Source organism: Manis pentadactyla, chromosome 4 (genome assembly GCF_030020395.1).
Source record: "Manis pentadactyla isolate mManPen7 chromosome 4, mManPen7.hap1, whole genome shotgun sequence".
Classification (NCBI taxonomy): Eukaryota; Metazoa; Chordata; class Mammalia; order Pholidota; family Manidae; genus Manis; species Manis pentadactyla.
In genome coordinates, this window is record NC_080022.1 from 16,511,139 (window position 1) to 16,582,088 (window position 70,950).

The 70,950-nt window shown below is 53.2% G+C and overlaps 1 protein-coding gene across 1 annotated transcript; it reads left to right on the plus strand.

Moving 5' to 3' along the window:
- The first annotated feature begins 15,436 nt into the window (after positions 1-15,436).
- On the plus strand, positions 15,437-38,044 carry EPHA8 (EPH receptor A8). The gene is made up of 15 exons (XM_036914630.2): positions 15,437-16,097; positions 22,497-22,652; positions 24,770-25,105; positions 28,789-28,913; positions 28,988-29,150; positions 30,398-30,491; positions 31,739-31,806; positions 32,587-32,751; positions 32,893-33,078; positions 33,369-33,430; positions 33,975-34,184; positions 35,010-35,159; positions 35,254-35,444; positions 35,735-35,908; positions 36,068-38,044. Exons 1-15 carry the CDS (start codon positions 15,500-15,502, stop codon positions 36,180-36,182), a joined length of 2,793 nt encoding a protein of 930 aa, XP_036770525.2. The 5' UTR covers positions 15,437-15,499; the 3' UTR covers positions 36,183-38,044.
- The last annotated feature ends 32,906 nt before the right edge of the window (positions 38,045-70,950 follow it).

The following is a 70,950-nucleotide window of genomic DNA, read 5'->3' on the forward strand; positions in this document are numbered from 1 at the left end:
AGTTTAAACACATTCCCCAACGGCCTGTTGAGTCTTTCCTATGTAACATAAGCTCCTTCCTCACTTGTTTCCTGGGGGGCTATCTCCCCTCCAGCCTGGGAGCACCTCACGGGCAGGGTCATGTCTTATTACCCGGGAACTCCGGCCCCAGCCCAGGGGAGTGCCAGAACCACACTGCCCTCATGCCTTGGGAAAACGGGGGGTGGGGTAGGGAGGCACACTCCAGATGGGGAACCCCAAGCAAGGAAGTAGCAGTGACCTCATGTTAGGAATCTGGCTCTTCCTAAGCTCTCCAGTGGCTCCAGCCTCCAGCCAGGGTTGACAGAGAGGTTTCTGTGCAAACGCGAGGAATGCGCCCCTCCAGCCGCCAGAGTGAATGAACCAAAGGACTGAGGAGTGGGCGGTTCCCTGGAGGACTCTAGCCCCTGAGTGCGACAGCTTGCAGCAAAGAGCCATCCAGGGTAGGGGTTGGAGTGTCTCAAGGATGAGTGGGGATTTAACCATCAGCCCCCACCCGGACCACGCATTCTCATCTGTGCGAGAAGTGGTGCCCCACAGAGCACATCCCTTGGGGTGCACACCTGCCCAGCTACAGCCCCTCCTTTGAGATATGGCAATGCCACCTCATCTTAGGGCCCTGTGAACTCACATGAGCCTCACAGAAAACGTTTGAGTTGGTGGCATATCGTTATTTTCCTCATATAGTTGGGGAAACTGAGGCTCAGAAAGGTGAAGTGAGAAGAAATACTCCTGAAAGGGTATTTCTCCCAGAAAATGGAGAACGTAATGGGGCTTGTCTGATGTTCCTGGAAACTCCCCTCCCAACTCCCAGAAGGAAAAGACAAGGGTCAGGGGTCAGGAGAGGGGCTGCCAGATGGGGGAAGGACAGGCTCAGAGGCTGCCCTGCTTGGCCAAGTCCGGCTCTCCCTATCCCCCACCCACCCACCTTGCCTGTTCCATATAACCAGGTCCCAAGGTGCGAGTGTGCTACTGGGAGCAAAGGACCACTGTTCACTTCTCCTCTTGGAGAGCTGAGGTCAAGCCTACCTGGCAGGTCGGGCTGGCAAACCTTTGCAGCAACCCAGAAATCAAGCTGTCCTGTAACCCAGAAACGGCCTTCCTGGCAATGATCATGGCAAAGGCTTGGCCAGCAGGGGGTGGGTTCTTGCATGACTGTGGGCCTCTTGGATTCAGCAAACATTCCCAGAGAAGGTACCGTGTACCAGGACAACCCAGGGTGACCCAGCCAGGACTCTGCTGTGGATGTTGCCTTTAAGAGGCTCAGGATCCAGTTGGGAGAGGAGACAAACTAGCCATGACCCTCCAGATCACTTCCCACTCTGTCAGCCAGGCCTCCCGAATCTCTCTCTCCTTGTCTTTGAAATGGGGGTGGAAGCCCTGTGTTGCAGGTATTGATGAGAGGAGGGACATAGTGTCCAGCCTGGGAGGTGCTGAACGAATGAGCGTGGAGAGTAAAGCCAGGGAAGCCTCACCTCTGCCCCCATGCAAGGCCCTCCCCAGCTGCCCTGCCTCTGCTTGACACCTCAGGACAGGAGGGAAGGCACCATCTCCCCAGAGGTCCTGGTGAGATGCCCACTTCTCTAGGGGGGCATTGTCCTCTGCAGCAGCATGTTGGCAAGATGCCACTTTGAAGGACAGGCAGAGGGGCTGGGGTGGCAGGGAGAGACCAGGGGAGAGGGTACATCTGGGCAGGGCATCCTGAGAGTTTCAGAGGGTGCAGGGAGACAAGTGAAAGCAAGCTGCTCTTAGCCCATGGAACGTCTGGCGAAATGAATTTTTTAATTTGCTAAAAAGGGTTTGGAATATAGAGCAGACCCCTGACAGAGAACCACCCCTCATGCTCACCAAGCCACCAAGGATCCTCCAGTTCCGGCAGACTGGTGTTCTTCAGTTTGCCTGCAGAACAGGCACAACGCAAGTTTCGTTGGCTCCACTTCAACCTGGGATGCAGAATCCCAGTCCCCAGCAAAGCCTCCCCCCAAATATTTCTGGGAGCCCTGGCGGGGGTGTGGGATGCCCATGAGTGCTCGGTAATGTGTCCTGCACTCTGCATGCTTCTGCCCTGACTTGCCCAGTCCCCCAAGGCTTTGGACTCTTCCCTCTGAGGAACCTGCAGGAACAGCTAGAGTCCTGTGCGCTGTGGTCACCCCACTGACAGGTTTGCCCATGCCGTGGTGTTATTAAAATCTTTACATTAGCTGTCAACTTTAAATACTAAGAGACATCACATAAAAATTCAAATACACAGCTTCTCTTGAAAACGCAGAAAACTGGGCAATGCTGACTGGAACTAGGAACACTCCCCTGGCCAGTGACATCAGGGTACCATTCTGTCTCACATGGGCATTCACCTCCTGCCCCCTTCACAGTGTCCCTGAACAGTCTCCAGCTCGTGTCTGCCTGAATACCTCTGGCAACAGGGGGCTTACTACGTCTTTGAGGCAGTTGGTCTGAGCTGTTGGAAAAGAGCTCCTAATTTGAGCTGTCTTCCCATTTCTGAACAAAGAAGGACACACAGGAAAGAAGCGGGCCTTAGAGCCCAGTGGATCTGGATCTGACCACCTCTCCAGCATTTAACCAGCTGTGTGATCTAAGGCAAATGATGGCCTTCCTGCACTTCAGTTTCCTTAGCTGCTCCTCCCCTGCAGGGCCGTGTGGAGGCTAAAAGTAGAGCAAGTTTATAAAGCGCCTAAAGCAGGGTCTGACATTTGGCCTGCGTGCCCCAAATGGCCTTCATTGTTCTATGTAACTTCCAGCAACAGGTCCAACAATTCCCTGGTGAGCACAAGAGCTGAGAGTGCAATCAGAGGGCGCTGGGCAGTGGTCTATGCCAGCTGGAAGTCAGAGGACTTGTCCCAGCAGGCAGCCACACTTGCAGGCCAGCTCCCAGAGCTGCGGGCCTAACTGCCTCCCAGACAGCTCGACCCACCATGTACTCACGGGGCCTGAGGGTGGTAGGCCGGGCCCCAGAAGGGAGGTCCACGTCCCTGCCCCGCCCTCCACAGCCTATTCCTAAGAATGAAACTGAGGTGGGGGAGGTCAGAGAGAGAAAAGGGGGAATCATCATCATCATCTGCGAAGAGCCGCCATCACTGGCCCCCTGGCTACATGCCTGGCAGCGCGCAGGGCGCCGAACCTGGGCCCTGAATATCATCCTCACAACAATCCTAGAACACAGATACTGTTACCCCTATTTTGCAAACGTGGAAGTGAAAGTTCAGAGAGGCTAAGAAGCTTGCCCAAGACCGCACAGCCAGGATTAGTGGTCTGTCTGGTCCCTGAGCCTGTGTTCAGGACCACTGCACTCTAAGGCCTTCCCTGAACTAGGAGGGCCCCCTTCGTGCCCAGTCCCTGCGGTTTGGGGTGGTGGGAGGGAGTTTTTATCTAAAAGTGCTTCTGAGTTTGTCTCTGAGCTGCAGGTTGCTTATCTGCCTCCCAGACAGCTTGGCCCTTTAGGCCAAGTGCTGGCTTCTGCCGGTGGGCCCCTGGGCCTCTGCCCGTGGATGCTGTGTGTGCATTCGACTATGTCACCGTGCCAAGCACTTTGTGTGGGCGCCTGTGTCTGAGGGTCGTACGTGTGTGAGTGTGCGGGCGGACGTCTCGCCTGTGTGTGCGTGCGTGCCCACGCGGGGACTCACCCGGTGGATCTGCGTGTCCCGGTGTCGCCGGGGCATCCTGACTGCGGTTCGGCGCGCGGTGGCGGAGTCCACGTGCAGACGTGGGGCGCGGGGCGCGCGCCGCCCTGAAGGTGCGAGCGGGTGAGTGCGAGCGTGCGCACGGGCGCGGCGGGTCCGCGGGTCGCTGTCCGCGGTGCGGCTCCGAGTCTCCCCCAACCCCCGCCTCGGTGCTGATTGGCTCGGCGCCGTGACGGGCCGGCCCCTGCTCGGGGCGGCGGCGGCGGCGGCGGGCGCGGGTGCCCGCGTGTGCGCTGTGTGCCGGCGTGTGCGCCCGGCCGCCGGGTGTGCGGGAGAGCGAGCAAGCGCGCCGACGCGCGGGCCGCTGCGGCCGAGCTGCAGGGTGCGCGGAGCGCCCGACCGCCCGCCCGGCCCGGCCATGGCCCCGGCCCGGGGCCGCCTGCCCCCGGCGCTCTGGGTCGTCACGGCCGCGGCGGCGGCGGCCACCTGCGTGTCCGCGGCACGCGGAGAAGGTGAGCGGCGGCGGCGGGGGCGGCGGGGCGGGGACGACTGAGGCACAGGGGGCGCGGCGCCTGCTGCCCAAGGCTCAACTTCTTTCCTCTGGACCCTGGGCACCAAAGGAGCTGGGACCCTGCTGGGCTTGGGGGAGGGCAGGGATGGCACCGCGAGAGGGACCCGGGGTCAGGGACAGGGTGATGGAGATAGGGCCCGGCCCGGGGGGCAGTGTCCTGAGGGCTTGGGGATGAGGGAGAGGCAGGAGGTCCTGGGGCACAGAGAGACAGAACTGAGGTTTGGGAACCGGGGACAGAGAACTGAGGATTGGACACTGGGGGATGAGGGGACAGGATGGGGGACAGAAGACAGGAGAAGAGGTATAGAGGAGCTAGGGGACAGAGAGATAGGACAGGGGACAGGAGTAGGGATAGAGGACAGAGGGACAGAGGGATACAAGGATGCAGGGCAGGTTTAGGGGGCTGGGGACGGCATTGGGAGATAGGCACCAGGAGGAGCAGAGGGCAGAAAGGGGTTTGGAGGAGATAGGAAGGAGGGGCAGGGAGTGAGGCTCGCCAGAGTGAGGCTTGCGGGCTGGAGGACTGAGGACGAGGACGGCAAGCATTGGAGTAATAGATGGAGGGGAGGCAGCTTTGGGAGGCAGGAGGGGTGGCCCTGGGAGGAAGGGCCAGTGCGGAGAGGGCTGAGGGGGCTGCAGGCAGGCAAGGCCCTGGAGAGCTGGGTATTCTCCAGGGTCAAGTCTGAGGCAGTCCAGCCACTCAGGGGACATGGGGGAGAGGGACAGGAGCAGGGGGTGTGGGCTGGGCAGTCAGGACCAAAAAGGTCTTGGAGGTGTCCTCCTGGTGGTGGGAGGATAACCCCTCAGGTTCCTTCAGCACCCAGGCCTCATACCCACACACCTGTACACACACACACACACATGCACACACCTCTTAACCCCACTGGACACTCTGTCCAGCCCAAGATGCCTTCCTGGGTTCTGCTCTGCACCCCATCCCCTGCCCTGGACCTCCTCTGCTCCCACAGCTTCCTGAGGGGACCCACCCCAGTGCTCTGAGCAGGATCTCAGACTGGCATTCTGGGCCCAGAGCCATGTTCTCAGCCTGGCAGGCTGAACTTCCAATGTGAAAGAGCTCCAGAACTCTCAGATAGACCACAGATCCATCCGGGCACACAGGAACAGTTCACAGAGACACAGCCGTACCGCGTGCACATGCACACACATACACGCGTCAGGATTGACATACACAGACCCGGGCCTGTAGAGACTCACCTGTGTGAACAACCCACCTCCACCACTCACAGTCAGTTGCACAGAAATGCAACCAGTACATATGTGCACACACATCCATGTATGGATGCATGCACATGAAAATATGCACATCCATGGGCAGACACCACATATTTAAGGAGACCCTCAAACTTGTACTTATGCATGTGGAAATGCATGTGCACGGAATAAATGCACACGTAGGTAAACTCATAGTCTCCCATGAAGTGGAGCATGCAGGGAGCAGGGACCATAGCAGGGGAGCTGAGAAGGGAGATGGGAGGAAAGCAGTGGCTGCCGGGGTGGGTAATGATGAGCCCCAGGCTCCTGGAACACCAGGAGAGAGCTGAAGTGGGGGCTGGGTGAGCAGGAAGGAGGGCAGGGTATGGGCACAAGGGACCTGGGGGTTCTTGGAGCTGTGGCCTGAGCATACCGTTTTCCCAGGGTTGGGTTGGGGGAAGGAGGCAGTTTCTTCATTCCACATTCTGAGAGGTCCCACATGGAGGCTCTGGGTGCTGGGCAGTTCACCCCCAACTCCTAGCTTTGCCTTCCTTCTCTGGGGAGGAGCCAGCACCCTCCAGTATTACAGACTGGCAAACCCCAGAGCCCCCCGGGGAGGGGACTTTGAGCAGGCCCACACGTGGAGGACAGCCCTCAGGGAGAGGATGCGTCTGGGGGAGGGGCACTGGTTGGGGAAGCGGCAAGGTGGTAAAGAGAGGCCGGCATGGAGGTCCTTGTCCTGGGCAGAGGGGGGCACTGTCCAAGGGCCGGTCCATGCCTATCTGATCACTGCCTCAAGGGCAGGGGCTGCCCACATGGGTGGAACGGCCCTTGCGGGAGACCTGGGGCATAGGTGCCATGCAGGACACCCAGAAGTCTCAGTTCCATCCCCGGGCTGGTGTAGAGCCAGGACCAGCCCAGGAGACTGTTGGAACCCAGGGAGAGGGCTTTCTTCCCAGCTGGGGCTCTACAAAGGTGACAGTTCTCTGGCCTGGCCGAGTGACCTTACACCAGGTCTGTCACAGGGCTGGGAGAGGGCCCTGCGCCTGCAGAGATGCCCCCCAGGCCCCACGAGGCTCACAGCCCCTCTTCACTCTCTGGTGTGGATTATCCACCACTTTGGGGTGATCTCGGAGGCAGTCGCATCCTGGCTGACATCCCCTGGCCACCCCGAATTCTCCAGCTTCACCATCATGCACTGCATCCTCAGGGAATGTAAATCAATTTAAGTATTAGTCTCAGCAAAATGGAATGGGGGAAGGTGACAGTGCTGGAGAAAAAAAGAAATCGCGTAATGCCTTCCGCAGTTGAACAGGAAAGGCTTAGGAATGATCTGTACTTCTTAGAGCAGGAGAGGGACCCCTTTTGAGCCCCAGAAGAGCCTGGGCGGGTAGGCCCAAGAGGGATGCCTACGGACATCTTACAGATAAGGAAACTGAGGCACAGAGGGGTTAACTGTGCACTTCATTGAAGGCCCCCAGAGACTGTTGAGTCCAGTCCTTCCATTTGCAAGTGGGAGACAGGACCAGAGAGGGGAACTGACTTCACAGATGTCACACAGACCCACAGTCCAGCCATGCAAAGGTAGGAGACAGTCCAGGCCTGGCGACCAGCAGGGTCTGATGTGCCAAAGGGACTCGGGCCCAGGCCTGGTGGGCCTAATGCTGGAATTTTCTCCAGCCCTGATAAAACCTCCTGTGGGTCTGGAGCTTCCCATGGCAGACAGTCTGTGTTCCCCCCACAGGAGGGGACATGAGGTAGGGAAGAAGGGGAGAGGGTGGGGGTGGGGAGGCAGAGAAGGGTCTGGAAGGAATCGGAACAAGCAGCCAAGGAATTCTATAGCTCTTCCTGAATCCAATAGAATCGACTTTTGACTTATCTTTGGATCGTGTGAGCCCCCTGGCTGGATGATCAAGAATCAGCCGCAGATGCGATGGGGCTTCCCAGAGGAGGGAAGGGCCTGGAAAGTGGGGTGGTCTGCAGGCGGCTGCCCCTAGAGTCAGCGTGTTCCAGGGGGAGAAATCTAAGTGGTGGACATTCATTCCCTTGGCCCCTGGCAAGGCGTGGGTCTGAGCTGCATCAGAGAGCTGGAGAAGAGGCCCTCTAGCTAAGAGCCCCCATCTGCCAGGTGGATTGTAGTGGGGGAGCACCCTCTCCACACCCTCTCCCCAAACTAGGCTCTGCTGGTCTGGGGGAAACTGCAGTGAGGCCCCCTTCCCCCTCCCACCAGCCAGCAGGAAGAGAGAGCTGTCTGACCCAGTTTTCTCTCCATTGCCTGAGAGGGAGGAAGGGAGGTGGGAGGGTTTCTCTGCCTGTGCCCCTGGCGTGGGGCCGGCTTGGGGAGGGGAGATGCCTCTGCGGACATTGGACACTGGCTCCATCCCCTGATCCCATCTGGCCCCTGGGGACCAGGGAGGAGCGCAGAGGCCCCCCACCCCCCACCACTGCTTCTGCAAGCCCTCTCTCCAGCAGCCTCTGTGGGCCCCTGGCAATGGGGTGGAGAGAATAAGAGGGGGAAGAAAATCAGCAAATAACATCCTCACTCTAACATTTCCTAAGGACACTTGTTTCAATCTCTGAGGGGCAGGCGCAGAGCTATGCAAATCTCAGGCAGAAGGACGCCCAGCTTCCCTGCGGGAAAGTTCCTGGAGGGCCCCCCAGCTTGAATCCTCTGTGACCTACCAAGCTGGTGATTGGGGTAGTTGGAAACCCGTGAGTGCTGGCTGGAAGAGGGGGTACATGGAAGAGAGAGAGAAAGGGAAAGCCCTCTCATACAACTATCAGCAGAGAGATCCAAGGAAACAGAGGCCCAGAGAGGTGAAGGGACTTATTCAAGGATACACAGCAATTAAGATTCAAGCCCCTGATTTCTTAACAGTTTGGGGTACCCTTATCACTGTGAGTGGGTGGGTCTGAGTGCATCTGAGGTACAAGGAGAGAGGCAGGAAGAGCAGGACTTAGGGAAAGGAACTAGCTTTAGGAAGGCATTGATTCTAGGCTTTACAGCTTATCCTCACCTTAGGTATTGTTATGCCCATTTCACAAATGAGCAAATTGAGGTTCAAAGAAGAGCAGGTCACCTGTTACTAAGTAACTGTGTTGAGATATGAGCCTAGTGGTATCTGATCCCAAAGGTGGGCTCTTTTCTCCACTGTGTGTTGAGACTTTGCAGGGTCCCCCATTGAGGGTTAGGCTTAGGATAGACTTGCCTTTCAGGCCAGTGCTCTGTCCCCACTATGGTGACTGCTCAGAGGTTATGTTCCTTGGACCCGGGCTGCCCAGGCTGGTGGCTTTATCTGTGGTTGCCACAACAGGTACTCTGAATGCCAGGCCTGCCACCTACCCCTGTGGGGCTCACTGTTTCCATCCTCGGTGTAAAGATAAGAATTACTACCCTTGGGATTGTTGTGTGGGTCACAGATGAGGTGTCTAAAGGCCTCTTACAGAGCTCAGCACATAGTAGGCACTCACTAAGAGGTAGCCCTTTCTTCTTTAAATCCCTCCACTTCAGTGTGCACAGAGGACCTATTAGGTGCCAGGTTCCTCCTGGGGGATGCTGATGATTGCAAAGCTGGGGCCGGTCCCCCTGGGGGAGGGACTCACAGCACGAACATTGGTGGGTGCTTCTGAATGCCATCATGCCCCATGAGTGAGGCAAGGGTCAGGGCATCCTTACAACATCCTGTGAGATGGGAACCACTATCACCCCCATATTCCACAAGAGGAAACTGAGGCCCAGGGATGTGGTCAAGGACACACAGCTCCTACATGGCAGAGCTGGGATTCTGACCCAGGCCTCCCTGACCCCTGAGCCCAGCTCTTAGGCATTCCACTACACTACCACTTGCCGAACAGCTTGTGTTCTGGGAGTCTAGAAAATCACGTTTTGGCTGAAGTGGTAGAAGAAGGCTTAGGCAAGAGAGAACTTGAACTGCCCCGAGGGGTAAGGGAAGAGGGAAGTCACACAGAGACACAGAGCTGGCGTGTCCGTGTGAGAGCAGGCCAGTGTGCTGGGTCGGCCTGCTCTCGTGGGACTAGGGAAGGGGGGCCTCAGGGGGTCTAATGCCCTCTTGTCTCCTGTTTTACAGTGAACTTACTGGACACATCGACCATCCACGGGGACTGGGGCTGGCTCACGTATCCGGCTCACGGGGTAAGTGATGGGTGATGGGGCTCCTGTTCGTTCCTCTGTGAGCAGAGAGAGGCTGGGCTGTGACTCAGTCTCATCATCAAATCAGAAAGAAGCAGAGGCAGAGAGAGGTAAAGAGACTTATCCAAGGACACACAGCAGTTAGAGATAGTTGCTGATTTCTTAACGGTTTAGTGCATGCAGACCCTGGGATTGCAGAAGCAACCTTGGTGCCATGTTCTTGGTTCTTCAAGCCTGAGACCCCAGATGTGAGATCTTTATGTCTGTCCTGGGCATACAGATGCATGATGTAGCACAGCTGGGCCCAGGGTTGCCTGTGACATGTCAGTGCTGGGGACCACGGCCAGGAAGGGCCCCAGCCAGGCCTTTCACCCCCTCAGGATCAGGCCCCTCCCTCACTGGGAGCTGCCCAGACCCGTGGAGCCCCCACCTGTTTCTCTTTCCTCCATCAGAACCACCCCAGGGAGAGCACTGTCAGCCCTGATAGAGGCCAAGCCCCCAGGCCCTCCTGGCCTCCATGGTAATCCTGGGCTCAGCCCGTAGGGTCCCTGCATTTCGTGTACTCATGGGTGATGATCCATCCCTCCCTCCCTCCTGGGGCACAGGCATGGTAACCCCACAAGCCCAGGGACAAGGTTGCACTGCCAGACCCTCCACCTCTTATCCAAATCCCATGGGGGTCAGGGCAGCAAAGCCAAAGTGAGCCCACAAGTCTGGTGGGGTCCCAGCTCTGCCGTGGACAAGCTGTGTGGCCCTTGGTCATCACCTCACCAGAGTCTCAGTTTCCCCATCTGTAGAAAGGGATGAGCATGTGACGGACCCCATGGGGTAGCTGTCGGGTGAGGAGAGATGACACGTGGTCTTGGTAGCATCCCTGGCACACAGTGAGCCCTCGCCGAGTGCACTGTTATCATTACCATTGTTCTTAGTGTGTGCTAAGGTTACATCTCACACAGGTTTCCTCCTGTGCATGTGCTCAGAAACACACACACATCCCGCCGTGGACACAAGCATGTCATGCACACATGACTTCTTTCATGATCACTCCAGCCACCGTGGCTCTGGGGACACGGGGGGATGATAATGATAATTAATAATAATAACACCAAGAGTTAAGATTTGTTAAGGGAGAGCATTTCTTTGCTTTGGGGTAGGGCTTTCATCCCAGCGTTGGTGACCTGTGTCTGGAGTCCAGACAGAGTCCCCTCCTTTATCTTTGCAGGTCTCGTCCCCAGGTAGCACTAGCTGGGTCCACTATCATCAGCCCCCATACACCAGACTTGAGGATGCTGGAGGGGCAGGCCCTGTGGGTCTGAGAGCCAGGAGGAACCCCTTCCCTGCCTGAGCAGTTCGGCCCTGCCTGAAGACAAAGGTTGAGTCCTGGGGGTGTCCCTTTACCTCCCTGGGCCTCAGTCTGTCCCTGTGAAATGCACAAAGGGGGGTGCCCCCCAGTGGCTGCGTCCCAGGGAGGAGCATGGGTGTGAAAGGGCTCTGGCAGAGTGAGCCAGCTCTGCCGATGGCAGGGGGCCGACCCAGGAGGAAGTGACTGCCTGGCTGCCAGCTGGGTCAGAATTTCTCCTGAGGTCCTGCAGCTAGGAAGGAGTGCGCCTGGCCCCAGTTTGGCTCTGGGTGACTCTGTTCCTCTGTCCCACTCAGAGCTGAGGACTGGTCTTTAGAGTAACAAGGAGTTAGAAGGGTTTTAAGCAGGTGAGGAAAAAGACTGCACTTGTGCTTCAGTGATCTTGCCAGTTAATCCTAGGCTGTAGAGCATGGCTCAGAGTGATTGCATTTGGGAGTCAGAACCAATGGTAACTTGTATTCACATAGTTCTTATTTAATCCCCACAACCAATCCTGTGAGTGGGTACAGCCACCCCATTTCACAGACGAGGAAGCTGAGCCTCAGAGCAGTGAGAGATACCTTGCTCACCGTCAGACAGGTTCCCAGTGGTGGGCTTGAATTCACATTTTCCTGGGCCTGGAGCCCGCGATGAGTCCCTTATGCCTTCTTTGGTCTCTGTCCTCATTGTGAGGGGATGGGAGGCAACCATATATTGATACTGAGCCATCCCATCTTTATGGGGCCAGATTGGGCTTCACAGAGCAGGTGAAGTGTACAGATGAACACATCCAGGGGGCTTGGGAGAGTGCCTGGGAATCTTTTGTTTAATAAGCTTCCCAGGTGATTCTCCTGCCCAGCTGGGTGGGGAACCTTTAGATGAGGCCTTTGAGGTTCCACCCACCCCTCTGATTCTGGAGCCTGTTAAACAGCCTGGGTACAGGGGTCATCCAGGGCTGTGTCCCGCAGCAGCAAAGTTACCAGATTGTCAGGCAGGCTGCCCAGCCTAAAGGCCGAGGGTGCTGGGTCTGGATGAGCCAGCACCCAGTCCTCTAACCAGTGGGACTCAGGCAAGTCACTTACCTCTCCTCAACCTCCTCCCTTACAACTTGGGGACGACCACAGAACCTGCTCTGCACTGTTCTCATCAATGAGGATGCATGGAAAGGACAGTTTACTGATGAGAAACAGGAAGCCCTGAGAGGTTAAGCAGCTCTGCTAAGGTCGGGGGAAGTCTGGCATCAGAACCCATAATCCTAATGAGGTTGTGCTCCACCTTATCTGCTGAATTAACAGCCACTAAGAAACGCTGCATTACCAGAGGGCATATTCGTTTCTGTATCTCACTTGATCCTCCCCAGCCCCTAGAGTGGACAGAAAGAGCAGAACTTAGCTACCCCATTTCACATAGGAGAAGCCCAAGGCTCCGAGGAGGCATGCAGAATATCCAGGGCTGCACGACTGGTTTGCTGCATTCTGATCTAGAAAGACCCCAGAGTTCCAGAGCAATGGTGGGGGCTGGGGGAGGTGTATGCCAGGGGCTGGAGAGGCAGATGGTGAGGAGCGACTCCCTAGCATGGGGTGGGGGTGTCCCAGGTGGAAAAGGGATGATTCCACCCTCGCACCAGCCTCCAGGAATTCGTGCTACTCTGGGCGCCCACAGCCCTCGCTGCTGGCAGGGCTAAGCCAGGCCCCTGGCATTGGTGGGGCAGCTGGAGCAGACTCAGATTGAGCTGATTAATTTATCCAGGTCCCTGGCAGGAGACAGACAGGGAGCAGCTGCTGGCTCTTTGGTGTTCCATTAATTACGACAATGACTTTAACCCCAGATGTGACCCAGCACTGCCCAGAGGCCGTGGCTGCAGCGTGGGGAAGAGAGCGGGGCTCCTCCTGCGGTGGGGGCGCAAGAGACGTAACTTCTTTCAGGCAAGGCTGTCACGCCCTGGACCCCTGGAGGCAGGTGCAGGTGGGCAGGGAGATGCTGCCGGCCAGCAGCATGTCGGTCCTGCCCTCCGGTGCCTTCCTGGGCCAGGCCCAGGTGCAGCGCTTTGCAGGTTCTCCTTTCATCCTCTTAAGCCTCACTGAAGTTTTCATTCTCTTAAAGCCTCTGAGCCATTTTACAGATGTGGGCACTGAGACCACACACCAGTCAAGATGGGGTGACACGGAGGGGCTTTAGTCAGACAGGAGAGACTTGAAAATGCTCGTGGTCTCCACTCTCTGCTTATGGAACAGTTCACAACCCTACAGAGTTTCAGAGCACCATGAGGAGTGGGCTTTACCTCCTCATCCCCATCTTAAGTAATAGAATCTCTAGTTCAAGGACAATTGCACATAGAGGCCCAAGAGAGAAGATGAAGGCATTAAGGTATTGCATCTCTGGTAGAGCCAGGGCAGGACCCGGAGCCTGTCCCTTCCATCTGCCCTCAGCCCGCCGCCCCTTCTCAGGGCCCTCAGGTGTCCCCTGAACTCAGCCCAACATTCTGCAGTCAAGGGAGCTGGGGCCCAGAGAGGAGCACCGACTTGCCCAAGATCACACAGCAGGTCAGGGACTGAGCCAGTCCTCAGAGCCCTGGCCTCTCAACTCCTGACTCATTTCTCAACACTGTCTTGGATGTGACTCTTGTGTGGGCTATTGGTGCCCCCTGCACATTTTCACCCTTTCCAGCCCTGCTGGCACTCCTCCTGCTCTGTCTGGCGAGAGGCCTGTGCTTCAGCTCCGCAGGAAGTTTGGCTCACTCCCTGGACGGCGTGTCACCCTCCCCTGCCTCATCTGATGGGCTGCGAGGTGCTCAGGGGCAGGGAGTCTTTCCTTCTTTTGTCAAAAGTTGTCATACAATATACATAACACAAAATTGACCATCTTAACCATTTTTAAATGTACGTTTGGTGGCATTAAGTACATCACCTTGTTGTGTGACCAACACCACCCCATCCACAGAATTCTTTTCATTTTCCCAAACTGGAATTTCTAGACCCATTAAACACTAACTCTGCATTTCCCCTTCCCCCAGCCCCCAGCATCCACTGCTCTAGTTTCTGTTTCTATGAATATGACTAAGTACCTCATATACATGGAGTCATACAGTATTTGTTTTTTTTGATGGGCTTATTTCACTTAGCATAATGTCCTCAAGGTTCACCCAAGTTGTATCATGTATCAGAATTTCATTACTTTATAAGGCTGAATAATATTCCATTGTATGGATATACCACATTTTGTTTATCCATTCATCCAATGATGAAGGCATTTGGGTTGTTTCCTTTTGGCTATTGTGAATGGTGGTGCTATAAACCTGGGTGTACAAATACCTCCTTGAGACCCTGCTTTCGTTACCCAAGAGTGGAATTGGGTAAATAGCCATAAGTGGAATTGTTGGGTCATTTGGTAATTCTATATTTAACTTTTTGAGGAGCTGTCATACTGTTTTCCCCAGTAGCTGCACCATTTAACATTCCCACCAACTGTGCACAAGGGTTCCAGTTTCTCCACATCCTCTCCAACATTTGTTATTTTCTATTGTTTTGGTAATAGCCATCCTACTGGGTGTAAAGTGTCATCTCTTTGTGGTTTTGATTTGTATTTCCTTAATGATTACTGATGTTGAGCATCCCTCTGTGTACTATTTGACCATCTGTATATCTTCTTTGGGGAAATGTCTATTCAAGTCCTTTGCCCATTTTTTTCATTGGGCTGTTGGGTTTTTTGTTGTTGAATTGTAGGAGTTCTTTATATATTCTAGATATTAATCCCGTCTTAAATAGATGATTTGTAAATATCTTCTCCCATTCAATGGGTTGCCTTTTCACTCTGTTGATAGTGTCTAGTTTATTTCTGAATCCTTAACGCCTGGCTAGCATCTAGCAAAGAAGCAGTCACATCCAACTCTCCCCATCCTGGTACTCCCTTGAGTGAGACCCAGGCCAGCCCATGAGCAACTTTGGGTGGAGGGCAGAAGGAACATCAAAAACAGCAAGGCAGAGAGTCCATCCATCAGGTACTCAACAAGCACCAATTCAGTGGGTGCTGCTGAAGGAATTGAGATATGGTCATTATGCGTTAGAAAGATCCCTCTGGCAGCTGATAAGGAAACTGGACTAGTGGGCTCACTGGATTTCTCAGGCAAGCCCCCACTCTGGGAGTGATAGGCCATATAGAGATGAGGTCAGACTTTTGTAGCTTTTGCATCAGTTCTAGTTCTGGCTCCATCGCTCACAGGCTATGCAACTTCAGACCTGTGGCTAGTATGTCTGTGTCTCTATTTCCTCATCTGGAAAAAGGCAGCAAAACACTTCCCCAGAAGAATGTGAGATCATGTCTGTAGGGTGTCTGGCATCTGGTGGCTGAGACAGTCCACTGGAAGGTCAGCTCTCAAGGACGGAGAAAGTTCCATCTTCTTCCCTAGGATGCCCCCTGCACGATGCATGTGGCATGTGGCAAAGGTGCCTGGCAATAGAGAGCGAGGTGTTGACTCTCATTGCAGCTGGCTGTGCTTGTGCCCGCAGTGGGACTCCATCAACGAGGTGGACGAGTCCTTCCAGCCCATCCACACGTACCAGGTGTGCAACGTCATGAGCCCCAACCAGAACAACTGGTTGCGCACCAGCTGGGTGCCCCGTGACGGGGCCCGGCGTGTCTATGCTGAGATCAAGTTTACCCTGCGTGACTGCAACAGCATGCCTGGTGTACTGGGTACCTGCAAAGAGACCTTCAACCTCTACTACCTGGAGTCGGACCGTGACCTGGGCGCCAGCACACAAGAAAACCAGTTTCTCAAAATCGACACCATTGCAGCCGATGAGAGCTTCACGGGTGCTGACCTGGGTGTGCGGCGCCTCAAGCTCAACACAGAGGTGCGCGGCGTGGGCCCCCTCAGCAAGCGCGGCTTCTATCTGGCCTTCCAGGACATTGGTGCATGTCTCGCTATCCTGTCTCTCCGCATCTACTACAAGAAGTGTCCCACCATGGTGCGGAACCTGGCTGCCTTCTCAGAGGCAGTGACAGGGGCTGACTCGTCCTCGCTGGTGGAGGTGCGGGGCCAGTGCGTGCGGCACTCGGAGGAGCGGGACACGCCCAAGATGTACTGCAGTGCTGAGGGCGAGTGGCTGGTGCCCATTGGCAAGTGTGTGTGCAGTGCTGGCTACGAGGAGCGGCGGGATGCCTGTGTGGGTGAGCACGCCGCATGTGGGCTGGCTAGTGGGTAGGCTCAGTCTGGCAGGGCTGCCAGGGTGTGTGTGGGGGGAGCATCCTAGTCAGCAGGCATCTGGGTGGTGAACACAGCACCTGGGAAGGTGGGTGAACCTTCAGTGTTGAAGCAAATACACCAGGTTGAAGTGGTGTTAGCAAATACACCAGGCCACCTGTGTGTGTGCGTGTGCATGCATGCTTGGAGCAGGGGAGGGACAGGAAAGGGAACACATTGCAGCCAGGCAGTGCCCTCCATGGGCATTGTGCAGAGGCACGCATAAGGCCACCTGTGTGATTGAATATGCTACTGGGTACGTAGCTGTATTAGAACTAACTTGTGTCGGGCCTTGTTCTAAGTACTTTTCATGTATTAACTCACTTAATCCCTCCAAATACCCTATGAAATAGAAACTACTCTTATCCTGGTTTTATAGATGAAGAGACTGAGGCACAGAGAAGCAGAGCAAACCTGCCCATGGTCACACAGTAGGAAGTGGCAGGGCTATGATTTGAGCCCAGAAGCCTGGCTCCAGAGTCCGTGCTTGAAACCACTCAACTGCTATCCTGTGGGGCGGAGGGCAGTGGAGCCAGGCTGGGTGAACAAGTGCAGTACAGCGCCATAGTGCAGGTGTGTGGGCAGGGCACCCAGGGAGTGCTACCTAGGCTGGTATGCCTCTAAGGCAACTGAAGCAGCCTGCCAGTGTTCAGGGGGCTCTTTTCTTGGGACCTGTGGGGAGGACAGCCACGGTCCTTGTGAAGGAGGACAGCTGAGAGCGCCTGGGTCATGAAACGGCATGGCACCTGTTCCCGTGGATATACTGCTAGGGTCTCCACGTCAGTGGCCAGAAGCAGGGCCCAGGCCCCAGGCAGTGTGCATGTGTGCCCCAGCTGCAGTGGCCCCACATAGCATCCAGAGAGCCAGAGAACATCAGGAGAACTAGGTGGACAGACAGCTGGGGCCTCAGCTGCTACTCCTCTCAGCCCGGTTACCCTCTGCCCTTCCTTGGCCTCCCCAGGGGCTGGACACATGGCGGCTCAGCCACTCCAAACACAGTGAAGCCTGCTGCTGGGCCCATTGGTTCTCCTGGGGAAGGAGGATGGATCTCTGCAGGGACCAGAGAGATTAGGGCCTGTCCCCCGACAGCCTCAGTGAAAGCTGGGATGGGGCCCTCTTGGTCACTAGGAATATCCTCCTAGCCCTGCCCCGAAAGCATAGTTGGTGGGAACCTCAGCCCCCTCTGCACCATGCCTCTGCCCATAGCAGGCACAAAAGGCCTCCGGTGTTTGCAGGACTGAGCAGGGCACAGGATGACAATTTCAGTTGATGCTCCAGGTAGTTCTCTGGGCCCAGGACCTTCTGTCCAGCTAGCAGGCCCTTCCCAGCCCCTCTCTGGGGCTTTCTGGTTTCCTTAAGAAACTCACATTCTCAGCTGCAGGTCTTCATCTCACCTGGCCTCTAAACCCCAAAGCCCCTTATGTGACATTTGCCTGTTTCTGGATTTGTTCTGCCCTCTGTGGCCCAGTTTGCCAGGCTCCCCAGGCCTCCCGCATCTCCTGATTCCCATTACAGACATCCCAGTACTTCTCATCTTCCTCCTGGGTAATAATAATAACAAACATCCGTATTGCCTTTACAGCTTGCAAGGGGATTCCTCACACATCAATTCATTTGCTCGTTGTTAACAAGGCAGGTATTACAACCAATATTTACATATGGGGAAACTGAGGCTCAAGCACTGTCTCCAGCATTGGGTCTCACAGCTGGGACCTGAGTCAGGTCTGTCTTGCTCTGAGCCATCTGTAGGCTGTTAACCTTTCCCTGGCGCACTCTGGCTGCTTTTCCTGGCTTCCAACATCCCTTCATTCTGATGGAGATGAGAAAGTTCCGTAGTGACAATTTTTCAAGTGTTTGTCACGTGCCAGACACTTTAATAGGCACTTCTTTCTTGTCGCGTCAGTTACTCATTCTGTTGTGCATCTACTGTGTCCCAGGCATCGAGGATATAGGCACAGAAGGTCCTGCCTTCAAGGAGTTCATATCACTTCTCATCCTTACGCCAGCCCTCTGAGCTAGGCTGTCTGTCGCCATCTTACCGATGTGAAAAACCAAGCCCCCTCAACTTAAGCCACTGAATGGGGATCTGATCCCAGCTTGTCTCACTCCAGAGCCCTGAACTGCTCCCTCCATCCACAGAGCCTCTGTGAAGTCCCACTTCCCTCCTCCCTGGGGTGGCATTAAAACAGTTGGTTACTGCTTCAGTATAAGCTGTAATAGGCCGGCCAGCCGGCAGATACCTGCTCAGGGTCACCAGCTGCACCCCACTCTGGATTTAGCCAGCAACACAGGCAAGCCTCTTGTTCGGTGGGTGGGTGTGCACTCAGCCACACTCGCCTGTAGGAGGGAGACAGTCCTCCTGACCGGGCCTGCGGCCGCCCTCAGAAATCTCAGGCACTGCTCCAGCCTCCTTACTTGCCAGAGGAGGGACGTGGAGCCCAGAGAGGGACTGTGCCTTGCCCAAGTCCCATGTGTGTCGAGGGCAGGACTCCTGGCAGATCCCCAAGCCTGAGCAGCTGGACCTCCGCAGGCCAGGAGAGCCCAAGGCCACTCCTATTTCCTGGCACTACTGGCACATTGATTAAAAAAATGATAAAGAGTTGCCAAAACAGGGTTAGGGAATTGCAGCATATTTTGAATTTTACATTTAAATCACAATACAACATAATTATGCTAGTTGCAGGATAATTACAGGTTTTATAAAAAATACTAATTCATAGTGCACCACAGGCAGTGAGGTTTGGGAATGGAATGCCAGGTTCAAGTCACACAAGGAGAGACTTTTCTCAGCCCTGTCAGTGGGCTTCTGTGACTGTGTAATGCCCTTCAAAGAAGCAGCACAGGCCCCAAACTGAGCCCCTTGCAAACAGAAGGCCCAGGCCAGCCAGTATCCCTCATCCCCACTCACTCCTTGGTGTGTAGCCAGAAAGTGGGAAGGATGGGGGCCAAGCAGGGGCTGGAAACAGAGTGGAAGGTGCCTTGCCTGGGCTTCTTGAGATGTCCTCTCAAAGCTACAGCCCCTGCCCAATGTGAGTGGGACCCTCTGTGGCCTGGGGGTCCCCTGGCCCCTGCTGGGCAGTTTTCTCTGAGCAGTTAAGGGGAGGAAGGGCTGGGTGAGGGGACCCTGGCTTGCCCAGTCCCAAGCACTCCCCACTTCCTTCCAGTGACAGGAGGACTCCAGAGCTTGAGGCTAGCAGCAGGGGCTGGGCGCATGGGGAGAGCCACCCTCCTGGCCTACAGGGTCCCATTTCTCTGGTTCCCCCTGATAGCCACCCTCAGGAGTGGCCTGGTGCCAGCCTGGTCACACGGCTCTTTAAAAGCCTTACTGAGACTGCACTCCAGCCTCAGAGACCCACGGAAGACTGTCCGAGCCAAGCAAGGATAGTCTAGTTTACCAGTGGGGAAATGGAGGCCCAGAGAGGTGAAGTGCTGACCCAAGGGCACACAGCCAGGAATGGTTGATTAAATCCCAAATCTCCCAACTCCTGGACCAGAAAACGCCCTGTACTACACAGTTGCAGCTGCAGTGATCTCCCCCCACCCATGGCTGCACCCGCTTCCCTGCTCCAGACAGGGAACAGCCTTTCAGAACATCACCCAACGGAGCAGCAGCCCAGCGTCTGAAGCCCCAGTTGCCGTCCTTCCTGTCACCCGGACGCAGAATATAAAACACCCTCTGTGGCCCTAATCATCTTTCTATAAATATCAGAGTCTCATTTCAGAGGGGAGCAGGACCGACGAGCTCTTTTGCCTTCCTGGCTGTGTTTAAAATCTGATTTAGAATTAATTTCCTCTGGTCACCCACCGGCAGACACCTTATTTGTCAAATCTAAAGCTCCTTGCAGGGGAGAGGAGAGAGGTGGCCGGGTCCTCAAGCAGCTGCCGGCCTGACAGGAGGCCTGGGCAAGGTGCCCTCGGCAGAGACAGGAGCCCCTCCTGGCCCGCAGCCGACACTGGCCCGCACAGGCTCCGGAAGCACCCTGGTGGACATGCGGGGCCGGGCCCCAGCCCAGAGCTGTTCCATCTGTCTCAGCCATTAATTCCCCACTCCGACTCCAGTTCTCCAGGCTCCCCGAGGCCTGGTGATTAGTATTCTTATTAAAGATTATTGTATTTTCATAGTGCGGATTAATCTGGCCTTGACACGTTATAGCCATACAGGTATTAGCCAAGCGTGTGAGCACCGCCCACTGGTGAGCAGCAAGCTGGCCAGGCCATCTCTAAGCCCTGGAGGTGTTGAGAGGCTGGTAGGGGCAAGGCCCCAGCTCCGGCGGCTCCCCTACCTGGCTTTGCCTTCTGGCTCGCAACCCAGGGCAAAACACTCAAGCTCCCAGAGTCTGTGTCCTCGCCGCCAGGGGATGTATCAGTGCCGAGGACATAGAATTGTAGTGATAAGTGCCAGGCGCTGCCCTGGCGTGAACTCGCATGTGCTCACAACAGCCCTAAGAGGTGTGTGCTATTGTTGTCCCCGTGCTATAGATGAAGAACCTGAGGCCCAGCAACTTGCCCAGTGTCACTTAGCCCAGGTGAAGGGGTTAGACAAGAAAAGGAAGCCAGGCAGCTGAGTTTCTGCTCTTAACTGATAAGGACTAGGTGAACTCTGGATGGGCAGCGGCCGGACAGACTTCACACCAAGGTGTGACCACACGTGTCCTTGTCTGCCCCTCACTGCTCTGAAAGCTGCTTGAGGGGACCTGCTCTTACTCATCTCGGGCCCATGTAGAAGCTCACTACATTTGGGTGAGGGAATAAAGGAAGGACAGAATGAGATGCTGATTGATGTGGATCTGATCATTACAGTGAGGATTACTGCCACTCAGAAATGAGCAGGGACTGCTGGAGCAGGGAGGGGAGTGGTTGCTTCTGTGTGTGTGTGTGTGTGTGTACATGTGGAGGTATGGAGACATCCAGAAAGTCTTCAATTGAAGGAGCATTAAAATGAATCTTGAGTGAATTTGACAGGTTAATAAAGGAGAAAAGCATCCCAGGAAGAAGGCACAGCATGTGCAAAGGCCCTGAGGCAGAAAACTACCTGCTGGGTGTGGGGAATGGCCAGTCCTTCAGTTTGGCCTGAGGATGGGGAGTAAGAAGAGGCACTGAAGGAGGCTACAGGGAGGGCCTTGAATGCCAGGCTTTATTGTTTAGGTCACAGGGAGTCTGAGAGGGTTTGAACTGGCAGTGACAGAGTCAGGTGTCATTTTAGAGTCTTTCAACCTCAAATACTCCCATTCCCACTCCCTGCACAGCTAACTCATTCTTATCATTTAAGCCACAACTCAAATACCATCTTCTCTGGGAAGGTAGCTCCTCCCCTCATTTACCCTTTGCCACACCATCTGCTTTATTCCCTTCCTGGAAATGATTACAGCTTCATTTACTGTGTGTCTCCCCCTCGAAAATGCCAACCCCTTGAGGGAGACACCGTATGCATCTTGTTCACAGCATGTCTCTGGCGCTCCGATCAGTTCCTGGCACAGAGCTAGTGCTCATCAATACTGGTTGAATGAGAGTGATGCCACGGACAGCTGGGATTGGGGTGGCAGGCTGGAGGCTGGGTTTGGAGGCTGCTGTGGTCATCCAGGTGAGGCGTGAAGCAGGTGTGGCAGAGGCTGCAGAGAGGATCAGATACAAGTCAGTCCCTGCCATGGTGACAGTGTCTCGGGGTCTGAGAGGAGCGGGAGCATGCTGTTTTTGGATGGTCAACATTGCTCAGGGAGCCTATAAACCACAGATACCCAGGCCCTGCCCATGGCTCTTCCAACCTGGCAGTAGAATGGGGAATCTGTATTTTCACAGGGGGGTTCCACATCTGCCCATATTTGGGAGCCACATACATCTCTTTTCTAGTCAAATTCCCACCTACCCCCTTTCTCTGTCCAGCCTCATGTCCCACTGAAGTCACCTCCCTGGGGTTTTGGTCCCCCTTGTACTCTTCACCTCTTGACCCCCACGTCTGAGGCTGGTATCTCACTCAAGGACCAGTGTCCTGTGAGGACAGAATCAGGCTGGAGACAAGGCCTGGGTGGGAGGGGCCGATGGAGGAGAGGTGAGGGGGACTTGGAGAAGCTCTTCCCTGTGCCCAATTTGGGCTGGGGCTCAGGTGCCAGGGTTTCAGCCTCAGTGCTGTGCAGCCCTGTGTAAGTCACAGGCCCTCTCTGTGCTTCAGTCCCTCCACCTGCAAATAGAGTAGGACCGGGTGATGCTGAAGTTCTGCACCTCTGTTCCTTGGGGGACCCCCTGGAAGCCCTGGACCAGAGTGAGAGCTGTCCCTGAGACCTGCGAGGGTGGCGTGGACCACCTGCCTGAAGCCACCTTGTCCCCCACAGCCTGTGAGCTGGGCTTCTACAAGTCAGCCCCCGGGGACCAGCTCTGCACCCGCTGTCCTCCCCACAGCCACTCTGCCGCCACCGCCGCCCAGACCTGCCATTGTGACCTCAGCTACTACCGGGCAGCCCTGGACCCTCCGTCTGCAGCCTGCACCCGTGAGTACCACCTCCAGACCCCAGAACCCTCCAGGCGAAGTCCCGGCCAGGACCCCATGCCTGGTCCCACAGGCTCCAAGGAGCCAGTGCTGTGTGGGTGAGGCAGGGACAGGAGCCTAGGTGGGGGATGACTGACCCCTTAATGGTGGCCTTGACCTCTCTGGGCACCCAGCCTCTCCTCATGTGTCACCTGCCATCCATCCAGGGAAATCTTTCCTTCCTTCCTTCTCCTCCACCGTGGTGGGCAGATCAGATCTGGAATCAGCCCTTCCCAGCACCGGGTGGCATTGGTCATCTTCTGACCCAGCAGTGAGGCTGATGTCCTGGGGGTTGGAGTGGGCAAGCCAGGGGCTTCCCAGGAAGTGAGGGAGTCTCAGAGGAGCCCCCCAATCACCATCATTCTTGATGAACTGCTTGGAGCTGCTGAATGCTGGGAGCTGCTGACGTGTGTGCGTGGAGTGTGTGCGCTGCCTGCTTGGCGGATGGCACGCATGTGTCTGATTCTGGGATGTGTATCTGTGCTCTGGGATGCCTAATAGCCATTATGACACTGTGTGTATCCATGTCAGCAGCTGCTGCTACAGAAGATGCCAGCATGGTGTTTGTATGCCTGGGTATGAGTGTGTGAGGGCTAGTGCCCACGTATATAAAAGATTCTCAGGGGTGTGTGTTCACATGTGTGTTCATCGAGGTTCCTATAGGGGACTCCTAAGTCCTCATGGAGCTTGAACGAACCTGCCTTGTGAAGTCACCCTGTGCAAGCCTGGCCATGCCAGGGAGGCGTGTGCCTGGAGAGGGCGTGGTTGTGTGTGCTCATGCCCTGTGCCCGCGGAACCTTGCGGGACTCTGGCTCCCAACCTGCAGCGCGCCGGGACTGTCTCGGGCTCTGCAGATGCAGCTCCTCCCTGCATTGCCTCCTCCTCCCTGGCCTGAAGGGGCCCCTCTCATTCCCATCCCAGCTGGGGAGAGGCTGCTGCCAGCTCAGCCTTCCCATTGGCCAGCCCTGGGCTCTTGTGGTGGGGTGAGGGGTGCCTCACATGGTTCTGACAGGTTTTGCCCTGGAATTTACCCCAGTCTCCACCCCCATCCCCTCCTCCCTCCACCTCCATCACCTGCCAGCCAAGGCTCCCAGTACCTGGCAGGTGAGGGTCTAGGTGTACTCACACACCAAACACCACCACACATGCATGCACACTCCCCCTCCCCCCCTTTCCCACTGTTCTGCCCAGATTTGTGCATTTTCCCCTTGTGGGACGTGCCAGGGCAGAAGGGATGGCTGAGTGACAGGGGGACATCTGTGGGCTCCTCAGGCAAGGCGAGCCCAGCTCTAGGTCCCGGGCACTTGCACCCGGTGGCTGGACTCTGGTTTCTTTCCAAATCTGCAGTTCAGTGCCCTAAGGTTCTAGAAATTTTAAGACTGTAAAAGATTGGGCTTTTCATATTCCATACCCTTCAGATTCTAAGATTCTCTATGATTCTGAGATTCTGCAGTTCTATTTTCTTAAGATCTAAGATTACCCTGCCTGGGATTCTGACCCTCATGGGCCTCCACAGTCCCTCTGCCCTCCTGGCTCAAATCCCAGCCCCCAAGAGGCCTCCCCCTAAGCCCTGTGCAGCCCAGACCAGGGCTCCCATCCCAGGGAGGGGGCTGGTGGGCACTCCCGGCTGGGCTTCCCGCCACTCCCGGGGCCTCCGCGCTGCTGCCCCACTGCCGCCGTGCTTGGCGGCCTTCATTACATGAAGTCCAGCCCCAGGGGGTCAAGGAGTAGAGTGTTGGATGCAAATGGCGGGGGCATTTCACACCCGGGTGGCTGCTGTGTCAGTCGCCACCCCAGTCCAGATGAAAACGGGGGGCACAAACCTGGGATCCCTGTGGTCCTGTGTGGGGAGTCGGGAGGGTTGGGTTTCTGTGCCCAGACCAATGCGTGGTCCCAGCCTGATGGCGGAGATGCTGCCTCTGCCCTCGGGGGCATCCAGAGCATGGAGTAGGCTCCACCTTATCTTTAGGGAACCCCAAATATCACAGGGGAGCCACAGTCCTTCCCTGGTGTGGGGGGCGGAGACTGGACCAGCCGAAATAAATACCTTCCAGCCCAGCTGTCATCTGTGCTCCTCAGGGCCACCCTCAGCACCCGTGAATCTGATCTCCAGCGTGAATGGGACGTCTGTGACCCTGGAGTGGTCCCCTCCACTGGACCCAGGGGGCCGCGGTGACATCACCTACAACGCCGTGTGCCGTCGCTGCCCCTGGACATTGGGCCACTGTGAGACATGTGGGAGCGGTACCCGCTTTGTGCCCCAGCAGACGAGCCTCGTGCAGGCCAGCCTGCTCGTGGCCAACCTGCTGGCCCACATGAATTACTCCTTCCGGATTGAGGCTGTCAATGGCGTGTCTGACCTGAGCCCCGAGCCTCACCGGGCCGCTGTCGTCAACGTCACCACAAACCAGGCAGGTAGGCGGAGACACTCCGGCCCTCAGCTTCCCCGGCCCCTTGCCCTCCCAAGCATCAGGGCACTGCCTTGGGCTTGCGATGGCATTCTGGGCAAACGCCTGCCTCTCCCGGCCCTGCCATCCTCACCCAGACTCAGAGCTGCAGGCTTTTCATGCCCTTAGAAAAGTAGAACACAACCTGTAAATGGGAGGAATCCAAAAAGCACAGAGGCAGGTCGGGAGGCTGTGACAGGCCTGGGTTCTGGGACTTGGCCTCTCTGCCTGTTTCCTCCCTGGTGCAATGGGAATAACAGCATCTGCCCCAGGTACTGTGAGGAGGCTTAAATGAGAGAAATGAGAATGCTTAGCCCAGCACCTGGGCCATAACACATGCTCAATAAATGTCATTACAGAAATAAAATCACTCTGATTATCATCTTCCAGAACAGCTGCCCCTGGGATGGATTTGGTCACACTGCTGTGGGCAGCAGCCATTTCTCTCTCTCTTTCTAGCCAGTTATTGGGCTGAATTCATCCCCTGGAACCCCTTTCTTCCCAAATTCTGGTGGGTCCTGCCTGTTAAGTGACAGCGTGAACCGAGAGCCCACTGCAGCAGCTTCCCCGTTAATATCCACCCTGGTGCACGCCTCGGACTCGACAGCTCCTCACCCCCATCTCACCCTCCTCCTCCCAGCACCACACAGACTGGCGGACACTATCCCTGCCTTGTAACAGTGGAGGAAATTGAGGAGCAGAGAGCCACCCAGGGTCACCACATAGGAAATGGCAGAGCCGGGATTTGAACCCAGGTCTGTCTCACTCCCAAGTGAAACAGGCTTCCCAGCTCTGAGCCCATGAAACCCCCTCCCTGATTCCAGGGCTTCCCCAACTCAAGAGACTCTCAAACGCAAGGAGCATCTTTGGAGCCCCACCCAAACGCTGAGCTCTGTCCTTGGTGCTGGCAGCAGTGAGGCCTGGCCCTGTGCACCTGTGCTTCAGGCCCCACCCTTACCCACCCGTCTCTAGGGCAACTGAGGCCTGCGGCAGGCTGATTAGGGTGGAGGTTGGAGCAAGAGAACCCAGCAGGATTCAGACGCCATTCAGGAGGCTCCATCATTAAAAAGAAGAACCTCCCTTGAACCCTCACCCCCTTCCAGCCACCAGACCACTTCTCTTCTCGTGGAAACTCCCTGAAAGAGCTGTCTGTGCTTGCCGCATCTGCGTCCTTCCCTCCGAGGGCGTCTTCGGGCAGCTCCAGGGGAGCATCTTTCCCGGCCTGTGCCCGTGATTGAGCCCCACCCCCGGGGCCACATGCACTGGGCCCCTTCCCCTCGTTCTGTCCTCCCTCCTGGAACACCTTTCTCTCTCCGTCCACACCCCTGTCCACCCCCCCATTTTCTGTCTGTTTGGCTGACCTGTCCTTCTCCATCTTTGCCAGCCTCTTTCTCTGAGCAGCCTCTAAAGGCTGGAGGACTGCAAACTTGTCCCAACCCTCCTCTCCTTCCTGTTCACCCAGGTCTGTCCATTCCACTTTCTTGTGGACATCCCCCAGTTAATGTCACCTGCAGGGACCCCTCCCCTGAGGTCCAGCTGCCCACTGCCATCTCCACTTGGCTGTGTTTTAGACAAACAGCACCCCCCGAAGCACCTCCCACCAGCCCCCATCTCAGGGCATGGCTCCTCCATTCAGGGGGTTACTCGGGCCCCAGAGCCACGTCATCCTTGGCTCTCTGTCATGCCACATGTGTCCACCAGCCAGCCCCACTGGGTGCCCCTCCAGCATAACCATCTCCACACTCAGACCCTCCCTCCGTCTATCTTAGCTCAGCTGCTGTAACAAAATACTACGGACTGGGGGGTTTCAACCACAAAAATGTATTGCTCACAGTCAAGGAGCTGGCCAGTTGGGTTCCTGGTGAGAACTCTCTTCGTGGCCTGTGGACAGCTGCCTTCTGGCTGCGTCCTCACACAGAGAGACACAGACGGAGATAGAGATCTCTCTGATATCTCTTAAAAGCACTCATGGCATCCTGAGGGCCCCACCCTGACGACCTCACCTAACCCTAACTACCTCCCTAGAGCCCCATTTCTAAATATCATCACCATGGGGGTTAGGACTTCAACACAGGAAATTTGGGAGGGAACCCAGTTCAGTCCGTGGTGCCACCCACATCCCCATCATGTGTTTCCTGGGCAACCACGGGAGCCCTTGCCCCATGATTTGTTCTCACATAACATCCGGAATGAGCTTTAAAAATGTAAATGAGATCAGGTCCCGTGTGAGTCCTTTATCAGCTTCAGCTGAGCCCTCCCACCGTCCAGACCCTCCGGGGGCCTGGGACCCATGTGACCTGCCCCCGCCCACCACTCCAGCCTCACCCAGTCCACTGCTTCACAGGAGTGACCCGGAGCCCTGCCTGGGTCGGGTCCTGTCTGTCACAGCACCTTCTTCATGTCTATCGTGGCCCTTAATCAGCCTGAATTATGCACTGGTTCATTAACTTTTCTGTCTTACTATGCTATAAGGTTCTCTAGGGCTGTCTTGGTCTCTGCAGTATCGCCAAGTGTGAGCCCACCACCTGGCATGGGGTAGGCATTTAGGAAATATTAGGATACCAATGGAGTGGATGCCCACAGCTCTGGGCTGGGGGCCGGCAGCAGACAGCAGCCCCGAGCAGTGGGTGAGGTCAGTCCTAGAGACCCCTCCCCCTCCTCCTCCCTCCCCCTCTGCCTCCGCAGCGCCTCTCCTCCAGAGCCACCTGCACCCTGGAGCCCTTTCTGGGACCCTACCCTGGTTTCCGCCTGCCTCTGAGCTCTGGGATTCCCTCTGTAGCTGTCCCGCTCAGTGCAGCACCTCTGGCTTAGGAAATTCTTTTGTTTTTAAGGGCAGCCGCGTATGCTTGGCCCTGGTGTGTGTTCCTCACGTAGGATCCTCGCCTCCTCCTGGCAGGAGACGCCCACTAGCTTCACTTTCTGGGTGGGAAGACTGCCACCCACAGATAGTAATGGTCCCCGCCAGCGAGAGAAAGGCCAAGTTGTGAACCCAGACCTGATCCCCAGGCTGGCAGGGCATCCCTTGTACCACACTGTCCAACAACTCTGGAGCCGCTCCTTAATTTTTCACGTCAAAGTCAACCAGCAACACTTACTGGGCACCTATCATGTGTTGTCTCTGCCTTCAGGGAGCTCTCAGGCGTGCCCAGGTAGGAGGCAAGAGCTGGGCCTGGGGGCAGGTGGGCCACAGGGTCAGAGCTGGGTGGGCAGAGCGGGAAGAGGAGCCTGCGCGCTGGAGGCGGCAGGGAGGACGGGCTGCAGCCCTGCAGGCAGTTCCCGGTCTGGCCGTGGCTGGGTCTGTGGCTGGGTCTGTACCGGACACTTCCTAGCAGCCTCCCCTCGGGACAGCTGCACTGCCCCGGGGAGGGGAGAATCAGTGAGGGAGGGAGGGATAAGGGGGTGACCTAGTGCAACAGAGAGAACACTTCCCGAAGTGTCCAGAGCTGCCGGGTCATGCCCTCCAAGCCTGGGCACTGGTGGCTAGTGATTTGCCAGGAGGAGCGGCGGGCGCTGGCTCTCCAGGGGCTGGGGCAGGACAGTCAGCCAGGTGAGCACGGTGCAAGCTGGATTCCTGGGCAGGGCCTGGGGAAGGGGCGGGACGGAGGCCAGCCCCCAGCTACTCATCTGACCAGGCTGGCCTTCCCTCCGCAGCCCCGTCCCAGGTGGTGGTGATCCGCCAGGAGCGTGCAGGCCAGACCAGCGTCTCGCTGCTGTGGCAGGAGCCGGAGCAGCCCAACGGCATCATCCTGGAGTATGAGATCAAGTACTACGAGAAGGTACCGACAGGGAAGGGGAGAGGGCAGGGAGGGAGGCCGGAGGGCCCTTGGCTGACCACTCCTCCCACGGGCAGGACAAGGAGATGCAGAGCTACTCCACCCTCAAGGCCGTCGCCACCAGGGCCACCGTCTCGGGCCTCAAGCCGGGCACCCGCTACGTGTTCCAGGTCCGAGCCCGCACCTCAGCAGGCTGCGGCCGCTTCAGCCAGGCCATGGAGGTGGAGACCGGGAAACCCCGTGAGTGCAGGGAGCAGAGAGGGCAAGGGGGCCGCGCCAGGCCTGGTGCCAGGGCCGGGCAGGCAGAGGGAGGAACTAGTGAGCAGTGAGCTGGGCCTGTCTGTGCTGGATCGGCATTTTCATAGATGAAAAAACTGAGGCTCAGGGAAGGAAGGTTACTTGCCCAAGGCGACAGAACTGGTACCAGCCCGTCAGCCACTGGCTTTTACTGACCATTGTTGTAACTTACAGGCATCAGGATGCCCCGTGCTAGCAGGATAACCCTATACTTGTCCTCGAGACCCTCTAGTGAGTTGGCATTATCCACCTCCCCATTTTACAGATGGGGAAAATGAAGAAAGTGCATTGCCCAAGGTCACCCAGCAAAGCAGGATTTGAACCTGGTCAGTTTGGGGCCATCCTGCCCTCAGCCTCCAGAACAGTGGTTCTCACAGAGCAGTCTGGGACCAGCAGCTTCGGCATCACAGGGCCGGGGAAGGTGGGAGCGGGCTATCAGAAATGCTGATTCTCAGGCCCCACCCAGTCCTTCTGAATCAGAAACCCTGGGGGTGGGGACCTAGCAGTTCAGGTTTTATCAAGCCCTCACGGTGATTCTGAGGCATATTTAAGCTTGGAGTCCCCTTGCCCCCATCTCCAGCCAAATGGGGTCTTCTCCTAGCCTCGGGCCCCTCCAGGAGGTAGTGCTAGGATGGACGGTTCAAGGATGAGTTGATGACCTTCCTCAGCTGGCCCTTGTGCGTCTCCAGTGCTCCTGGGTCAGCCACCACGGTGAGAGGGCCCAGGTCACCATCCCATATACTGTGTGGCCTTCAGTAAGTTTCTTCAGCTCTCTGAGCCTCAGTTTTCTCATCTGAGAACTGAAGGTAATACTGGGAGCTCCCTGGCAGGATTAACTGAGCCTGGAATATGCGGCCATCAGCACATTCAGCCATGGCACTGTTAGAGGGCAGGCAAGCAGGCATTTTCTGACTCACGTTACATGTGAGAAAGCTGAGCTCAGAGAATCCACTCTTCGGGTCACACAGTCCCAGGAAGTGGTGGCACCAGGCTGGGAAATCAGGAAAGCTGAGGCAACAGGATCCTGAAGGGGAGGTGTAGTAGGGGGGAGGGCAGAGGAGGAGGAGGCCTGTGCCCTGACTGGTGTACAGCTGAGGAGGCTGCCCGCTGGGCCCCAGCAGGGCTGCCAGAACCCTGGGCCTGAGGCCAGAGCTGACAAGCTGGTCTCCGACCTTCATGAGCCCCTGCAGGGCCCCGCTACGACACGCGGACCATTGTCTGGATCTGCCTGACCCTCATCACAGGCCTGGTTGTACTTCTGCTCCTGCTCATCTGCAAAAAGAGGTGGGTGGCCTGGCCCCCAGCCTCCCCCACGCCCCTCCTCTGGGGCGCTGTGTCTCCACCTGCACCCAGCCCACTGAGCCAGTGGTCCCCCCGTGCATGGGCCAGGCTCACTTTCAGGTGCACCTGCTCTTCTGTCCTCCTTCCTGGGACGCTTTTCTCCTGCCTTGCATTCTCCTGCCCACCCACCCCCATTTCCATCCATCTGTCCGGCCTTTCTCCATCTTTGCTGGCCCCTCCTCTCTGAACAACCTCTAAAGGCTGGAGGACCATGAACTTGTCCCGGACCCTCCTCTCTTTCCTGTTCACCAAGGTCCGTCTTCTCCGGGTGACCTTATCAGGACCCACGGCTGTGAATTCCACCTTTATGGGAACATCCCCCAGTTAATGTCACCTGCAGGGACCCCTCCCCTGAGGTCCAGCTGCCCACTCCTGTCTCCACTTGGCTGTGTTTTAGACAAACAGCACCCCCCAAAGCCCCTCCCACAGGCCCCCATCTCAGGGCATGGCCCCTCCGTTCAGGGGGTTACTCAGGTCCCAAAGCCATGTCGTCCTTGACTCTCTCTCTCATGCCACATCCGTCCACCAGCCAGCCCCACTGGTCCCCCTTCACCATGACCGGCTCCATGTCATTTAGTCTTAATGGCACTCCCGTGATGCAGAGATTATGACTTCATTTTGCAGGTGAGTAATTGGGGATAACAGAGGTTAGGCCACTTCAGCCAAGTAGGTGCCAGAACTGGGACAGGAGCCTGGGTCTGTCTCAACTAAAGGCCATGCTCTTAGTCACTGCCCCCTCCCACCAGAGGGAGATGGAGATGGGATAGTGTGCTCAGTGTGGGCGTAGGATGCAGACAGCAAGAACCAGAAGGATCACCCAATAGATGGAGAAACTGAGGCCCGGAGAAGGGAAGGGTCTTGCCAAAGTCATAGAGCAGAGTTAGCATCAGAAGCCTCTTGTCCCAACCCTTCCCCCAGGGGCAGCTTCATGTAAAATGGGGCTAAAATGCTACAGACTTTGCTGTAAGGGCCCAGTGGACTCGACTTTGTAAAGGGTTTGTAACTGTGAAGATGTCACCATCTAGCTGGGTTGAGAACCTGAGGGTGGGGATTCCCCTGGCGGGGACAGGGGCTGGGGTGGCAGGAGCTGACCTGAAAGGGGAAGGGAGTTCTGACTCATCTGCGAATGGGGTCAGGGCTGAGGCTAGGGATGGTCTGGCCACAGGCAGAGCCATGCCCATCCTCCGCAGGCACTGCGGCTACAGCAAGGCCTTCCAGGACTCAGACGAGGAGAAGATGCACTATCAGAATGGGCAGGGTGAGTGCAGCGGCCCAGGATCTGGGGGCAAAGAGGAGGTCACGGTGGGAAGCCGTGCTGGTCTGGGGATGGCACAGGTGGGAAGGAGGACAGTGCCCCAAAACAGACGAGAGCCCCAGAGAGGCAGGATGTCACAGGCCCAACCCCCAAGGTCAGTGCAGTTCGCCATTCTCGGGTTTGCAGACACCACTGAGGATGCTGGGGACCCTCTCCCCAGGGAAGTGTGCAAAGTCCTGTGCTCGTGCAGTTTTACGTACGATTTCAGGGGGGTTCATATTTTCTTGGACAAGAACCCCTGCTGCAGAGAGCTTTTCCAGGACCCTGCAGAGACTCCAGAAAACGAGCAAACATGGAGATGCCTACCTCCCACTCCACTTGTATGCCCATGACGTTCGTGTCAGTCATGGTGCTGATTCCCAGTAAGCCTGTTAACAGCGTCTTCTAGAGAACCACTTTCAACCAGTCTAACTTGGCACTTAGGATGAAATCTTTTTTGCCACATTCCTGCCCCAGAACAATTTAGAAAGGTCTTACGGACTCTAGAAGTGATCCCAGAAAACAACGGACATGCTCAGAACTCAGTAGAGACCCCAAAGCTACTCCACAGAGACCCAGCTTTCTCTTGGCAAGCACTTAGTGAGCACCTACTGTCTACCATCACATCCTGAGATTCCCAGAGACACTCCTCACCCGACCCCCAGACCCATCCCGGGTCTGGGAATGCTGGGAGAGAAAGTCCACCTGGACCCCACAGATGGTCTGTGTCTCTTGATCTTTTAGTGCCCCCACCTGTCTTCCTGCCCCTGCACCACCCTCCAGGGAAGATCCCAGAGCCCCAGTTCTATGCAGAACCCCATACCTATGAGGAGCCTGGCCGGGCAGGCCGCAGTTTCACCCGAGAGATCGAGGCTTCCAGGATCCATATTGAGAAAATCATCGGCTCAGGTGAGCCTCGGGGGTTGTGAGGGTGGGGACATCAGGGAGGGGGCCCAGGGGAGGGAGTGCGCAGGGCAGAGGGAGAGGGGGACCAGGAGCTTAACCAGGGCCCCAGCACTCCCCGACACTTGCCCTGCTCTGGCTCCGCAGGTGAGTCTGGGGAAGTCTGCTACGGACGCCTGCAGGTGCCAGGCCAGCGGGACATGCCCGTGGCCATCAAGGCCCTCAAAGCTGGCTACACGGAGAGACAGCGGCGGGACTTTCTGAGTGAGGCGTCCATCATGAGCCAGTTTGACCACCCCAATATCATCCGCCTTGAAGGTGTCGTCACCCGTGGTAGGTGCCGGGCAAGGGCTGCCGGCCTCACCCTGCAGAGCTCCTCCTGCCCTAGACAGGGCTCTAGTCCATCCTGGGACTATCCTGCCCTGCCCTTTCCCCCACCCTGGCTCAGGTCTCCAGATTACTTGATGGGGAAGGGGTCCCAGAGCAGGGGGCCCCAGCGGGAATCTTAGGCTCCCTGGGACTCTCAGTGACTGCCCAGCTCCTGGAAGCTCATGGGAGGGCGTGTTCCTGGGGTCTCCGGTCATCAGTCCTGCTCATCTCACCAAGAGCCATCCCCTCCCCAGGCCGCCTGGCAATGATTGTGACTGAGTACATGGAGAACGGCTCCCTGGACACCTTCCTGAGGGTGCGTGCCACCCCCACCCCATGCCCCGCCTTTCACATGGGCTGTGGGGAGGCATAGTCTGGGTGTTGGGAGATAATGTGAGGCCTCCAGACACGCCCCAGGAGCTTGGGCCCAACAGACCTGGGATAGGGGGAGCCAGGCATGGGGAGGGACCTTAAAGGTCCTCAACCACATAGAAGTCCCTCTGCTGCACAGCGTCCTGCATCCTGCGTCCTGCACACAGGCTAAGCGGGGTGCCTCTGTGGGGACCCACAGCCCCATCAGCTCGGCGGCATGGTGGGTGTGGCAGAAATCACTAGATTCCCACCCCTGCCCTGCTTTTTGTTTGCTGGGTGCTCTGAGGCACAGGACTTAACCTCTCTGGGCCTCATTTGTCCTTCTACAAAATGGATGAGCTTAATCACCACCCCACCTACTCTCAGGGCAGCTCTGAGTGTAAGAGACCATGAGGACAAACCTCCAACAGTAACATGCTCCATAAGCAATGAAGCACTTTGTAAACTGTAAAGAGCCTTCCGGAAGCCTAAGCCCTGTCCCTCTGCAGACCCACGACGGGCAGTTCACCATCATGCAGCTGGTGAGCATGCTCAGAGGAGTGGGTGCCGGCATGCGCTACCTCTCAGACCTGGGCTATGTCCACCGTGATCTGGCCGCCCGCAACATCCTCGTTGACGGCAACCTGGTCTGCAAGGTGTCTGACTTCGGGCTCTCGCGGGTGCTGGAGGACAACCCCGACGCCGCCTACACCACCACGGTGCGTAGCCCACACCCCTTTCCAGTAGGCCTGGGGAGGGGCAAAGTGGTACAGGAGGGGTCCCCTTGCGTGTCATTGAGCGAAGTGGGAAATTTCAGGGTCGCCTTCAACTGGGAGCCAGCCCCACCGCTTCACTGAGCCTCAGTTTCCCCCCCCTGGGGAATGGGAGCAACCTTTCCTGACCTCCTCTGTCACTGGGTGGCTTGGGGAGACACACTGGTCCCCACTGTCACTCACCCACTGGGAGATTTTGGGGGAGTTGAATCACACGCCACTCCACATCTGTTGCTAAAGTCTGGTTAAAGACCAGCATTTTCACACTGAGTTCTGTGGAGATTTGGGCTTTTCTAGAGAGGCCTCGGGCTGCGTTAAAGACGGGAGGTTGAGTGGGCCTCCTCAGTGGGCTCAGGCCCCACCCCTGCCTCAGTCGGAACCTTCCCTTTGGATCTCACCTGCTGAGTCTCCAAATAAGGTTTCACTTAGAGAATTTTGTGATCGAGGAGAAGAAGAAAGAAGAAAACAAAGGAAGACAAGGAGTTTGAAAGCAGTTAGGCCTCATTCTCTGAGCTTCCTCACCTGGTCAGGCACCGACTTGTTGACTGATATTTACTGAGTATCTACTATGTGCCAGGCCCACTGCACATCTTCTCGCATCCAGTCTGCACAACAGCTCTGTGTGCAGGTCTCCCCATCAGAACAGGTGCCCTTGGGAGGCAGAGGCCCTGCCTCCCCCACAGGACTGTGAGTTTCCCAGCCTGAACCTCCATGTTCCACTCCCTGACTTGGGCTGGGGAGAAGCCCTCAACATTCCTGTGTCCATCTCAGGGAGGGAAGATCCCCATCCGCTGGACAGCCCCTGAGGCCATCGCCTTCCGGACCTTCTCCTCAGCCAGTGATGTGTGGAGCTTCGGTGTGGTCATGTGGGAGGTGCTGGCCTACGGGGAGAGGCCCTACTGGAACATGACGAACCGTGATGTGAGTGGGGACCCCGGCCGGGCAGAGGGTGTGTGGGGCCTTGGAGGGAGGGGTGGCCTCCAGCCCAGCGCTGTGCTTGCCCACCCCACCCCAGGTCATCAGCTCCGTGGAGGAGGGGTATCGCCTGCCTGCACCCATGGGCTGTCCCCGCACCCTGCACCAGCTCATGCTCGACTGTTGGCACAAGGACCGGGCCCAGCGGCCTCGATTTTCCCAGATTGTCAGTGTCCTCGATGCCCTCATCTGGAGCCCTGAGAGTCTCAGGGCCACGGCCACTGTCAACAGGTACCTGATGTCCACCCCAGCCCTTCCCAAGCCTGGCTGCCCTCCAGCATTGCCCCAGATAAGGCTCAGACTTATTCCCAACTCTGGCCCCTGGACCAGACCCAGCCCGCGCCCCTGACCCCCACCTGCCTGGGCCTTCCTTAGTCTGCCCCTTCGAGGCCTGGGGTCCAGCTCCTCAGACCCCTTGCATGCTACTGAGCCTGGATGGAGGGTGAGGATAGCTAGTGCCAGGGTCCCCCAAGGAGACAGAGGACCTGGTAGGCCACTTACCAAAGATCCCTGTGCCTCAGGTGCCCGCCCCCTGCCTTTGCCCAGAGCTGCTTTGACCTCCGTGGGGGCGGGGGTGGCGGCGGGGGCCTCACGGTGGGGGACTGGCTGGACTCCATCCGAATGGGCCGCTACCGGGACCACTTTGCTGCTGGTGGCTACTCCTCTCTGGGCATGGTGCTACGCATGGATGCTCAGTGAGTAGGGGATGGGTGGCGGTCCCTGTGGGCTGGGGACACAAGGACGGGATGGGGGGCTGCTGAGGAGGCTGGCAGCTCCAGGGCATGGGTGTATCCTTGTCCCCACGGCTCCCAGCCTCCCAGGCCAAGCTGCTCAGCACCACCCTTCCTTCTCAGGGACGTGCGCGCCTTGGGAATCACCCTCATGGGCCACCAGAAGAAGATCCTGGGCAGCATCCAGACCATGAGGGCCCAGCTGACCGGCACCCAGGGGCCCCGCCGGCCCCTCTGACCCAAGGCCAGCTGGACCTGGGCAGCAACCAAGCCAGCCCCAGTTCACGGCAGCCATCAGAGGACGTGCAGGGTTGGCCAGGGGTCGGGGTGGGCCCAGCCTCTGTCCCTCCTCTCAGGTGCCACCGCAGGACCTGGAGTTATTAGGGGTTAAGCTGCTTGGGAAAGAGCTCTCTCCCCAGAGCAGAAACCTTCTCTTTCCCAGAAGCTGGGGCCTCAACACCACTGAGCCCACCAGAGATGTCACTCCCTTGCCTCTGTGCATGTGCGTGTGTGCGAGCACAAGGACTCATGCACTGTGCGACAGGGGCGTGTTCTCATGAGGTCTGGAAGCCCGTGTGATCACGTGTGTGTGTGTGTCCACTGGTCAGGTCCCAGCATGGATGTGTGCAAATTATGATGTGCCTGCTTATCCATTAAGGCTGGGGGCACGTGTGTGACCGTGGATGGCATGTCATGAATGAGGATGCGTGTCACAGGCCTGTGAATACAGAACGTGGTGTGACACTGCCCATCAATGTGGGCACAGGTCCCAGTTGCCCACAGGGACTAAGAAGAGGCTCACACCCACCTCCCCCCATGCCTGAGGCCAGAACTAGGGGCCGCTTGAGAACTGTACCAGCACCAGGCCCACCCTTGTCTCTGCCTGGGTGAACCCACCCCCGGCTCTATCTCAGGTCTGAGCCCTCCCTCTGGCTGGCGAGGGGGCCACCTGCAGCCCCCAGCTGGCTCCCACCACTGCTTTAACAGGAAAACAGGGTTCCCGGCCAGCCCTCTAGCCACCTTCTATGCAGTCATCACTGCAGAGTACATGAGATGCCCACAACTGGACATGGCTCCCTGATCAGGGGCCAGGGACCACCAACTTCCCGCTAGTCTCTGAAGCCCCTCCATGGTCCAGGGCTCCTCAATTGGAAGTCCCTCTGCCAACATCTCACTGCCCAGCCCTGGCCTGTCCCCACCTCTGCCCCATGCCTAGGGTCAGGGACCATAAGATCCTAGCTCCTCCACCCCAAGTCCACCCCTCTTCTGGGAAGACCACAGCCTAGAAAAGGGGTGTGCCTTATCTAAGGTCACACAGTAAGATTCAGAGCTGAGGCCTCCTGCCTCCCAGCCCAGGGCCCTTCCTTGAGGCTATCCCACACTGGTGGCTGTGGGTAGGAAGGGGTTGGGGAACCCCACCCCCCACCCCTGCCCTCACCCCAGAGACTGGCCCTCCCTCTTACGGCCCACCAGGGTATGTAAATATCTTTTTCTACCATGTCAGAATATTTTTTCCTCACTCCTGACAATGCAAAAATGGTCTTCAAAGCACATAAAAAGCACCCAGGGTAAGAAAGCCCCGCCCCAGAGGAAGCTTGGCAGGCAGGGCTCAAGGAACCCCGCTGAGCGGGATGCCTTGTGCCCCCTGCCAGCCCCCAAGCGAGGGGCAAGCCCAGCTCTCCACTCTCACCCAGCCCTCCCCGTAGCCAGCGCAGCTGTTCCGCGGAGACACCAGCACTGAGCCCCCTCTCCCTCCTGCAATAATTTGGGGAGTCTCAGCCCCGCCCAGGTGCCGCGGCCAGCTCTCTACACATCTATATATTATATTACTATATAGCTGAGCTGATCTTCCTTCCTATGGAAGTCGGAATCACGGTCAGGACACGATCCGGGGATCCCACCTCCACCCCACTTTCACCTGATTCCTGGGCTCTGGATCCTCATGGTCGGGGAGGGCACAGCAGGCCAGGCCCTTGCAAAAGTGTGACCCCTGTCCCTGGCATGAGGTACCCCTCAGGGACCAAGGGATCTGCCTCTCCGTGGTCTCCATCCTGAGTCTTGAACTTGCCCACAATGAGAATAAATTCTGCCTCATCTTTACCTGTGTCCTCCACTTTTTTCCATTCCTTTAACTTTAACTCTCCTGGTGAGGAAGGGGCAGCCTTATGCTGTGCACCTAGTGTATGCATCCCATACATTTTTTTCCTTTTTGGTCTTCTCATCTATCCCAGGAGGTAGGATTCATGCGCCCATTTTATGTATGGGGAGGCTGAGTCAAATTTGTGGCAGGCAGCATAGGACCCCAGGTCTGTCTAACTCCAAAGCCCATGCTCTGCTACAAAGCATCACCATAGCCCCAAATTCTCTCTTCCAAGATGTACAGATGGGGCTTAACACTGGAGCCCCGTCCTTGGCCCTTGGCACTGCCCTAGCCTGGAGTACTCTTGTGGAAGGAAGTCACTCCCTGGAGGACAAACGCATTTTATGGGAACCACTTAGTTGGGACCAAGGGTGCCGTGGAGCAGAGAAGGGAAGATAGGATGCAAGGATCTTCCATAGTTACATCAGGGGGCTGAGGAGCCACCTCTGCTCCGGGGGAGCGCTGACCACAGAAGGAGCCCAGATGGTGGTGTCAGGGGCTGAGCAGAGCCCAGCTATGTCCGTTTGAGTCAATGGCTCAGACATTTGGAGAAGGTGTCCCTGGGGTCCTATTGATAAGCAAGTAAATGGTCTCCAACATCCTCTCAAGCTGATGAGAAGGTTGTCATTCCTGCACCTCCCTCAAGTTGGAAAAGTAGGACCAGGGAGAAAACACTTTTACTGAATTTCCTACACTGTCCCACTAATAATCACAACAGCCCTGTGAGATGGGTAGTCATGTCTCCATTTCACAGATGAGCACAAGTATGCTCAGAGCGGCCAGTGTCCCCCCACGCAGAGCCACCGTGTGAAGCTAGATCTGATTTCTGGCCAGGTGTGTCTCTCCTGAAAACTCGGCAGTCCGATCCAGGCCCCCTTCCCACGGGACCAGCTGTTTCCTATGAAGAAGAACACATTGCTCCACACTTCTCTCCCCTAAGGACCAAACATCAGTGCCTCCTGAGCACCTACTGCAGGCTGGGTGCCACTGGGAAATTCAAAGATGAAGGCAGCCCCTTCTCTTCAGAAGCCGAGACTGGGTGGAAGTGAAGAGCACACAAAAGTGGCCCTTCAGGCAGATCCAGGACGCCAGGCATCCAGGGAATCAGGCACACGGGATGCTCAGCGAAGGTCAGAGGGGAGGGAGAGCCTGGGCGGCCAGCGCTGTCGCCGAGGACCCCCTGGTGAGGAAGCACTCAGCTGGCATTGAAGGAGGAGGAGGGTTTGGAGTCATATTTCCTAGACATCCTCCTGGTGACGGGTGGAATGCAGGAAAGAGGAAGAAAAACAACCTTAAGAGAAACGAACTGTGTTCATGTATGGGAAACTTTACTACCATAAAGCTGGCTAGTCCCCTCCAATTTAATCTATGCATTTTATTTCCAATAAAATTCATAATGGGGTTTTCTCTACAATTTGAGTAGTTCATCCAAAAATGTGTATGGAAATAAAGAGCCCAGAATAGCCAAGACAATTTTGAAGAAGAAAGAGAAGGAAGAGGAAAGGAAACTCATCCTGCCAGATAGCAATAAAAACTATTAAAAAATCATTAAAATAGTTTGATTTGGTCCCAAGAATAGAGAGAAAAAAAGAATGGGGAATAATGCCTAGGGACGGATCCAAATATATATGAGAGTTTGAAACATGACATGGTGTAAAAGATGCTCTAGTTAATGGGTGATGTTAGAACAATTAAATATCCCTATGGGAAAAGATAAAATTAAATCCCTACTCACACCACTCACAAAATAAATTCCAGGTTGATCCAAGTCCTAAATGTAAAAATAAGATTATAAAACTTTTAAAAGGAAACAGGGAAAATAACTTCATTAACTTAGAGCAGAAAACAAACAAGACTTGAAAAGCACAAATGATAAAGGAAAACAAAGATAAACCCTACTTCAATAAAATAAAAAACTTCCACATGACAAAAATTTCTTTATAACTAACCAAGAGAGAATTTGTTTCCAAAATAAATTTTTAAAAAAATTTTGAAGAACCAATTTACCAAAACCCTCCAAAGCAACAGGAAAGTGGGCAAAAGATGAACAGACAGATGACAGGAAGAAATGTGAATGTCTAATAGATAAAAAAGTTCTCAACACAACTACTAAACATGGAAACACACGTGAAAACAATAACGAGCAGGCACATCACGCCAACTGGACTAGCAAACTGTAACAGTATTGGTGACAGGGTGGGGAGAATAGGAATGTTCATAAACTGATGGTGGGAATGTAAATTGGTACAACTACTTTGGAGAGCAATTTGGAAATAGTAAATTTTAAGATGAGCACGTCTGACACCCAGCACCCCCAACACCCAGCACCCGCACTCTGCTGTGTGCCTGTCTTAGGTAAGTCTCCTGAAGCAGCACCTGAGATTCTTGTGCAGGTAGGTTATTGAAGGAGAGCTCCCAGGTATGAGAGAGAGGGGGGAGGGCAGGTAGGGTGGGAGGAAGCCGAGTGATGAGGGTTTCTCCGATGGAGATTACCTTCGATCTGATGCACTAGGAGGGCTGGAGAATTAACACCACAAAGTCGATCCTCCTTGAGGCAGGGGTGCCAGTCATTTGTATCCATGTCTGTCAGTTACTGCCTATGGGCTTCCCCATTCCAGGTGGGGTACATGACTCCAGGCGTGAGGAAGTTCCCGAGAAGGAAGCCCCTCTGAGCCCTTAGCAGCCAACACCACAGCAGCTTGGGGAGAAGTGCCCCTGCAGGTCAAAGGAATCTGAGCAGGGCACCCATAGTGCATTCCATGAATCCTAGAGAAACTCATACATGCAGAAGGATACATGTACAAGGCTGTTCACTGCACCTTCATATACAGTAGCAGAACGAGGAGCAGCCTAACCCCTAACCTACCCTAACCCCTCTCGTCAGAGGAACAGGAGAATAAGCTGCTTTGTAAGTACAATGAGATCATCCATCACAGTTTAAATGAACGAACTAGATCAGCATGTACGAATATGGATAAATCTCCAGAACATAATATGGAGTGAAAAAATAAATGACAAAGGAATGTGTACGGTGTTACACCATGTTTATAAACTTTAAAAATATATGTAAGAATAGAATTACAGGTTTTGAATGTACAACTAGAAAATGACAGTACAAAAACATACCTGGGACTGATAAACACCAGCCTCAGCCCAGTTCCCTCTGGGGAAAAAGGGTAAGGGGAGGAATACTGAGCGGTACTGGCAGTGTTTCGTTTCTTTTTTAAAAAGGGAAGGCAGGCTCTGCAGCAAATATGGCAAAAATGTTAACACCCATTCAGTCTTGGTGGGCACATGTGTGTCTGTCACATTATTTTCTGATTTTCGGTATGTTGAAATGTTTTAGAATTAAAAATAAACATGTTTAAAAACTGCAAGGGAGGAGATGTGAGAGCTGCCCCCGAGAGGCCTTTCTGGAAGCGGGCCGGTTTGCGCTGTCCAGGGTGCTAGATCCCAGTGGCAGGGGCTGGTTGTGCTGAACCCTATCAGGAGGTCCTGTCACCTCCCTCTCCAAACCGTGTCCCCAATCTACCCATTTATCTCCACCTGCCCCTGGTCAGAGCTCCACCACTACCTCCCCGCTGGATGTCTGCAGGAGCCTCCTCACTGGTCTCTGCTTCCTCTCTCGGCCCTGTAATTAACACTCTTCAAGAGACCAGAGGGATCCTTTAAAAACATAAACCAGATCATGCCACTTCCTTAATTACAACACTCCAACAGTTTCCTATTAAGTTCTTAGTAACATCTAAAATCTTCATCTGGCCGCTTCGACCTGCCTCCTCCCCTTCATCCACGCCCGCCCTTTCTTTCTTTTACATTCCAGCCCTTGGTAGTGCCTCTTCCCTCTGCCTGGGATTCTCTTCCATATCTGCAAAACCACTTCCCACCTGAGTCCTTTTCTACCTACCCAGTGTCATCATGTTTATAGCCTTAAAACCAGTTGAAGTTATCTCATTTATTGTTTATTCACTTGTTTATTAACTGCCCCATCATACACTCTAAAAAAAGCAGGTACCACAACTAATTTACTCAATGTTTTACTCCCAGCAGAGAACACAGAGATGGCCCTCATCTGTGTACAACAGATATTTGTTGAATGAATGAGTGTATTTTCACTGAGCACCTGTTCTAAGACAGACATTGTGCTTGGCTCTGTGAATTCTGGAATAAAGATAATCTTTGCCCTTAAGATGCTCAGTGGCTGGAGAAAACAGAGAAACCAAATCTCAGGATCATAGAATGTTGGAGTAAGTACCTTTGCTCTTATTACAGAATAAGAGGGCTTTAAGGGAATCTGATTGTGCATTCTCCACACTTTCCTTGTTTCTTAAGGGAATCCATCCTTATCCAGAGAGGGAAAAGGACTCACCCAAGTTCACACAGTATCAGAAGCATCAACTGGGTCTGAACCCAGGTCACCTAACTTCTCATAGTTCGCACTTAAAGGAAGGTCTCCCAAAGCAACTTTGGACCCTCTTCCACTTTCTGGCTCTTGGGTGCCCTTTCTAGGTACCACCTGTGGAAGGGAAACAAGTTCCCAGAGGAGTGGGTTGAGGAGAAAAAAGAAAGCCTCAGGCAGAGGGGCACTTACCCTTTAATCAGACACAATACCTGAATTTTCACCATTAGGATCTCATCTTTTTGAAGTAAGCCTTGCATTCTTCGGATTTCCCTGAGCAAATCCAGAAGCCCCCCGGAAGAGCAACTTTCTGGGCTCCCCGTGTGGGTGAAGTCAGCCAAACCTTCCACCTCTGCAGGGAAGCTCACTGGGAGAGAGCAGACCATAGGGTTGGTGTAGGGGCCGGCCTACGGCCGAGGCTGAGTCCCACTATGGCTGAACACCGCCCTTCCACTCTAGTTGACCAATGCCCTAAGGTGGCCCACGCTTCCTGGGCGCCACCCTGCCTGGTTAGGTGGCATTAGCATAAGGAAGTTGCTCCTATAGGCTTGATCACCATAGGCCAGCTTCCTTTATATAAGGCATAAGCAGGAAAGAAGCACTCTCTCTCTTTCCCACTCTCTCAATCTCTGTCTCCCTCTCTCCCCTCATTCTTCTTCTCATTCGCTCCCCCCGGCTGTTGCTTCTTCTCACTCGCCTTCTCCCGGCCTTCCGAGCAACAATAAAGAACTGAAGTGAACCAGGTCTGTGTACGTATCGCTGTCGTCACCGCAACAAGGGGCGAACGCGGTATCTGGTGCCGAAACCCGGGAATTTTTCTCCAACCACCCAGAGGAGAAACTAGTGGACGCAGACGCCATAGAGCTTCTTACCCTGAAGCAGTACCTGTGGACCCCGTTCGGAAGGATTGCTCGGGAAGGCGCCTCAGATGAGAAGGGTGAGTGGACCAACGAGCAAAGCAAATGTAGGAGTAGGAAAGGAGATAGCAAGCGGCTGTGGTGGGGATTTCTGTTTTGTCTGTCCGTCATAGTGTTCTTTGTTGTACTGTTTTGTTTTGTCAAAAATGTTATGAAAAGTTAGGGCGCCAGTGAAAGTTCGCGGGATAGCGACGAAGCCAGGAAAGTTCGCGGGAAAGCGACGAAGCCAGGAAAGTTCGCGGGAAAGCGACGAAGCAAGGAAAGTTCGCGGTATAGCGACGAATGCAGGTTAGCGATAAGAGTTCCCTTTACCCATAAACTTAGAAGTAGCCTTTTATCCTTTAATCGCTAACATGGGATCTGAAGAGTCTCGAATTAGAGTAGAAGAGCCTTTGAGAGCACTCCTGAGGGCCAACGGAACCTCATTAAAAACAAAAACCGCAAGGGCTTTCCTCCACACGGTGGAGAAGCATGCTCCGTGGTTCCTAGATGCAGGAAGAATCACTACCCCCGTGTGGGAAAAGTTAGGCGAGGATCTGCGCAGCGCAGATCGCAGGGAGCCGCTCCCGGCTGGGACGCTCCCCATATGGGGGCTGGTTAAGAGCTGCCTAAAGGAGAATAAACCTAGTTGTAGAGAAGCCATAAGGGAGGGAGAGGAGATTCTTGAGGAAGTGAAAGAGGAAAGAGCCTCTGCGAGAGCATCTGAAAGTGGATCTACACAGGGGGGGTCCTCTGATGAGGAAGAGGACCAAGAATTATCAGGAGAAGAGTTAGAGGCTAGGGCTGCTCAGAGAGGACATCGGCCCACATTGTGCTCCTCACTGAGCCGACTGAGAATAAGCAGAGAGGAAGGAGAGACTAGCTCAGCCCCTCTTCCCAATAAGAGCAGTAAGGTAGAAGAGATTGTGCCAACCGCCCCAGATTATCCATTTTGCTCTCCAACCTATAGAGCAGAGCCACCCCTTTACCAGAGTTACTCATATTGTGGTGGCCAGGGGTGCCAAGAACAATTGGGCAAGGATAGATGGAGGGAATGGCTAACCATGGAGGGGAATGCAGTCTTCCCAGTAATAGAAGATCCAAACACCCAGCAAAGATACCATCAAGCCCTAGATTTTAAGCTTGTTAAAAGCCTAAAGGAAGCTGCCACCACCTATGGAGTGCAAGCGGCGTTCACTGTGGCCATAGTGGAGTCATTAGCCACTCAGAATCTAACACCAGATGATTGGGCTAATGTAGCCAGAGCATGCCTTACTGGAGGTCAGTACCTGCTATTCAAAACTGCGTGGGCAGAGCTTTCTCAAGACACTGCCCGGCGCAACGCTGCCACAGGGAACAATCAGTGGAACCTAGAGATGCTAATGGGCACAGGACCTTACCTAGGACAGCATAATCAGATAAATTACCCTCCTGCTGTGTATATGCAAATAGCTACAGCAGCTGTCAAGGCCTGGAAAACACTCCAGGGCATTGGTGATTTACAGGGTCAATTATCTAAAGTACTCCAAGGACCAAATGAGCCTTATGCAGACTTCTTGGCAAAGTTGATGCAAACTGCAGGCCGTATATTTGGAGATGTTGACACAGCAATGCCCCTAGTAAAACAGTTGGCCTATGAGCAAGCAAATAAATGGTGTAAGGAGGCTATCAGGCCTTGGAAAAATAAAGATTTAAATGTGTACCTCAAAGTTTGCAGGGACATCAATGACACTGTAGGGCAAGGACAGGTAATGGCTGTAGCCATAACTCAGGGACTGCAAAATGCGCGCAGCAGGGCTACCCCTTCCGGGGCATGCTTCCATTGCAAGCAGATGAGTCATTTAAAGCGAGATTGCCCGAAATTATGGTGATCAGAGGAGCCCGTGTGGGTTCCTCAGTGGCCCCTTACCAGAGAGAAAAAAGAAGCAGCCCACACATTAGTGCAAGAGCAAATTGCCGCAGGGCATCTTCAAAGTTCTACTTCCCCATGGAAAACACCCATATTTGTCATAAGAAAAAATCAGGGAAATGGAGATTGCTGCATGATTTAAGAGCTGTAAATAATCAGATGATTCTCATGGGATCAGTGCAATTAGGTTTACCATTGCCTATGGCCCTGCCAAAAGATTGGAAATCAATTGTAATAGATATCAAAGATTGTTTCTTTTCCATCCCTCTTCATTCTGAGGACTGTAAAAAGTTTGCCTTCACTGTACCAGCCATCAACCACGATTGCCCAGATGAGCGGTATGAGTGGAAAGTGTTGCCACAAGGCATGGCAAATAGCCCTACTATGTGCCAGTTGTATGTGCATGAGGCCCTGGCAGAAGTTAGAAAAAAGTTCCCTGATGTAATTATCTATCATTATATGGATGATATTCTCTTATGTCATGAAAAGAATAGTAAAGTAGAAGAAGCCCTCTGCTTCTTGCAAGCACACTTTAAGACATGGGGTCTGGAACTAGCACCAGAGAAAATACAGGCAACTTGCACCAAACAGTATTTAGGAATTAAATTGGAAGATACTATTGCTAGGCCATTAAAAATGACCATAACAACAGATCAATTAAAAACCCTTAATGATTTTCAAAAACTACTTGGAGATATAAATTGGGTAAGGCCATTCCTAAAGCTTACAGATGAAGAGCTCAGTCCATTATATGAGACACTGAAGGGCGATTCTGATTTATCATCTCCGCGCTCTCTCAGTAAGCAAGCCAAGGAAGCCTTGAGCCTAGTCCAATCCCGCTTGCAGCTTGCCCAGGTAGATAGAATAGACTATGGCAAATTGCTATTCCTTATAGTGATACCCAGTAATAATAGCCCAACAGGGGTACTTTGGCAGGAAGGGCCAATTCTCTGGGTATATCTGGCCCACTCTCCAGGAAAAACATTAAGATGGTATCCTCAGAGTATAGCTGATTTGATCATCAAGGGAATCAGGACAGCTATAAAAACATTTGGGATTCCCCCAAACATAATAATAACGCCTTATACTGCTGAGCAGATTGAATGTCTTACTGCATGCTGTGATGCATGGGCTGTTGCTTACACCATCACCAATGCTTCCTTTGACAACCACTACCCAAAACATCCTTGGCTACAGTTCTGCCTCTCTAATCCCGTCATCTTTCCTAAAAACACAAGATGTAATCCCATACCCAAAGCCAAGGTGGTGTTCACTGATGGGTCAAAGAATGGCATTGGGACTGTGGTCACTGGTGACCAATCTTGGACATTCAGTTTTCCAACCACTTCAGCCCAACAAACAGAGCTGTTGGCTGTAGCACAAGCCTTTACGCTTTTCTCACAGGAACCTTTTAACCTTTTAGCAGATAGTCAGTATGTAGTGACTGCTGTGTCCATCTTAGAGAATGTAAGTTATATTAGCCAGTCTTCCCCCGTTGCCAACATTTTTAGAAAGCTACAACAACTAATATGGACTCGATCAGAACCTTTCTTTATTGGACATGTAAGAGCCCACACTTCCCTCCCAGGACCCATTGCTGAGGGAAACAGACGTGCCGATGCCCTGACCCGTGAGTTTAACATCTTAGCTCTATTTGACCCTGTAGAACAAGCTGCTCAATTTCACAAACAATTCCATGTCAATGCACATACCCTTCGCCTAAAATATAATATTACTAGAGACCAAGCAAGAGCCATAGTAGTCAGTTGCAAATGGTGTGTCACACTCCTACCCTCCATCTCAGAAGGAGTTAATCCAAAGGGGCTACTCCCCAATCACATTTGGCAAATGGATGTTACCCATATTCCAGAATTCGGTAAGATGAAATATGTCCATGTGTCTGTAGACACCTGCTCAGGCATCATTTTTGCCTCTTGCCATACAGGAGAAAAATCTAGAGATGTCATATCTCACTGCCTCCAGGCATTTTCGGCCTGGGGAAAGCCCAAACATTTAAAAACTGACAATGGGCCAGCATATACATCCCAATCGCTCCTCAGCTTTTTAAAAACAATGGATATCACCCACACCACGGGCATTCCCTATAACCCTCAAGGGCAAGGCGTGATAGAGCGCGCCAACCTGACCCTTAAAAATGCTCTCTATAAACAAAAAGGGGGAATAGGGGCAGACTTCAGATCCCCCAGAGACAAACTTAACATCATATTGTTCATTTTAAATTTTTTGACATTGGACAAAGATGGCCACAGTGCAGCAGAGCGGCATAATCGCCGTTCCAGGCCTAAAGACATGCCCGCAGTTATGTGGAAGGATGTATTGGAAGGATCATGGAAAGGCCCGGATCCAGTGTTAATCTGGAGCCGAGGCTCTGTTTGTGTTTTCCCACAGGACCGAAACAATCCCATCTGGGTGCCTGAACGCCTGACACGGAGAGTGGCAAGACCAGAACCGGAAGTGCGAGATGCCGATGCCACTGATGCTCATCCTGCTACTGATTCTTCAGCAGGCGATAGCGGAACCCAGAGAACTATGGGGTCTGGTGAAGGCTTGGCCTATTCCACTCCTGGTGACTGAAACCGCACATACCTTTCCTGCCTTTTTCTCTACCTATAGTACACTTAATCTCCCATATCTGCCTTTTGACAGCTCTATGTGTTACTGGCATTCCTTTCATAACCTCTCTAAAGCTGCCAATCTGTCGAGGAAATTAGGCAAGAGGTTATCCACCAATTGGTCCAGTGAGTTTGATGTGCTCACCACTCAGCTATGGCTAGAAATATTGAATGTTAGTCCCCAAAAGTTAGAGGCGCTGTCTGTAGCTCAGTTTGCTGAAGCCGTGCTAAATGCCACCAAAGCCTGGTCAGGCATGGGTGTTCTGTTCCATGCAATGGCAACATCGGAAAGTGCGGGCGATGGCTCTGGTGCAGGCCATGGCAGCTATAGAAGAAGGCATCTCCCCTAGGGTGTAGCACAATATGTTGGACCAGTAGTCAAAGACGGGTAAGATCAGGAGGTACGCATACCAACCTAAGACAGGGCGCAGACCTTAGCTGTCTGTTGCCTTATGACGGGTAAGGATGCTGCACCTCCCTGACAACCTAAGACAGGCATGGTCCCCGAGCCACATTGTGCTAAAAAACAAAAAAGGGGGAGATGTAGGGGCCGGCCTACGGCCGAGGCTGAGTCCCACTATGGCTGAACACCGCCCTTCCACTCTAGTTGACCAATGCCCTAAGGTGGCCCACGCTTCCTGGGCGCCACCCTGCCTGGTTAGGTGGCATTAGCATAAGGAAGTTGCTCCTATAGGCTTGATCACCATAGGCCAGCTTCCTTTATATAAGGCATAAGCAGGAAAGAAGCACTCTCTCTCTTTCCCACTCTCTCAATCTCTGTCTCCCTCTCTCCCCTCATTCTTCTTCTCATTCGCTCCCCCCGGCTGTTGCTTCTTCTCACTCGCCTTCTCCCGGCCTTCCGAGCAACAATAAAGAACTGAAGTGAACCAGGTCTGTGTACGTATCGCTGTCGTCACCGCAACAAGGGGCGAACGCGGTAGGTTGGGGGTTGGAGCAAGTGTTGAGAGAAGTGGTCTGAGGCACGAAGTGAGCTTTTCTAATCTGGCCCCACCCATGCCTTTTACTTCATCGCATCCTTACTCCCCAGCGAACCCACAGAGGACCTTCCAGGCACAAGAAAACACCTAGAGGGCCCCAAACTCTCTTGGCGCTCTCCCATGGCTGCCACCGGGCATGCTCTCCGCTGGGGGAATGTTCGTCCTCTCCCTTCCCCCCCACTAACTCTTACTCACGCTGCCTCTCCGCCTCTGCTATTGCTCCCCCAGTTTAGGGTTGGCTGCCTCCGTAATCTGAGATCCCACAGATCCCCAGCCTCCCCCATTAGAGCACTTAGGTTGCTCTGTGATTGATTTTTCACCTTCACTGCAGACTGATTAAGACCTGAACTGTCCTTACTCAGCCCCAGAACCCCAGTGCCCGGCCTGAGCCTGGCTTCCAGTAAGACTTCAGTGAACGCTAACGGCGCAGGCAGTGACCTTTCCCAGAGCATTAGGCGTCTGCCCTGTCCAGGGGCAGCTTCTCCACCCTTCCTTTCTGGGTGACATTCAGGTCATCACTTCACCTCTTCGAGACTCATGTCATCACCTATGACGTGGTGTCGATTCCTATAACACACCACACGGGCTTGTCAGGAGAATTAGAGGAGAATACGAGGGTATGCTACAGGCACAGTGTCTAGTGTCGGTCACCACACCCGGAAGAGGGTGGCTCGGTGTCTCTGGGATGGCGTAAGGGCACGGCTGTCGGTGAGTGTGGGTGAGGCTTTGGAGGCAGGAGGGGCAGGAAGCCCCAGTAGTAGAGAGCCCCGGCCCCCAGGGCAGCCCCCTCACTGCTGTTCTGCTGTCTCTCGCTCCACCCCGGAAGTGATAGCCTAGGCCCGGTGGCCACCACCTCTCACACTCCACCCCTGCTGCCTGGGCCCTGTATTAGAACTCCTCCATCTCCCCCATGCCAGGCAGCTGGGGAAGGGTCAGCTGCTGGGGTGAAATTCCCAGTCCTTGGAGGGTTTGCATTTCCATGTCTCCTGTGTTGGGGCTGGTGGAAGGTGATGAATAAAAGATGGGGATGGGGGAGCTCCCACGGCTTTAAGAGAAATGTGATGAGCATTTAGAATGGGGAGCTTAGCGCAAGAGCTTCTCTCTGAATACCAAAATCAAGGGGTCCAGCATCAAATGTAAAATAACTGAAATAACTCAGGTAGCCACCTCCTGCTTTGAGGTGGCAGGAACCCAAGGGAAGAAGAAGGGGTCCTGGGGGCTTTGGCTGGAGTGGGGCAGGGGTAGAGGTGGTGCAGACTCCGGGGAGGGAAACCAGGGGCTATCGAGAGAAGTTCAGGAGGAGGCTCTGCCAAGGTGACCCAAGGGCTGGAGCCGGGGCGGTGGGGGGAGGGGAGTCCAGGTGCAGCCGCTCCCGGTGCCGATCATCGCTGGCTGCCGTCAGGAATCATTCCTGCCCGCACACACTCCTGTGAAAGGGGCTGTGAGAGGTGCTCTGTGTGGCATCTGATGGGAGCCTAGATGGGTGGCTTATTGTTATCAATAATAATGAATCCCTATTTGCTGCAATTTTATTATGAGCCAGACACAGTGACAAGTGCTGTCCATGCATTATGTTTTCCACTCCTCACAGCCTCCTATGAGAGTGTCACTATCACTGTTCCCTTTTTACCAGCAAGGAAATCACGGCACAGAAAGGTTGTGTAACATGCTGAGTGTCACACAGCTAGTGAGTGGTGAACCAGGATTCGATCCCAGGTCAGCCCGACTCCCTGGGAAGAGGCGATGATGGGGTGTGCAGGAGGGGGTAGTTAAGGATGTGGGTGCTGTCCTAAGGTAAGGAATCACCTGGCCAGCCAGCAGATCATACCTGAATCTGTCTTCCAGACAGTTTCTCCTGGAGAAAAGCATCCGAGACCCACTGGCCAAAAGGGATGAGTGGAGGCGAGTGGGGAGGTTGGTTGTTATAGATTTGTGCTTCCATGTAAGTGGTGATCACAAGGGGTTATGTGGACACTTTGTGCATGTGGTGACATTGACTATGGAAAAGAGTATTTGTGGCATTATCTCCAAGTGTGTGCATGACTGTTGCTGCATGACTGTGTGTGTGCATGTGTGTGTCTGTATGAGTATGTCTGTGATGAGTAAGTACCTGCCATGAGGGTGAGGGGGGCTTAGGTCAATGGATATGTCCTTGTATGTAGAGCTCAGTGACTTAAATACACAAAACACACACATATGTGTGACTGGTGTAGGTATATTATTGCAGATATGAATCTATGTGCATGTGTATAAGCCCTTCCGTGACCATGCCATAGGCCAGTGTGTGACTGCATATATGAGTGGTGTGCTTATGTGTAGAGGGAGGGAGCAGCATGTGTGTATATATTTGTGTGTGTGCGCCAAGACCAGATGGTCATCTCAGATTCCCTCTGTCCCCAGTATCTCCCCCAGGGGCAGAGTTGTATGTCTGTCAAGATGCTCAGAATAGGAATCATTCTGCCTTGTATAAGGATCCTCACAGGGACATTCTGAACACGGAATGTCCAACTGCAGGTGCACAGCAGAGCCTCAGAGGCCTGCTTAACCCATGCGTTGCCTTCTGCCCTAAGATCTTTTCAGTGTCCCTCCCAGGCCAGGCAGACACTCCTGGCTCTATCCTAAGAAAGGCCAAATCTCAGAAGGATTATATACCAGGCCATTTATATATACACCTATTCCCCATTCTTTCACAGCTGGGGAAACTGAGGTTCAGACAAGTTAAGACTCTTGCCTCCAAATTGCTTTCTGCCAGGGTCACCTAATTTCCTGAGCTTTTGCTCCATAATTTCCTCTAACTCTTGTCCTGACTGAAACCAAGACAATCAATCAGTCATTCAATAGTTATTCGGCACTTCCACATTGTGACCAGCTGATAGGGTCTGCCAGGACATGGTCTCCAAGGATGTGGGTATCACCTTCCGGAGTCTGAAACGGAGCAGGACTCACCTGCACCCAGAGTGCTGCAGAGCTGTCCTTGGTACTGAGGCTGCGTCTGCCAGCACCGGCCTCCAGGGCCACCACTGGACTTTGAGAAGACCCAAGGCTGGATCACTGGAAGTATAGAGTCATGGTCAGGGGAGGTGATTTTCATGCCATGCTCCATGCTGGCCTGGCATGTCTAGAGCCTTGCCTCCCTTCTTGCCTGACCATTCCTTATTAAGTTTTTTGGGGGCTGGGTGAGGCTGATGTAGCCCAGGTCTTGGTTCAGTGATATTTGCTGGACTGAGCTGAAAGAGAAAAACAGACATGTGGTTGTATCTATGGGAGGATCCCCTAGTGGAGGGTGTCTCGGAGATACAGCAAAGGGACGTTGTGACAAGACCCTGGGGAGGACTTGGGAACATCAGCAATCATTGTCTTCAGATCCTGGAGGGGCTGTCCTGGGAGCAGGACTCAGGCCTGCTCTTTCCAGAACCAGATTTCAGCTCTACTTAAGAAACCTTCTTCTAGTCAAAGTTCCCTCGGCAAGGGATCATTTTGCCTCAGGAAGGGATGAGCTTCTGGATAGTGAGACAATGTGAGGTGGGAGTTAACACTTCTAAGGCTTGGGACATAGTTTAATCTTCTCTTGGTTAATGCTCAATAAATGGCCACTACTGCTACTGTTTTTCTAGCGTCTTCATGAAAGCAGACCAGCCCTTAGGCACAATGGCTGCCATTTGTTGAACATCTATCATGTGCCTGCCACAAACCATGGACATATATATCATTAGCCCCATGTTACAGACAAGGAAACTGAGGGTGAGAGAGAAGAGGTGACTTGTTCAAGGTCACATGGCCAGTAAGCAATTGAGCTGAAATCACACCCAGGTATGTGATTTCAAACCTTTGTTGTTCACCACTGTGCTACAATGCCTCCCTGAGCCAATTCCGAAGATGTAGAATTCCTACCTTCGCCCCACATCCCCTCACAGCCTCTCTCAACTCCCTGCACTCTTTCTCCCCTTGGGTTGAGTTTTAAGGCAGAAATACATTAAAAATGGATAAGGCGCCAAGCTCAGGGTGTGGGGCCTGATCCGACTACCACTGATGCTTCTTCGTGAGGGATGGGACAGCGTTTCTCACCCGCGGAGCCCAGGGGGGCGGAGGGAGCTGCCTGCAAGCCACCAAGGCCACCTGCCTCCTGGCGCTGCGGGTTCTTCACCCCGCCCGCCCCACCGTCTGCCACCAACTTCCCCTCCTCCCGTGCTCCCCACGGTCCAGCCACGGCTCTGAGAAGCCCCACCAAGCTCCAGCGGCATCCCCCAAACAGCCGGGGGCGGCAGAACGAGCCCAGGTCGGATCAGACCAGAGTCTGGACCCCGGCTCGGCCTCTTCCTGGGAGACTTTAGAGAAGCTACATCCACGTCGGCTTCCCCTCCAGTAACGCGGGGAGACGCTCGTCGCACGAAGTCATCGTGAGGTATGAGCTGACTTAACCACGGCTCGGGACATGGTTTTATCTTTTCATGATTAACGATAAATGGCCACTACTGCTACTGCTGTCACTGGTGAATGGAGGCATTTCTTGAGTGCTGATAACCAAAAAGACGTGGATGCAAATCAAGGTGGCTGGAATTGAGGCTCTGTTCGTGCAGAGGCAGGGCACTCTGCAGGGAAGCCCCAGATTTCTCCCAAACAGCTATGTTCATGGTGGAATAAGGGCAGGGGTCCAAGCAACAGGGAGGCGGATTTATTAGGACCCCATTTACTGGAGGTTTACCTTGCATGATTTTCCAGCTGAGAAATACGTGGGAGTCCCTCAGATGGAGACCAAAGGCATCTGGATCACTGGCAAAGCTGATGCCATACAATGCAGCTTCCATCTGAGGACTGGTAGGTGCCCTACGGCGAACCCCGGCGTCTGACAGGCTCACCACCCGGCCTCAAGGCTGCCAGACCTGGCAGCCACCTCAGCGGCAGGGCTGCAGAGCACAAATGGGCTTCCTGCGGGCGGCCTGGCTTCTGGGAGGAAATACCCTTCCACCCTCGTGCAGAGAGCTCTTGGCCTGAGTGCTTCCCCCCTCTGAGCCCCAGTTTGCTGCTCTGTCAAACGGGGGTAATAACAGAACCTACCTCACAGAGTTTGGCTGGGGTCAGAAGGTGCAAATGAGGCAGAAGGGCAGCAGCCCAGAAAGGTCCTTCTAGGGCTTCCCAAACACCCACATCCTCAGGGCTAGGACCCTTCCCTGTGTCTGAGCCCCCAAAAGACACTTGTGGGCCCAGGACACCTGCACAGGGGTCCCTATTCCCCACACAGGGAGCAGATCTAGCAGCAGCTCTGAGCCTCCTTGCCTTCCGTGCCTGATGACACACGCAGCTGTGAGCAAGAGGAGGAGGGAAGGGGCTGGGACGCCTGGGCCCCAGGGGAGCACCCTGCACGCTAGCAGCCCTCACGCAGGAGGCTTCACACGCAACGTGCAACACCCGGCAGGCCTGCTCCTCCTGCTTGCCCTCGACCCCTAAGCACATCTAGGGAGGCTCAGCAACCCCAGCCTCTGGCCCAGCTCCAGCCTCCACTCCCCTCTGCCCATCAGTCCATCTGTCCATCTGTCCTCTCACTGCATAGACTGGCTGTCTGCCTCTCCCTTGATTTGCTCCCAGACGGTCGCTGTGCCCATCTATCTGCCTATGACTCTGTCAGTCTGCCTATGGGTTGTCAGGCTTTCTTTGGGTCAGACTGTCCATCTGTCTGCCGGTCTATCCATTGGTCTTTCTCTCTGTTTTCCCACCAATTCTATCTGTCTGTCCTCTCACCTCCCATCTCTCAGACTACCTGTAGTCTGTCATCACAACCATCTGTCTGTCTGTTAACTACCCTCATATTGATCAGGCTGGCTGCCCCTCTTTTCCAGTTTGTCTTGTGTTTTCCTCTGTCTACCTGGCAGTCTGTCAGTTCTGCCTTCTGATCTGTCTGCCTGTCCATCCACCTTGCTATTCCCCACCCCCATTTCTCTTCATGTCTGGAGCTGGGTTCATTTGTCACCAAAAACCACTCCTCTTAGGCAGGGACCAGCGCCGGCAGCCCCCAGCGCACCCAGCAGCCCCCTCCAGCCCGGCAGCCCATGGAGCACACCCCACCCAGCCTCCACGGCACAACCTCCCCCTTTCAGGCCTTGCCTTCCTCTCTCCAGCCCTGCAGTGCTCTAGAAAGAGTTAGTGAAAGATACTTGGGGAAAATGAGGTTCAAATTAATGGTGAAAATAAGGCTTTATGATTCCATTTCAGTTTTATTCCTCAACTGATTTTCTCCATTACCACTGAGCATCAATTGAGAATGGTTGTTCTCTGCAGTATTTATGGTAATGCAGGTTAATGTCTGAGTTCGAGGAGCTCAATTAGCAAATTCATGGACAAGGGGGTCTGTTCGCTGTTCTCTTGTGAAGCCCAATGATTCATTAGCCACAGGGAGACACTGGGTATCACGTCCGCATACAAAACACTGGCTGCCGATCTCCCAAGCCTGGCAGACTTGGTGCTGGGGGAGCTCATGGGTATTTGTTCCCTGTGCCTGTCATAGTGCCTGGCACAGAGTAGGGCCTCAATATTTGTTTGAGCTCAGGGCACATGGCAGATGCCTCTAAACATTGAATAAATTGATTAATCACTTTGTCCCCAGTGCCAGGCACCAAGCCTGGAACAAAGGAGGCGCTTAGTATTTGCTGAAGAAATTGATAAACCCTCAATCTCCTGTGCCCATCATAGGGTTGCTACACAGTAAATGCTGGATGAATGTTTGTTGACTGACCAACTGACTGATAATGAATGAATAAGTATCACTGGTCTTTTCCAGCAGCAAGGCTGCCTCGAGCTCTAGAACCCCACCCCAAGGATAACTACAAAAATAGGGTTTCAAGGAGGGGTTCTAGTCTGGAAAGTCTAGGGCTGGAGCTCCAGCCCCTACCTTAGGGCCAGATTTCAAAAGGTGGAGGAGCCCTTTCCAGGTATGTAGCTTCGGGCTGTGCTGCACTGGGGCATCAAGGCTGAGAGGAAGTGCTGCAGATGGCACCCACTGGTCCTCTGCCAGTTGCCCAGCCTTGATTCTCAGGACAGGGAAGCTGTGCTGGAGGAACCCCATTTCTCCTAGTGCCTTCCCAAGACTACCCTCATTGCAGACTCATCTCTTGGTGTTGCAAGGCTGGCTGATTAGTCCCATTTTGCAAATGTGGAAACTAAAGCCCAGAGAGGGCCAGGGCTTTGTCCAAAGTCACACAGCAAGTTAGTGGCTGAGTCAGGATTTGACCACAGGTCTTCCCTGTTCTGTCCTCTACTTCCCACCCCATCTTTGTTCTTTCTGGGCCTCTAATTTTCCACATCCTCTCCCACTGTCAAGGATGTTTTCTGTGTTCAGTGCCTTCTGAGTGCCTGTAACTGGGCCAGCAAATTATAGTAAGAGTGTACTAAGCCTTACTGGATAGTGAATGAATCAATGAATGAATGAATAGATCCCATGCCCACCCAGAGGGCAAGAGCATAACAAATTCATAGTATCTCCCCTTTAGCATGTTCCTTTCTATGTGTCAGGCACTGGTATTGCTCCAGTGTTCCCAGCAGCTCTGTGGGGAGAGCATTAACCCTGTCCCCATTTTCAGTTGAAGAACCTGAGGTTAGCAAGGTCGCTCAGCATGCCCCAGGTCGCACAGCTAGTGGGTGGTGGAGACAGGGTCAGGATTCCACCCCAGTTCATTCTGTATCTGAGCCCTAAGCCTATACCCACTGGACACCTGCCCTCTGCACCCATACTTGAAGCTGAGCTCACCCACCCGCTCCATATAAGGCTGGCCCCTGGACTGACAGCTCCCCAGCCCCAGGCAACCTCTGAGGTCACCTCCCGGGGCTGCAGCCAGAGCTGTGACAGGGAGACCAGGAAAGGCTGGGCCCAGGGGGAACAGGGCCAGGCCCTGGGCTGCTCCCTGCCCACTCCACCCGCCAGGGTCTCGTCAGTATTGGCAGAGGCCTCTCAACGAGATGAGGTTGACATTTTTCTGCACAGCCTGCCATGGGCTGCCTGTCTCTCCCAGGAAGGGGCTCTGGGGGGAGCGGGTGTGGCGTGAAAGACAGACGTGACAGCCAAGCCCAGGAGTCCGGCTCAGTGCGCCCTCCTTCTCCAAGTGCTAGATGAAGACAACAGATGCCTCTCCAGCCCAGTGCTGAAGGCTCACAGGAGTATCTGCCAGCATTTAGGGAAGGCTCACGCATGCCAGGCCCTGTGCCCAGCCCTTCACATGCATCCTATCCTTTTCCCTCACAGCTATACATGAAGGAGACATGAGGAACAGCTCCATTTTACAGTTAGGGAAACTGAGGCTCGGAGGCCTGCAATCGATGGCCTGGGGTCACACAAGCAGAGCAGCAGATGCAGGACCAGTTCTGTTTGACCCCAGAGCCCTCACCTTGAAACCCTCCTCCCAAGAGCTTCAGTTCAAAAATTTAAGTCCCTGCTGCCTGGGAACTTCCTCCTGCAGTTTAATGAGGCAGGAGAAAAAGCCCCTGGCCTGGAGCTAGAAGACACAAATTCAATCTTGCTTCTCCCTTGCTGTGTGACTTCAGGCAAGTCACTTAACCCCTCTGACCCCCAGCAGTGACTTCCTCCCACTGGAGATCTTAAGCACCCATCTTGCCCATCATCTGGTTCCTGGAGGCCCCTTCACCTCCCCAATTTATTTCCTGGGCTGAGGAAGACTTTCACATTGAGAAGGAGGAGTGGGGTGCCTGGGACAGCACAGACTGTAAGGAGGTCCCAAAATGTGAAGTGGCTTAGAACCGGCAATCCCTTATCAGGGATCTGACAACCAGGGAGAAGTGACTGGCCCAAGGTCACACAGCACATTAGCATCCATGAAAGGATTCCAGGCACCACACCTTCCCCAGCACCGCTGCTGTGGCAGCAAAAATGATCAAAGAAATGTAAAAGCTTTACCTTTGGCCCTTTTTTTTTTAAATCTTTGTTCCTTTTTCTTGAAAAGAATAGCTCACTGGGGTCCTTGGAAACTCTTCTTTTTTTTTTTGTCCTTTTAACCAAAAAAATAAGCAAGCTCAGTCTAGCAGACCCTGAAGACAGAAACGACATCTGGACTTCCTCTTGCTACCACCAGCCCCACCCTAGGGGACCCAGTGGCTGTCCCCTGGGTCCCTGGTGGCTGGCACCACCATGGGAAGGCCCGGCGGGGGGACTTGCTGTACCAGCTGCTGCATAAATAGCCAGGAACTTCAGACAGACCGGAAAATCAGGCCCCAATTCAAAGGCTCCATGACAGGCGGCAGCGGCTGTGGGAGCACGGAGGTGGCCTCCCCTGAGGGCCAGCCATGACAGGGAGGCTGGCCTGGCTGCTGTGCTCTCACTGAGAGGCAGCTGGCAGAGGGTGGGCACCACCTCTCCCGACCAGTGGGGAAGCTCTTACAATATTTGTCAAGCCCTGAGCGCCAGGAGGATGAACCCACTCAGGGGTGGGGGGAGAAGAGAGCACTTGCCCAGCAGTCTGGGACCTGCAGAGCTGAGGGTCTTGCGCAGAGGGCGGGGAAGCCAGCATGCCCCTGCCTGGCTGAGATGGAGGAGAAGGAAAGGGCCGGCAGGCTCACTGAGGCCCCTCTGGGTGCTGGGCAGTAAGCAGGCCACAGCAAACTTGGGGCAGCATGGCTTCTCTTCCCACTTACAGAGGAGGGAGAGCTGGACTCGCGGGCCCCAGAAGGGCAGCAGGAAGTCCCACTAGAAAGGCGGGAGGGTGTGTGTTTCTGTGTGTGCATACGTGTGCACGTACCGCCTCTTTCATACACCTTGTCGGGAGTACAGGCACACCTCATTTTATTTCACTTTGCTTCATTGTGCTTCACAGATACTGTTTTTTTACGAACTGAAGGCTTGTGGCAACCCTGCATTGAGCGAGTCTATCGGCGCCACTTTTCCAGCATTTGTGTTCATGTCTCTATGTCACATTTTGGTAATTCTTGCAATATATAGAATTTTTTCATTATTATTATTTTTGTTATGATGATCTGTGACCAGTGATTATGACTTGCTGAAATCTCAGATGATGGCTAGCATTTTTAGCAATGAAATATTTTTTAGTCAAGGTATGCGCATTTTTTTAGACATACAGTATTACATCTTTAATAGGCTACATAATAGTGTAAACGTACATCATATATGCACTGGGAAACCAAAGAATTCCTTTGACTCGCTTTATTGCACTATCCCCTGCGTGCGGTGGTCTGGAGCAGAGCCCACACCGTCTCCGAGGCACGCCTGTGCTCCCCATTGGCTCACCCCAACTCCCCTCACTTCTGTTTGCCCGCCCTCCTCTTCCTGTCTCTGCCTCAGAGAGACATGGGAACGAGACTAGCCAGGTTCCAGACCCAGCACATCTCTCCCAGACCTACGGACCCGCCTCACCAATGCTCACCTTCCTATCTGTAAAAAGTGTCGCCCAGTGGTCCAGGTGTATGAAGTCCAGAGCTCATGCTTGGCGCACATAAGCCCCCAAAGTGCACAGGCCCTTCCCCTCTCTCCTTCCCCTCCACCCTCCATCCTCTTCTGCCCTGTGCTTTCCTTAGTTCCTTCCCCACCCTCCCTGTGCCTCTGCTTCCCCATCTGTAAAATGGGGATGATGCTATCTATCTCCAAGGCCGGTGGGAAAGATTAGGAAAGAAATGTTGAAACAGGGCCTGTGATTTCATCACTCACTGGCTGTGTTTCTCATCATTCTAACGTCTTAATGCCTGGCACAGAAACAGAGCAGTTACTACGGAACTGGGGAAAGGCGTCAGTCTGTGTAGGCGTGTGTGTGTTTAACTGTTTGATCTAATCTCACATGTACAGCAAAATGGCTTATTACATAGTCATACACCCATGAAACCACCACTCAAATTAAAATGCATAGCATTCCCGGCGTTTTGGAATGTTCTCTCTCCCTGTCAATACCTCCCCCCACCACCAGAGGTAACCACTACTCTGGAAATGCCAGTTTCAGCCTAGAAAAACTGCAGGGAAGAGAATGGATTGGACAGGCAAGGGCGAGGCAGGGGGACCAGGGCAAATACATCCCAGCAGAGAGAGAGCACAGATTGCATTCAGTATGGGATGGCAGGAAAATCTTGGCTGTCAGAGAAAGGCCCTGAGCCTGGGGTCTCAGGGGACCCCTTCTCCAGGAGCCTCCCACTGCCTGAGGGTGAGCCAGGAAGCATGCATTGCGGCTTGTGGTCACATGCATCTGGGGGCTCTGGGCTGGGCCAGCCCAGCAGAGCCCAAAACGTGGGCAGCTAATGCTCCTGGGCCTTTGATGTGATGGAGATGGAGACACACACACGCCCGACAATTAATTAATTGTGACTTTCACTGTGCAGCGGCCGCTTCCTATTGATCCCCGCCCGTCTGGAGTGAAGGAGACAATTAGGAAGGAGCACAGCGGCGACAGCTAATTACGCACAGAATAAAAACCATGCCTTTCAATTTATTAAGCTTTTATCACAAAAATAACCTAGCCGCCCCCTCCTGCTGAGAAGCAAAGGGGTATGCTCTGGACTGGCACCCCCAGCTAGCCGTTCGCTGATGCCGGAAGCCCCAGGAAGGCACAGCCCCCCTCATTGCCATGGAAGACCCTGCATACCTGGGCTCTGGGAAAGAGAGCTGGGAGAGAGAGCGCCGCCACACCATCAAAACTAGTCCTGGGGCCTGAGGCCTGTGTTTGGAGTAAAATCAGGCAGCAGACCAAATGAAATCAGGCAGAGGTCTCAGGAATCCAGAGGCTTAGAAGCAGGCTGGGAAAGTCCCAGCCAAGCTGCAAAGGCTCTTGGAGATCACCCAGTCCCACCCCTTGGGTGACCAAAGCAGCCTGGTGTGCAAGCAGGGCCAACAGGTCGTGCAGCCCCTGGTTCAAACCTCAGCCAGGCCTCCTAGGAGTTTGACTGTCTCCATTATTTAGCACTTGCATGAGAGAACTTGCCACTCCCATTTACCAGATGTGGAAACTGAAGCTCAGAGAGGGCAGAGGGCTTGCCCAAGGCCACACAGCTCTGTATGCTAAAACCCAGTTTGAAGCTCCGCTTTCTTTCACTCTTAGTGGCCACACTGGGGCAAGTAACACCACCTCCCAGAGCCTCCATTTTTCTATCTGTAAACTGGGAATGATAAACCCACCATGGGGGAGAGTTGTGAGCATTTAGACATTTTCAAAACAAAAACAAAAAAATCCTGCCTGCCCTGCAGTGCAGCCAACTGTCGCTGCCACCATTAGTGGAGAAACTGAGGCCCTAGGGGGCTTCACTGACCCAAGGCCAGCACACAGCCGGCAGAGGAGCAGAAGATTCCTAGCCAGATGTCTTTCTGCTCCACAAATGGCTCCTAGTTCAGACTTGGCTCTGTCTCTTGCTGGACATCTGAGGGGCACCCTGAGTGGGTTATCCGCTTAGTGGGACATCACTCACTGACAGGACTGTGATGCCCTTGGCTGCCTGGCTCTGGGGTCCTCCTTCACGAGCATCAGCCCCTGGAGTCGCCCACAGCTCCTGCAGGCGGATGAGATAGTGCATGTTAGAGACGCAGAAGCTGACACCCTGAGAATGAAGAGAGGAGGCCGAGGCAGCAGGCAGCCAGGCCAGGACCCAGGCTGCAGGCTCCTGAGCCGGGGCGCACCCCAGGCACCTAGGCAGAGCTAGAGCTTGGCCTGGTTCTAACAGCAGCTTGGAAACCACAGCCCAGGGGGGCCCCAGGGTCCAGCCCATAAGCTTTGGCTCCTCTCCTCCCCACAGGCCAAGCCAGCCTCCGGAAAGCCCCCTGCAGCCCCGGTTCCTGCAGGAGGTGGTGGGAATGAAGGGAGGGGTGCTGTTCTCAGCAGCCCCCACCCCGGTAGGTGCAGACTCCCACCAGGGTCTCCCAGCAACCGCCTGTCTGCCTGGAGTCAAGAGGCTGGAGAAACTGAGTGGGGGGCCCCAGAGAGGGCTGCTCCGAAGCCCCTTCCCCAGGGGAGGAAGGAGCTGAGCCAAGGGCCGTTTGCCCCTCTTCCATCCCCCGTTGCCTTCGCTCTGGTCCCCCACCAATGTCCGTAACAGCCTTGCTGTGTAGGCAGCAGGCGTTGTTACTCGTTTTGTGGAGAAGACAAGGAGACTCCCAGAGGCTAAGCATCTCTCCCAGAGCAGCGCCAGGTACCTGCTGACCTGGGACCCAAGTTCCCTCTATACTAATTTGTCCAAGATTCCCTGAGCAAGAACTATATATTTCTTGAATAAATAACATCTGGTATTTTGTCAGCAATTGCTATATGCTTGAGAGGGAAGATGCGGTGGGGGAAGGGCCATTCACACGCCAGGCCCCAGTCCTGCCGGAAGAAGGTGACTCGCTTGGCCCCGCCTCCCAAGACTCCCGGTGCACTGGGCTTTCTCTGCGGCTCAAGGAATTCAGTTCCCATTGTGACCCTTCTTGACCCACCACGAGAACTTGTCACAAGGACCCGCCACTCTAGACACCTCAGAAAGGACAAGAGGCCTCTTACCTGAGGCTCGGGGCTGCGCTGGGGTGAAGGGGGAGTCCTTGACCCCTGTCCTCCCGCCCCTACCCTCTCCCATTTTCTCTCTTGAGGAGGACATGCCGACAGCATCTCTTGGGCAAGAAGTTGACTGTGCCGGGACCCCTTTTTAATCGTGTGCTCGCTCTCCTGGAGAAGCTCTTGGTTTGGAGCCAGGCCTCCAGTCCCCATCAATAAAGCAAGACGAGGCCCTGGGGCATCACCCCCCATGTCCTCCCCTCCCATCTCCCTTCTCTCTGGCCTTCCAAGCCGGGCCAGCTCCCGGGGGGCCTCCTCCCCTTACTTCCCTGAGGCTTGTTCTGAAACCTACTCAGAAAAGGGGCTCTTAACCCCGTCGGCCCCACTGCTTTTTCTGACTTGAAAAGTCAGAGCGTGGCAAGGCTCCGGGAGCCACATTCCCTCTGATTGTTACACTGGTGCACTAAACCCACGGCCCCTGGTCACCTGCGCTAGACACATGCTGGGGGAGAGGACTCGGCCTTTTCTGCAAGGGAAGATCTTCTCAACAATATTCTGGAGGAAGTTCCCTCTTCTGGAAGGAAGGGGCAGGGGAGGCCAGGCACAGGGAGCAGTAATCTTAGGGAGGTAATCAGGCGCCTGAGCAAGGGGTAGACGGAGGGTCAGGGGCTATAGGGGCAAAGAGAAGGCACAGGAGGGTTGAGAAGACTTCCTGGATGGTGAGGATGCAGTCAAGATGATCGCTGGGGAAGGGGTGGATTTGGACTACGGAGACGGTGCCAAAGGGCATGCCAGGAGGGAACTGTGACGGCAGAGGCCTGGAGCGGAAGGGACAGCAAGACAGCCAGCGGGCTGAGGCCTGGGTAGGGGTCTGCTTCCTGGGTCCCTGGGAATCGTGGATCCTGACACACCCCTTGGAGTAACCCCCAAGGCTGTGGAGGTAGTGGGGTCCCATGAAAGCAAACACTGCATCAGATACTTGCATACCCACAATCATGGCAGCATTATTCAAATAGCCAAAAAGTGGAAGCGACCCCAGTGTCCATCGATGGATGAATGGATAAATAAAATGTGGCCTGTACATAAAATGGAATGCTATTCTAATTTTAAAAGGGAGTTCTGACACATGCCACAACATGGAAGAATCTTGAAGGTATTATGTTAAGTGAAATAAGCCAGTCATGAAAGAACAAAAATTGTATGATTCCACTTACAGGAGGTACCTAACGTGGTCAGATTTGTGGACATAGAAAGTAGAAAAGTGATAACCAAGGGCTGGAGGGAGGGGGAATGAGGAGGAGCTTCAGTTTAATGGGACGGAAGGCGCAGTTTGGGAAGATGGAAGGAGTTCTGGAGATGGTGGTGGTGATCATCGCACAGCAGTGTGACTGCACTTAATGTCACAGAACGGCGCACTTGAGAATGGTTAGAATGGTAAATGTTTTGTTGTGTTTATTTTGCCACAAGTTAAAAAATGGTGGGGCCTCGATTAGGTTCCGGCGGAAGATGGCGGCGTGAGTAGAGCAGCGGAAATCTCCTCCCAAAACAACATATATCTATGAAAATATAACAAAGACAACCCTTCCTAGAATAAAGACCAGAGGACACAGGACAATATCCAGACCACATCCACACCTGAGAGAACCCAGCGCCTCGCGAAGGGGGTAAGATACAAGCCCCGGCCCCGCGGGAGCCGAGCGCCCCTCCCCCCAGCTCCCGGCGGGAGAAGAGCAGGCAGAGCGGGAGGGAGACGGAGCCCAGGGCTGCCGAACACCCAGCCCCAGCCATCCGGGCCAGAGTGCAGGGCGCTCGATACTAGGAAAACAGGGCAGCAAGAACAGTGAGCGGGCACTGGAGGCTGGGTGTCGGAGGACATAAGAAAAGCGTGCAACCATTTTTTTTTTTTTTTTGCTTTTTTGCTGTTTTGTTTTGGCGAGCGCTTTTTGGAAGTCTTAAAGGGATAGGGACCCAAATACTAGGGAAACAGGGCAGCAAGACTGGTGAGCAGAGGCCTGAGGCTGGCATCCGAGAATAAAGAAAAACAAGCAACCACCTTTTTTTTTTAATTAAAAAAAATTTTTTTTTTTTTTTTTTTTTTTTGGTGCTCATTGTTTTGTTTTGGCGAGTGCTTTTTGGAAGTCTTAAAGGGGCAGGGCGGGACACTTAATCCAGAGGTAGGGAATCCGGGGATCTCTGGGCACCCTAACCCCTGGGCTGCAGGGAGCAGGGAGGCCCCTTACGGAGATAAATAGCCTCCCAGCAGCTCCTGCTCGAACGCGACTCCACCATTTTGGAGCAGCTGCCCGAGCCAGGCCACGCCCACAGCAACAGCGGAGATTAACTCCATAGCAGCCGGGCAGGAAGCAGAAACCCTGTCTGCGCGCAGCTGCGCAGCACAAGCCACTAGAGGCCGCTGTTCTCCCAGGAGAGGAGGGCCACAAACCAACAAGAAAGGAAGTCCTTCCAGCCGTCACTCGTCCCAGCTCTGCAAACTATTCCTATCACCATGAAAAGGCAAAGCTACAGGCAGACAAAGATCACAGAGACAACACCAGAGAAGGAGACAGACCTAACCAGTCTTCCTGACAAAGAATTCAAAATAAGAATCATAAACATGCTGACAGAGATGCAGAGAAATACGCAAGAGAAATGGGATGAAGTCCGGAGGGAGATCACAGATGCCAGAAAGGAGATTACAGAAATGAAACAAACTCTGGAAGCGTTTATAAGCAGAATGGATAGAATGCAAGAGGCCATTGATGGAATTGAAATCAGAGAACAGGAACGCATAGAAGCTGACATAGAGAGAGACAAAAGGATCTCCAGGAATGAAACAATATTAAGAGAACTGTGTGACCAATCCAAAAGGAACAATATCTGTATTATAGGGGTCCCAGAAGAAGAAGAGAGAGGAAAAGAGATGGAAAGTATCTTAGAAGAAATAATTGCTGAAAACTTCCCCAAACTGGGGGAGGAAATAATTGAACAGACCACGGAAATACACAGAACCCCCAACAGAAAGGATCCAAGGAGGATAACACCAAGACACATAATAATTAAAATGGCAAAGATCAAGGACAAGGAAAGAGTGTTAAAGGCAGCTAGAGAGAAAAAGGTCACCTATAAAGGGAAACACATCAGGCTAACATCAGATTTCTCAACAGAAACCCTACAGGCCAGAAGAGAATGGCATGATATATTTAATACAATGAAACAGAAGGGCCTTGAACCAAGGATACTGTATCCAGCACGACTATCATTCAGATACGACGGTGGGATTAAACAATTCCCAGACAAACAAAAGCTGAGGGAATTTCCTTTCCACAAACCACCTCTACAGAACATCTTACAGGGCCTGCTCTAGATGGGAGCACTCCTAGAAAGAGCACAGCACAAAACACCCAACATATGCAGAATCGAGGAGGAGGAACAAGAAGGGAGAGAAGAAAAGAATCTCCAGACAGTGTATATAACAGCTCAATAAGCGAGCTAAGTTAGGCAGTAAGATACTAAAGAGGCTAACCTTGAACCTTTGGTAACCACGAATTTAAAGCCTGCAATGGCAATAAGTACATATCTTTCAATAGTCACCCTAAATGTTAACGGGTTGAATGAACCATCAAAAGACACAGAATAACAGAATGGATAAAAAAGCAAGACCCATCTATATGCTGCTTACAAGAAACTCACCTCAAACCCAAAGACATGTACAGACTAAAAGTCAAGGGATGGAAAAACATATTTCAAGCAAACAACAGTGAGAAGAAATCAGGGGTTGCAGTACTAATATCAGACAAAATAGACTTCAAAACAAAGAAAGTAACAAGAGATAAAGAAGGACACTACATAATGATAAAGGGCTCAGTCAAACAAGAGGATATAACCATTCTAAATATATATGCACCCAACACAGGAGCACCAGCATATATGAAACAAATACTAACAGAACTAAAGGGGGATATAGACTGCAATGCATTCATTCTAGGAGACTTCAACACACCACTCACCCCAAAGGATAGATCCACCGGGCAGAAAATAAGTAAGGACACGGAAGCACTGAACAACACAGTAGAGCAGATGGACCTAATAGACATCTATAGAACTCTACATCCAAAAGCAACAGGATATACATTCTTCTCAAGTGCACATGGAACATTCTCCAGAATAGACCACATACTAGGCCACAAAAAGAGCCTCAGTAAATTCCAAAAGATTGAAATCCTACCAACCAACTTTTCAGACCACAAAGGCATAAAACTAGAAATAAACTGTACAAAGAAAGCAAAGAGGCTCACAAACACATGGAGGCTAAACAACACGCTCCTAAATAATCAATGGATCAATGACCAAATCAAAATGGATATCCAGCAATATATGGAAACAAATGACAACAACAACACTGAGCCCCAACTTCTGTGGGACACAGGAAAAGCAGTCTTAAGAGGAAAGTATATAGCAATCCAAGCATATTTAAAAAAGGAAGAGCAATCCCAAATGAATGGTCTAATGTCACAATTATCGAAATTGGAAAAAGAAGAACAGATGAGGCCTAAGGTCAGCAGAAGGAGGGACATAATAAAGATCAGAGAAGAAATAAATAAAATTGAGAAGAATAAAACAATAGCAAAAATCAATGAAACCAAGAGCTGGTTCTTCGAGAAAATAAACAAAATAGATAAGCCTCTAGCCAGACTTATTAAGAGGAAAAGAGAGTCAACACAAATCAACAGTATCAGAAACGAGAAAGGAAAAATCACGACGGACCCCACAGAAATACAAAAAATTATTAGAGAATACTATGAAAACCTATATGCTAACAAGCTGGGAAACCTAGGAGAAATGGACAACTTCCCAGAAAAATACAACCTTCCAAGACTGACCCAGAAAGAAACAGAAAATCTAAACAGACCAATTACCAGCAACGAAATTGAAGCGGTAATCAAAAAACTACCAAAGAACAAAGCCCCCGGGCCAGAAGGATTTACCTCGGAATTTTATCAGACATGCAGGGAAGACGTAATACCCATTCTCCTTAAAGTTTTCCAAAAAATAGAGGAGGAGGGGATACTCCCAAACTCATTCTATGAAGCCAACATCACCCTAATACCAAAACCAGGCAAAGACCCCACCAAAAAAGAAAACTACAGACCAATATCCCTGATGAACGTAGATGCAAAAATACTCAACAAAATATTAGCAAACCGAATTCAAAAATACATCAAAAGGATCATACACCATGACCAAGTGGGATTCATCCCAGGGATGCAAGGATGGCACAACATTCGAAAGTCCATCAACATCATCCACCACATCAACAAAAAGAAAGACAAAAACCACATGATCATCTCCATAGATGCTGAAAAAGCATTTGACAAAGTTCAACATCCATTCATGATAAAAACTCTCAGCAAAATGGGAATAGAGGGCATGTACCTCAACATAATAAAGGCCATCTATGATAAACCCACAGCCAACATTATATTGAACAGCGAGAAGCTGAAAGCATTTCCTCTGAGATCGGGAACTAGACAGGGATGCCCACTCTCTCCCCTGTTATTTAACATAGTACTGGAGGTCCTAGCCACGGCAATCAGACAAAACAAAGAAATACAAGGAATCCAGATTGGTAAAGAAGAAGTTAAACTGTCACTATTTGCAGATGACATGATACTGTACATAAAAAACCCTAAAGACTCCACCCCAAAACTACTAGAACTGATATTGGAATACAGCAAAGTTGCAGGATACAAAATCAACACACAGAAATCTGTGGCTTTCCTATATACCAACAATGAACCAACAGAAAGAGAAATCAGGAAAACAACTCCATTCACAATTGCATCAAAAAAAATAAATACCTAGGAATAAACCTAACCAAAGAAGTGAAAGACTTATACTCTGAAAACTACAAGTCACTCTTAAGAGAAATTAAAGGGGACACTAACAGATGGAAACTCATCCCATGCTCGTGGCTAGAAAGAATTAATATTATCAAAATGGCCATCGTGCCCAAAGCAATATACAGATTTGATGCAATCCCTATGAAACTACCAGCAACATTCTTCAATGAACTGGAACAAATAATTCAAAAATTCATATGGAAACACCAAAGACCCTGAATAGCCAAAGCAATCCTGAGAAAGAAGAATAAAGTAGGGGGCATCTCACTCCCCAACTTCAAGCTCTACTATAAAGCCATAGTAATCAAGACAATTTGGTACTGGCACAAGAGCAGAGCCACAGACCAATGGAACAGACTAGAGAATCCAGACATTAACCCAGACATATATGGTCAATTAATATTTGATAAAGGAGCCATGGACATACAATGGCGAAATGACAGTCTCTTCAACAGATGGTGCTGGCAAAACTGGACAGCTACATGTAGGAGAATGAAACTGGACCATTGTCTAACCCCATATACAAAAGTAAACTCAAAATGGATCAAAGACCTGAATGTAAGCCATGAAACCATTAAACTCTTGGAAGAAAACATAGGCAAAAACCTCTTAGACATAAACATGAGTGACCTCTTCTTGAACATATCTCCCCGGGCAAGGAAAACAACAGCAAAAATGAGTAAGTGAGACTATATTAAGCTGAAAAGCTTCTGTACAGCAAAAGACACCATGAGTAGAACAAAAAGGAACCCTACAGTATGGGGGAATATATTTGAAAATGACACATCCGATAAAGGCTTGACGTCCAGAATATATAAAGAGCTCACACGCCTCAACAAACAAAAAACAAATAACCCAATTAAAAAATGGGCAGAGGAACTGAACAGACAGTTCTCCAAAAAAGAAATACAGATGGCCAACAGACACATGAAAAGATGCTCCACATCGCTAATTATCAGAGAAATGCAAATTAAAACTACAATGAGGTATCACCTCACACCAGTAAGGATGGCTGCCATCCAAAAGACAAACAACAACAAATGTTGGCGAGGCTGTGGAGAAAGGGGAACCCTCCTACACTGCTGGTGGGAATGTAAGTTAGTTCAACCATTGTGGAAAGCAGTATGGAGGTACATCAAAATGCTCAAAACAGACATACCATTTGACCCAGGAATTGCACTCCTAGGAATTTACCCTAAGAACGCAGCAATCAAGTATGAGAAAGATCAGTGCACCCCTATGTTTATCGCAACACTATTTACAATAGCCAAGAATTGGAAGCAACCTAAATGTCCATCGATAGATGAATGGATGAAGAAGATGTGGTACATATACACAATGGAATACTACTCAGCCATAAGAAAAGGGCAAATCCAATCATTTGCAGCAACATGGATGGAGCTGGAGGGTATTATGCTCAGTGAAACAAGCCAAGAGGAGAAAGAGAAATACCAAATGATTTCACTTATCTGTGGAATATAAGAACAAAGGAAAAACTGAAGGAACAAAACAGCAGCAGAATCACAGAACTCAAGAATGGACTAACAGGTACCAAAGGGAAAGGGACTGGGGAGGATGGGTGGGTAGGGAGGGATAAGGGGTGGGGAGAAGTAGGGGGGTATTAAGATTAACATGCATGGGGGGGTAGGAGAAAAGGGAGGGCTGTACAACACAGAGAAGGCAAGTAGTGATTCTACATTTTGCTATGCTGATGGACAGTGACTGTAAAGGGGTTTATAGGGGAGACCTGGTATAGGGGAGAGCCTAGTAAACATAATATTCGTCATGTAAGTGTAGATTAGTGATACCAAAAACAAAACAAAACAAAACAAAACAAAACAAAACAAAAAAGGGCAGTTCCTGTGTGGTAACCTCCAATGATTTCTACACAAGGGTATAAAGGGCATATAAAAGTGTAGGCAAAGGGTCTGTTTGCGTTTATACAGAAGATCAAAGCCTAATTGGGCTACCCCGAAAATGAACTAAGATACGATATGAAAGAGAACTTCCAACATCAGCACTCTCTGGAAGACTCATGCCAGAAGATGATCATCAAAAAACCCCAACAAAGATCCACGCGCTGCTACAGCTGTAGATGCACTCATCCCACCAGCTCCTGGACTTGCCATGGGAATGAGGAAGGAGATATCTAAGCTGGCCTGTGCATACAGTAAAACAACAAATTTGACTGGATCTATACTGTTGGAACTCAACCAAGAATTAGGAGAAGTGCAAATTGTAGCGCTCCAAAATCTTACAACTACAGACTATTTACTGTTAAAAGAACATAAGGGATGTGAACATTCCCCAGGAATGGGTTGTTTTAATTTGTCTGATTTCTCTCAGACTGTTCAAGTTCAGTTGGACATTATCCACCATATCATAGATAAGTTTTCACAAATGCCTAAGGTGCCTAACTGGTTTTCTTGGTTTCACTGGAGATGGCTGGTAATTACAGATATGCTTTGGTTATGTAACTATACTCCTGTTATGTTAATGTGTGTGCGCAATTTAAGTAGTAGCTTAAAACCTATACATGCTGAAGTTACTCTACAAGAAGATTTGTCAAAGAAATAATCAATCTTCCCAGGTTTTCTTCCACCTGCTACTTCTGTAGCTTTTCTTCTTCCTTCCTAATTACAACCCTTAAATAGAATTCGTGCCTTATATCAAATTT

Bases quoted from the DNA above. Each gene is read 5' to 3' on its own strand.
- EPHA8 (XM_036914630.2), top strand. From the start codon at position 15,500: ATGAGCCCCAACCAGAACAACTGGTTGCGCACCAGCTGGGTGCCCCGT. The intron at 33,079-33,368 runs GTAGGTGCCGGG...TCCCCTCCCCAG, and splicing joins TGAAGGTGTCGTCACCCGTG to GCCGCCTGGCAATGATTGTG. The intron at 35,909-36,067 runs GTGAGTAGGGGA...CTTCCTTCTCAG, and splicing joins GTGCTACGCATGGATGCTCA to GGACGTGCGCGCCTTGGGAA.